General features: G+C 35.1%; 4 protein-coding genes and 1 long non-coding RNA gene across 5 annotated transcripts; all 5 read left to right on the plus strand.

Annotated features, from left to right (window-relative positions):
• The first annotated feature begins 5,914 nt into the window (after window positions 1-5,914).
• On the plus strand, window positions 5,915-10,877 carry LOC137742515 (E3 ubiquitin-protein ligase WAV3-like). Its single transcript, XM_068482402.1, has 2 exons — window positions 5,915-6,353; window positions 8,882-10,877. Exons 1-2 carry the CDS (start codon window positions 6,111-6,113, stop codon window positions 10,823-10,825), a joined length of 2,187 nt encoding a protein of 728 aa, XP_068338503.1. The 5' UTR covers window positions 5,915-6,110; the 3' UTR covers window positions 10,826-10,877.
• Window positions 10,878-13,210: 2,333 nt separating this feature from the next.
• LOC137743398 (receptor-like serine/threonine-protein kinase NCRK) lies at window positions 13,211-20,588 on the plus strand. Its single transcript, XM_068483281.1, has 10 exons — window positions 13,211-13,519; window positions 16,594-16,673; window positions 16,963-17,076; window positions 17,517-17,627; window positions 18,013-18,285; window positions 18,454-18,689; window positions 18,791-19,087; window positions 19,258-19,494; window positions 19,679-19,906; window positions 20,057-20,588. The coding sequence occupies exons 2-10, from the start codon at window positions 16,604-16,606 to the stop codon at window positions 20,318-20,320; spliced, it is 1,830 nt and encodes a 609-aa protein (XP_068339382.1). The 5' UTR covers window positions 13,211-13,519; window positions 16,594-16,603; the 3' UTR covers window positions 20,321-20,588.
• A 5,420-nt stretch (window positions 20,589-26,008) lies between these two features.
• On the plus strand, window positions 26,009-26,783 carry LOC137741456 (uncharacterized). The gene is made up of 2 exons (XR_011069299.1): window positions 26,009-26,370; window positions 26,588-26,783. It is a non-coding gene; the product is annotated as an uncharacterized lncRNA (long non-coding RNA).
• Window positions 26,784-29,322: 2,539 nt separating this feature from the next.
• On the plus strand, window positions 29,323-33,043 carry LOC137743399 (exosome complex component RRP41-like). The gene is made up of 7 exons (XM_068483282.1): window positions 29,323-29,544; window positions 30,102-30,180; window positions 30,366-30,468; window positions 30,559-30,679; window positions 31,341-31,429; window positions 32,214-32,363; window positions 32,767-33,043. Exons 1-7 carry the CDS (start codon window positions 29,403-29,405, stop codon window positions 32,857-32,859), a joined length of 777 nt encoding a protein of 258 aa, XP_068339383.1. The 5' UTR covers window positions 29,323-29,402; the 3' UTR covers window positions 32,860-33,043.
• An 8,422-nt stretch (window positions 33,044-41,465) lies between these two features.
• Window positions 41,466-45,987, plus strand: LOC137742196 (protein CNGC15b-like). The gene is made up of 8 exons (XM_068481988.1): window positions 41,466-41,790; window positions 42,413-42,503; window positions 42,717-43,260; window positions 43,358-43,570; window positions 44,078-44,364; window positions 44,599-44,710; window positions 44,823-45,059; window positions 45,166-45,987. Exons 2-8 carry the CDS (start codon window positions 42,475-42,477, stop codon window positions 45,826-45,828), a joined length of 2,085 nt encoding a protein of 694 aa, XP_068338089.1. The 5' UTR covers window positions 41,466-41,790; window positions 42,413-42,474; the 3' UTR covers window positions 45,829-45,987.
• Window positions 45,988-72,089: the final 26,102 nt, after the last annotated feature.

Here is a 72,089-nt window from a genome sequence, read left to right on the forward strand (position 1 = left end):
TGAATTTTCTTGGACTATAGGGTGCATGCACTTGCGATGGGGTAGTTTACCCTAGGGTAGAGGGAGGCTGCCGTATGTAGCCGTCCAATTTTTCATATGATAGTTATGTCTTTGACCAATGGCCCGGATTCTTTGAAACAATAAGGACAATGCAGTATTCTATGCAGCTAGTAAGAATAAAATTAGTACCAACTCCACGAAAGGAAGTTTGAATGGTGTAAGTTATAGAAAATGACTTGGTGGTTTTGGTCCATATCACTGTATGCCGACGGCACAATGGGCATGATGTTGATGAAGTGCTTTGACTAATGGGACCTACGAAGCTTTTTAATCAAGTGGAAATTAAGTTACTTGTAATTTTCATGAAACCATCAAAGCACATTAGGTGCAGTTTGACAGAACCACTCGTCTCCCACAAGATCACAGCTAATCCACAAGTAAATCCAACGTGCATGCTGCCGGCTTTGTGAGCTTGTGGAATATATGGATTTGGTATTTGACTATACATGCATGAGTCAGACAGCCAAAAAATAGAAGAAAAACATTTTACTTAATTCAACGATTTTCATTCTGGCCGTGCGCGAAATATTTTATGTTCGATAGAATAATACCTCCAATCAAACGACCATAATAAAGTTTGAAAAAAGAAAAATAGCATTGACAAATTTGAATTTTGATGGTTTTTTATTTACAATTTGTTCTAAAAACTTGGCTTTTAGAATTGAAGTCGTGACTTCCTCTAACAAAGCCAGAGACTAGATCATTAGAACAAACAAATTTTTAATACGAAAAGGTTGGAACATCAAAGTTGTATAAATATGACTTTTTCTATGAATTTATTATGAGCCGAATTAATGTGTTTTGCTTATGCCGTGCAAGTTACAAAGAAGTAAACCATGTGTCCTTAACCATTTGAGAATTGATGAAAAAAAAATTGGTCGTATTAGAAATTGTTTAGTTATATGATTATTTGATTATTCATATTTTTCATTTCCTTTTTATCTGACGGCTTGTTTTGCAAAGTTTAGTTGAGCAAAAAATATACAATTTTGATTATTATTATTAGAATTTTGCAGGGTAACAATATAGATGATTATTGTTTGTAGAATTGATACTATGACCACCTATAACAAAGTAGAGACGGCCGGATATCACTAGAATAAATAATTATTGAAAAAAAAATAATTCTGGAAGGTTGAAACTTCAAAGATGTATATGTGAGTTTTTAATGAGCTTATTATGAGTCGAATATAATGTGTCCGCTTATCCAATGCAAGTATCAAAGGATAAAGTATGTTTTCTAAACATTAGACTATCGCTGCAAAAATTGGTCAAATCGAAAATTATTTAGCCATATGATTGCTCATATTTTTGTTTCATTTTTATCTTATGACCTGTATTGTTTTGCTTATTGTAGTTGAGGAAACAATTTTGAATTTTGAATTCTTATTTATAGGATCTTAGTATAACAATCACAGATGAAGCCAATGAAGACTTACTGAGATAGATGTCCTCACTCAAGTAATTCGTTTGTTAAGTTGCAGACTGTAGTTATATAAATATACACGCGTCATTTTTGAAGAAAAGATGCGTATTCAATATCAAGCATACCTTCATACTACTTCTACTCAATATCAAATATTATAGAGTAAAAGTGCTTTTGTTTGGTCATTCACGCTGTAAAAAGGGGGTTTTTGAACATTAGTCCTTGCAAAATTAAAATTAAAAAAAAAAAAAAAAAAAAAAAAAACCTGATGCTAGATTACATATTCAATTTAATTCCTTCAAGTGTACTTTTATCAAAATTTATATTCAATTTTTGTTATTCAATGTGCATTTTTATTTAATCTCTCTACATTAAATTTTAATTTTATTAATATGCACATATTTAGTTCTTTTAATTATCAATGGACATAAATGAGAAAATATTAAAAGAAAATTGTGATACAAAAATATATAAATACATAATTGTACAGAAATGACTGTGCCGATGTAAGATCCCACATTGCCCAGGGGAGTGGATCATGTAAGCCTTATATGTATATTCCCATCTTTACCTAGCACGAGACCTTTTGGGAGCTCATTGGCTTCGGGTTCCATCGGAACTCCGAAGTTAAGCGAGTTTGCGCGAGAGCAATCCCAAGTTGGGTGACCCACTAGGAAGTTCTCATGTGAGTTCCCAGAAACAAAACCGTGAGGGCGTGGTCGGGACCCAAAGTGGACAATATCGTGCTACGATGGAGTCGAGCTAGGGATGTGGTGGGGACCCGGGCGGGGATGTGACAATTTGGTATCAGAGTCAATCCCTGGTAAGAAGTGTGCTGACGAGAACGTCGGGCCCCTAAAGGGGGTGGATTGTAAGATCCCACATTGCCCAGGGGAGTGTAAGTCTTACATGTATATTCCCATCTCTACCTAGCACGAGCCCTTTTGGGAGCTTATTGGCTTTGGGTTCCATCAGAACTCCGAAGTTAAGTGAGTTCGCACGAGAGCAATCCTAGGTTGGGTGACCCACTAGGAAGTTCTCGTGTGAGTTCCTAGAAACAAAACCATGAGGGCGTGGTCGGGGCCCAAAGTGGACAATATCGTGCTACGATGGAGTCGAACCCGGGATGTGGTGTGGACCCGGGCTAGGATGTGACAGCTGAAATATATAAAATTGACTTTTTGTACCGAAATATTTGTACCTACATGATTGTACTGAAATATATTATAATGAACCTAAATGTATGTACCAAAATGTATTATATTGAATTAATGTACCTAAATGTCAATACCAAAATGTATGTACCAAAATGTACGTACCGAAATGTAAGTACCGAAATATAGTATATTGAATTAATGTACCTAAAAGTCAATACTCAAATGTGTGTACCAAAATGTATGTACTGAAATGAATTATATTGAATGTACCTATATGTTTGTATTGATGGATATACCAAAATTTTCAAATATATTAATGTACCTAAATGAAGAACATACAAAATTGTTATCGGAATATATATTATAAAAAAATTAGTTGCCTAAATGTAGACAGTAAAATATATTATGATGGATGAAATAAAAAATAAATTTAAATGTAATTAATACATTAAAATAAAAATAAAACATCAAAATAAAACTAATAAATGAGATGATTAAATGTACTAGAGACTAAAATTGGATTTTAATTTTACACAAGGTTATAGCCTAAAACTCATCTTTTTTAAGGATTAAAATGAAGTTTTCTTTAAAAAAAAAAAAAAAAAAAAAAAAAAAACGATCTCCCGCCTCTCATGTATAAATATTTTTCTTATCACTTTGCCACTTTCTACTACTACAATGATTGTAACATTAGAATCGTGATACATAATCATTTAAAATCATCTCTATTATCACACTGGGTATAAACTATATTATAATAAAGTTTTTCTTAGTTACTTTTTTGGGTTACTCCCACTAAAAAAACTTTTAGCTCTGTCCCTGATGACAATTAGACGGTTCCGTTGTTGAACCATATGCGATGTGGGGTAGCCTTGAGAAAAAATTTTGCATTAAAATCAAATTAGAAACATCTGTTGAAAAGATTTGGGAGAATAAGAATATAACAAGTACGGGATTCATTAACTAAAATATTAGACCGATTATCTCGCCCTCGTAGCATTTGTGACTAAAGTATGAGATGCTTGTGCTCTTTCTTTGAATTCAATAAAAGGAGTACTAAATCATTTTGGTAACTTAGACTGCAGTCAACAAAGACGGATAAGAACTTCCCTACGTATAACACTACATATCGCATATATATGCACCGGATTCGTGACACAATTTTGTTTACATAACTTTTTATATAGGTTTTTGTAAGATTTTTTCTGCGAATTTCAACGATTGGCAGATCCCTGACACTAATTTTTTACATAAATTTTTATATAGGTTTTTGTGAGACTTAGTCCGCGAATTTCAACGATCTGGATCGTCTTATCTTTTTAAACATTATTCATAGATCATCCTTGCAAAAATATAGACAAATCTAAAACTACTAAGACATTCATTTGTAGTGAAAAAAAAATTAACAAATACAGTTCTACAAAAAAACCCTAAACCCTTAATCAACAGTCATATAGTTTCAGATTTAGGTGACTTTTGGTAGACGTGATTTTTGACGGAAGACCTTAAAGATAGACGATTCGGATCATTAAAATACATTACGAAATGAGTCACATATAAACATTTATAAAAAAAAATAATATAAAAAATTGATGTCACCGAACTGTCTGTGTGTGTATAATTCAGAAGAGTCAAAACTCATTCAATTTATACAAAGGAACAATTTGGAATTTTCCAACAAACAAAAAAAAATATAGAAATTCATTACAAAGTAAATGAAAAATGGATATTATTTTTATAAAATGCTTTCGTTCAGTTGCATTGCATGCGCCTCCATTTTTAGGTTGGAAAATTTGGAATATTCATAATTGCTCCTCATAGGTGCATTTGAGATAGATGATCGAAAATTTTCCACGTAAATTATATGCACATGAAACCGCCATATTGAAAGTAAAAGTATCTTATGACTCGAGGAATTTATAACATTTATCCTTCCATCTGAGTTCCATTTTAAATATTGAGGAAGGGTGATGCGGGTGAAATTTTTGTTAAACGTTCTTTTATGAACCTTGTTACCAACAGATTACAATGATACAAACAAAAATACCCACCACAAGAAAGCAACAAAACACCAAGCACAATCAAACAAACACAAGAACACAAGCGTTTCAACAAAACACCAAGCAAAATCAAACAATTAGTACATGTGTAGTTCTTTTATAGCTCGTTCACTTATACGTTCTAATTTTATATGACAAACTTAGCATGATATGGATGGGCGAATTCGAGATTAAATCTTCTATAGTTATTTTGTGTAATCTTTGTGACCTCTATTACTAATTAACAGTGTTAAATTTATAACAACAATTCTGCCGTCTGATTTTGTTAAATGAGGAGACGTTGATTTTCCAAATTTTGAAAAGAACAAAAAAAAACCTTTATTGTCAAATTATTTTGGATCCTCCATCCAAAAAGTAGTTGGATTTATTAGCCGTTGCTTGTGTGAGGCTCCTTCCCTTGTATTGTGTGTGTATTCGTGCAAGTCAACTCCTGTTTCACCATCCCTCAGCTGATTCAAAAAAAAAAAGGCTACTGTGGAGCCTCTCTGACCCCTCGAATATCTTAACCCTCTCTCCGCCCACCTATATACCAAACCCATCCACCCATCATAAAGGTCAATCCAACCCAATAAACACCCCATTTCCCTAAAGAAACATTTATCGAAATCGAAATCCCAAGTTATATAGTGTATAAATGGTATAATACGTGTTATAATAAAGTAAATAATATATTTATATTTAATAATAAAAATAAACGACATGATTGAAATGTTGTATTTTTTTTTTTAATATATACATGTCTTACAATATGAGACTTTGTAAGTTTATTTGATGGTGGCCAAAAGAGATTAAAATGTCTTAGTGAGTCTACCCAAAACTGGTCAGGATAGGCTAAAATGTCTGAGTTTATCGATTTCAAAAGAATAAATTGTTGTGACGAAACCATCAATTAGTCACCTCTTCAAAAAATAAATAATAACATGAGATTTTAAATAAAATAATAACTTTATGTGACTCAATTTTAGATGCATTAAGAATTAGGAAAATTAATTAAAATAATTTAAAAACTTTAAGTTTTAACGATAAAGATAAAATAAAAGATAAAGTAAATAATATTAAAATTAATTTTTTAGTATAAAAATATAATTTTTTATTAAAATGAATCGTACTGAAAATTTTTCGTTAAAGTTTCTTACTAAAAATTACTGGTTTCTCTTCTCTCCCTTTCAATTTCTACATGGTCCTATAAAATCATTTCCTCTCAAACCTTTCAAACACTTATTGCCTCTTTAATATTCCATTTCTTGTTGTTGAGCGCAAAACCACCACAACATGACAAACCTCCACACTTCTTCACCTTATATCATGGGCATGGGTCACAGATTCAAGATCTGAAAAAAAGTTTGGATCTTCACAGAGATTTTGAGCTGAGAAAAAAAAAAACCCAGAAGTTAAAATTTGAAAAGAATGGGAAGCAAATGGAGGAAAGCTAAGCTTGCTCTTGGGTTGAACACATGTCTCTATGTTCCTCAAACCAGAGAGGAGCCGCCATCCGCATCGAACGATGCTGCCGCATCTGTATTATCCGACGCCGTTTCGTCCTCCTCTCTGCTTTCTCCGATGGGTGCTGGCTCCGACTGCCGACCCACCACGCCCACACCGTCGTCTTCCGGTCTTCGGTTGCCCAAAACTGGAACCAAGTCCTCCAAGGTTTGGAATTTTTCTGTTTTCTATGAAAAATTCATTTGCATGTTGAGCTTTTGGCTATTGAATTTGTTGTTGTTTATGCCAATCTTTGCAACTTTGTTCGATTTTTGTGAAATTTTATCATTTGGGTTTGATTTGTTCTTCCATTTGGTGTCTAGATGTCTTTTTGCTATTTGTTGAATATCCATGGTAGATTCTTCGTGAACAGTGAATGAAATTAACTAAATGTTTTCTTTGAACAGTAATTTCATTTATTTACATGCACTCTAAAAGGAGAAGGTATAAGCAACATGATATTTGTTAGGTTGGTTAAGAACAGCATCTCTTGTACTCGAAGCCTCGATTTTGAATTCCAGTCTCCCAATATCACTTTCACAAACAAATATTATGTAAAAAAAAAGATCGTATAAGTAAAACATATTTATGATACTTTTATAATAATTTACTGGTGATGCTAACTCCTGATCATGATTGAATTTTTTTTCTTATTTCTTTTGTGTATCTCATGGTGTGGGGTATATGTTGGTGATGCTGGTGGGGTTGGTGGGGTGGGGGTGGTGGTGATAATGTGAGATTTGTGAACATGGGGTATTGGTTGTCAGGTTGTTTTCAGCTATTTGCGGAGAGAGAGAGATGAGGAAGGGTTGTGGTTGTGGGGATAGAGAAAGTGGACTAGTCCCCTTCTTTTGGCTAACATTTCATCAGAAAAGGAACCCACTTCACTCACTGAGTCCCTCCTGTACCTTTCCCTTCCTCCAAGGGGAAGTGCTTTGTCTGGTCAGCACAAGTGCACTATTCCGCATACAGACACACACACCTCTCTCTCTCTCTCTCAAGATTGTGGACCCCTTGGTTGAGGTGAGCTTTCCTGCAATGAGCATCAGCAAAAGCAACAAAGGAGAATTGAATATTCTCTTCCCTCTTAATCTTTTTTAAATCTTTTTTAAAGTTCATGCTTACTATTAAATCACGTCAATATTTTATATTGATTTTCTATAGAAAAAAAAGACAAAAAATCAAAGTGTGAGGGGAGGGGAGGGAAGAAGATGAGAATAGGAGGGGAGAGAATCTTATTCCGAATTGAAGAGGGAATTGAGAGAAGCAGTTCATCATTCTTCTTTTGATGAGCTTCAATTTTTTTTTTCTTACCAACTTGAATGGTTTATTAGTCTGCAGTTTGCTTTATTAGTCTTTGTTTTGAAGAATCATCCCCTTGATCGATGGAATTTTCCGTTGTGTCCTCCACCACCATTTTTTTTGATCATTTGTCATTGACTTGTTTCTTTTGTAGGCTAGCTGATTAAACTAGGGACCCCTTTGATCATAGTTAATTAATTGTATTATTGACCCAAAAAAAGGGTTTATTAATTGGATAAAAGTATCTCGAAATTGCCGACTGTTACTGTACTGTAGATATGGTGAAATCTAATTCATCTTTTTATGCACAAGTGGAGGTGAATGGTTAAAGGCTTTAATATGAAACTGTGTAGTGTTGACCCTTCCAGATATTCACATGCATCAAAGAATTCTGAATGATATTATAAGCCAAGGTTAAGATTCTCTAAATTAAAGGGTTGGATTTGGATTCAAGTATCCAAATGCCAATAGTGGATTTTGAGTTAAAGCTGTGAGGTACTGTTTTAATAATCCATGGTACCTGAAAACTAAGAATTCATGTCCCCAAAACGAAATCTAGATGTTTAAATGGGTGCTTATTTTGTTATTATTATTTGATTGGAAAAGTGCCTGCTCATTGTTCACTTAGACACGGACATGCATGTATAATTCTTGTAAATCCATATTGCACATTCATTTTTTAGGTACTTAAATTACTGATCTTCATAGCTTGCAGTGATAGCTTAATAATTTTCTTGTAGAGTTATCGGTTTCAAGCCCACATGTAGAAGCTTATGTTCAAGTAAATCTAATAAAAGTTATCCCATCAAGTTTTATGTGTAAAATCAAATCGTTCCTTAATCTTGATTTTGAGACTTGTGGAAATACAGTCTTTTCAGCAAGTGATTAACTTTTAAAAATATAAAGTTCTGCATGGATTGTTTTCTTTATAAACTGCAATAACTACATGATGAATGGAATTCTTGAAGAAGAGATTTCTAATCAGTTGTAATATATTGTGAAGAAAGATATATGAAACATAGTATGATCCAGATGAAAAAAAAAAAATCAAGCACTGCAGCATTTAAGTATTTTTCTAGCCAATTCTGTGAAACCCTAGTTTGCGAAATTATTACGCCTTTCTGATATAAATTTATTTTTATGTGTTCTGAATGAGATGTTAATCAGGAAATAAACTAGAGTTGGTTTTTAGAATTTATCCTACATTTCTCCTTCATTGTTAGGTTATATGAGGTGCCTTCTGTGGTCAATTTAAGGATCACTTTTATTGACGGAAGTGCATGCTTCCGTAACTTTAGTAAATTTTTCCTGTGTGCCTTTTTGACATTTTCCGTTGGTATTTCTGAATGTGGTACCAGCCTAAATTGTTCTAACTAGGTTGTTCTTGACTGTAGAGGACCTGTGCAATATGCTTGACGACCATGAAGACAGGACAGGGCCATGCTATTTTCACTGCAGAGTGCTCCCACTCTTTCCACTTCCACTGTATTACTTCTAATGTAAAACATGGAAACCAAATTTGTCCAGTATGCAGAGCAAAGTGGAAAGAAATCCCCTTTCAGAACCCCGCTCCTGATCTTTCACGCGGTGCTTCTAGAATTAACCCTGTTGGTTGGCCCCAAGATGATGCATGGATGGCTGTTTTACGACAAATTCCTCCCCCACGCCTGGATGCAAGCCGACCGGTTTCTTCACTCTTTCACACTCCCGAACCAGTTATATTTGACGATGATGAAAGCTTAGATCAACAACCTGAGATTTCCAACACAAGTGCATCTGTCGAAGATGCTTATGATAACAATTCTATTGGAACAATAGAGGTCAAAACATATCCTGAAGTTATGGCTGTTCAAAGATCAGCCTCTCATGATAACTTCACTGTTCTAATCCATCTTAAGGCTCCTCTTACAAGTGAAAGACATATTAGCAGCAGAAATCAGACACCAGTATCTCAAAATTCTCGTGCTCCAGTAGATCTTGTGACAGTGCTTGATGTCAGTGGAAGCATGGCAGGTACAAAGCTTGCTTTGATGAAACGGGCAATGGGGTTTGTGGTACAGAACCTTGGTCCATCTGATCGGCTGTCTGTAATTGCCTTCTCCTCTACAGCCCGCCGGCTTTTTCCCCTTCGTCGGATGACTGATGCTGGGAGGCAACATGCATTGCAGGCTGTAAACTCTCTGGTTTCAAATGGTGGAACAAACATTGCTGAGGCTCTTCGGAAAGGTACCAAGGTGTTAGTAGACCGCAAGTGGAAGAACCCAGTTTGCAGTATCATACTACTATCTGATGGGCAGGATACATACACTGTCAATAGTCCTAGTGGGATCCATCCACGAACAGATTACCAATCACTTATCCCAATCTCTATCCGTCGCAATAATGCAGCTGGCTTGCAGATTCCAGTTCATGCATTTGGATTTGGTGCAGATCATGATGCTGCCTCGATGCATTCAATCTCGGAAACTTCTGGTGGGACATTTTCTTTCATAGAAGCTGAGAGTGTGATTCAGGATGCATTTGCACAGTGTATTGGCGGCCTTTTAAGTGTGGTAGTGCAAGAACTAAAGGTCAGAATTGAGTGCATTCACCCGAGTTTGCAACTTGGTTCAATAAAGGCAGGGAGTTACAGAACCAGCATGACTGCTGCTGCAAGAATGGGTTCTATTGATGTTGGCGACCTGTATGCTGAAGAGGAAAGGGATTTTTTAGTGACAATCAATATTCCTGATGATGTGTCCGGTAATGACATGTCGCTGGTAAAGGTTAGATGTGTTTACAGAGATCCCATAACGAAAGATTTGGTGAATTTGGAAGAAGGCAGTGAAGTCACGATCCAAAGGCCTGAAGTAGTAGGACAACTAATAGTGTCAATGGAAGTAGACAGGCAGTTGAATAGGCTTCATGCAGCAGAAGCAATGGCCGAGGCTAGAGTGGCTGCTGAGAACGGTGATTTGGTTGGTGCAGTCTCCCTCCTGGAAAGCTGTCGTAGGGCATTGTCTGAAACTGCCTCTGCACGAGCTGGTGACCGCCTGTGTGTCTCACTTTCCGCCGAGTTGAAGGAGATGCAAGAAAGGATGGGAAACCGTCGTGCATACGAGGAATCAGGAAGAGCGTACGTTTTATCAGGATTGAGCTCGCACTCATGGCAGAGGGCAACTGCTCGAGGTGATTCCACAGATAGCACTAGCCTTGTGCAATCTTACCAAACCCCATCGATGACAGACATGGTGACACGTTCACAAACCATGTTGTTAGGGAACCCATCACCACGACGAGCCCTCAGCAGTGCTCAGTCATTTCCGGCCAAATCTAGCCGCGATAATCCTCAAAAGTAGCATTCGCTTCACCTTACGTATGTTCTTCATCAATAGACCTTTTTGTTTCGTTCTTATTCGTTTGCTTTGTGGTTCGGGGAGTCAGGGATATGACTGGGAGACCGATGAATATTGGGTGATTTAACTTTGGGGGAGTATATTTGGTTGTTATCTCATGTATATGAATAAGAACTGGGTAAATGTGAGTAATTGGGGCTCAGATCAATTGTGAAAAATGAGGAGGTGGGAGTTAGGGGCTATGTGGTGCGACCTTGCGTGATGTACATGTGAAGGGGTTTTTTTTCTTTCTTTTTTAAATGGTTTCATTAGAAGGGGTATAGCCTTGTAATTGTGGGATACTTTGGGGTGAATTATTCACTTGAAGAATTTATGACAATGGTATATCTACTCCTCATTCTTTTCACCAAGTTATCATAGCTTTTAAATTTTGAACCAATAATTAACAAATCTTCTTTCTAACTTGTTCAATTGAGTGAAGTAATTGAAACCTCTGGTTGGGTGGAGGGATTTGAAAGTGGATTTGGATTTTATAATTTGCAACATAAACTATAAAACATGAGGGTACTTGTATTTGGATTGAATAACTAGATGCAATACATTTGATATGTATTTGAAATAACTATACCCTAAAAAGCCGTTTGAACATTTTATATGCTTTTTTTTTTTTTTTTTCTTTTCTTCTCTTCATACTCAAATCTCGGGTATATGATGCAATTAGTATTACAGTGTAATGATTTTTTTTTTTCATATATAAATAAGAAATTTTAGGTTTGAATCTCATAAATAGTGAGTACTACTATCGTCAACTTTTGGTCGGAATATCTAAAAATTTTGTCATCTTTTGTCCAGGGTTTATTTCCTTTGAGAACCTTATTTCTGTTGGAAAATAGGCCAAATTAATCATTATAACATCTTAAATTACGACATCTCAAATGACTTGTTAGAGGGTGATGCTAAGAAGATTATATTTGATAGACTACATCTAAATTAAAATTACTTTTTAAAAATTCATAATATAATACATCGTACCTTTATTAGAAAGATGATTAATATATCGTACTAAAGGTCTGTTTGATAATCATTTTTAATTTTTAGTTTTTAGTTTTTTAGTTTTTACATTTTTGAAAATTGAAATCTTATTTGGTAATTACCTTCATTTTTCAAATTGAAAAACTGAAAAGTGAAAACTTTTAGCCAATTTTTGAAAACCAAATAAAGTAGTTTTCAACTTTCATTTTCTGAAAATTAAAATTAGTTACCAAACAAGATTTCATTTTAAAAAAAAATAAAAATTGAAAATAAAAATGAAATAGTTAATCAAATGGCACCTAAATATGAGAAATTTTTTTTTTCATGCTTCATAGCATTAAATACTATGAGTATTAGGTGAACTGATTTCTTTGAAATATTACTTTTATTGTGGGTTTTAATGTTCCATAGCATGAAAGTAGAACTCCTAAATACGATCTTCCTAATATTTTCCCTAGCTATAACTATGTGGATTATGATCGTCACACTAAAAAGCCTCTAAAAATGCTCCACCAATGTACATGAAATGCCACCCTAAGGGCATACATTTAGAGCATTTTTGCTCACCACACTAATTATGGTGTATGCTTACCATCACTGTTATGGTGGCGCCCTAATTAATTCATAGACATTTGAAAATTAAGAAAGGATGCCTAGACCTGCTTATGCGTGTGCCTAGATCTACTTAGGCGTCCACTTAGCCCTCCTAGACCCACCTACGTCACGACTCTCACTTAGACAAAAAATCAATATTTTTCATTTGACATTCTATTTTTTTTTCAATAAAATGTATGAGACTTGTTGAATATTTGGATGAACACTCATTATATGCTTGTTCCACATGTTTTCAATATGCTCTAATATTTTATAATCTATGTCATTTTGTTTTGTAATATATGTATCTCAATACAATTATGTATTTTTATAAGTATAAATGAAAACATAATTATACGGTATATAATAAATATACTTAAATCTTCCTAAGGCTTCCGCCTAGATGCTAAGTTCTAACCCGCCACCAAATTAGCGTTTAGCGTTTTTTAGAACCTTGATCGTTATATACCTAATCATTTATCATATGTCATTTCACCTAATTCTAGTTAACTTTCAAATTATATGTTACTTTTTTAATTTGAATAAAAAAAGTAACCAAAATTAGTTAAAGAACACGTAATACATAATTAAATGTACAGTGAACATACACAAAAGTTTAGGATTACAAGAAAAAAATGCTCCCACGAAATGTATAATGAAGTGGGACCACCTCGGAAAGCGAGACCGAGCTACCTCAGCGCAGCTCATTATTATGGGCCTCTCTCTGCAAAACCTTCCCACTTTCACTTTCACACTCTCACTGTCTATCTTCAGCTGAAGAAGCAGCGGCATCCAACGGCAGCTTCTTCTCGCACTTAAAAATTGAGCACTTAAAAATGGAGACGCTCTGACTGTCATTCACGCTCTCTCTCTCTCTCTCTCTCTCTCTCTCTCTCTACATTTCTCCTATATCATCGTTGGATTATCAGATCCGATATGCCTGAGGTCAGAAAGCGGATTCGGTTTCTCAAAAGCGCTTCTTCAGACGCCATTTTCCGACTTCTTTAGCACCAAAGGAGGCACCACAAAATCGCAGAAGCCGCCGTATTTCAGAATCACTTCTTTCTCAAGGTAAAAATCACTTCCTGCGTTTGTTAATTGAATGCCATGCCATTTTAGCTTTTCGATTTTTTTTTTTTCCTTTCTGCACGGATCCGGTGGACCCATTTCAGCTTGTGGCGGAAGAGGGAATTAACTCTGGTTATTGGACACAAATGTATTTAAGATCATTCTCTTGGGTGTTTTAGTAATTAAGTATATGTTACTACTGAGAAATCTATTAACTTCATAGATGAAGTGGATGCCACGTCCCTACTTTGCCTCCCATTTTCTAAGGTTTGATTTTTTCTACACTGTCGTTGGGTTAGGTTAGTTGGTCATAGCAGTATAGCAGTATCCGTATCTTTGCAGCCAAGTTCGAATTCCGAAGGATAAATACTTCTTTGTCAGAAAGAAAACAACTTTGATCTTTTTGGAACAAAGTTTTTAATTTTGAAACAACAAAGTAGTAGAAGATTCCCCAACAAATCAAATCCTAAAATTTTGAATTTCATTTGTTGTATACACGAATTTAGAAATTTAGAAACTTGATTTAATTTAACAAATGATGAAAGCTAATATAATAGGCTCGGTTGGTGACTATAATTTTGACAAAAAAGTACAGGTGTTTTGCAGTTTGGGTCCAGTGTTTTCTGAGCAAGCTCCTCCTTCTCGTCATCGGTTACTAATTGCAGATATAATTGAGGTCTCGTAGCCTCGTGATATTCTATTGTAATCTTCCTTTTCTTATGGTCTTATGCCCCCGTTGTCAACCAAAAAAAAAAAAAAAAGTATAGGTCTCTTGGAAAAGTTTGGTTGGTGAGTAGGGTTTGTGTAGTATTTTCTCAACCGTGGTTTTATTATGTCATCCTTTCACCCATTCACGTCGGCTGAATAAGCAGGGCCCACTATGACCCCAATATTGGGCCCACTTTCCACAGCCAACAGATTAGTAAGGCCCAGTGTGAGCTCAATCTTTGCTCGCTTTACGGACCGAGCAGCAGTACGTGTATGTCTGATTGTCTGTCTTTGAAGCTAAGTAAAAGTCTTTGATGAATTATAACCGTTACTTCCCAATGTGAATACAAAAATAGGAAAGCTTTTTTAAATTTTCAACCGTTGGGGTGTCTGAAAATTTCCCATTTGAAAATTTTTAGAAAGGCCAGTTAATATTTAAGTATTGAGCCACGGTTGTGAAAAGTAAACAGATTGTGGGGTTTCGTTCGGTAATATTGGATTAGATTTTAGGTGCAGCTGAGGGGTCACTTTCTGATATGGAAAATGGCAGCTTTCAGAGAGGTGGCTGATGGGTTTGATTTGAGTTTACCATTTTCCAATCCATGTTTTCATGAGCCCCATTTGTCTCTTTCCCCGCTATTTGTGTCACATGTCCTTTCGGCATTGTCCATTTTCTAGATTTACTCCATCATTTGTGACGGGATTGCGTATATTAGACCTTTCTGGTCTTTGTTATATTGGGTTTGCTGTGCTCCAGTTTGTGTACTTGTACTCATGTATGAACTCTGAAGGAGGGAGTCGCGATTGTTTTGAGTAATTTGAGCTCAATGCTTGTTACTTTTCACTTTGTATTTTGTAAGTCAAGGTAAAGTTCCTATTTCTGTTTCTGCTGCGTTTCTTTACTTATTCAGGTGTGCTGATTTTCCTTAATTCTCTAAAAGCTTTATACTTTCGATCTGTTTGGAAGCAATGTCACTTGTTGTAAAGTCTTGTGGAGTTACTGGGAAGAAAATATATTTTTGTTTGTAGGAATCTTTTGCTTTTGAAGTTCTTGTACGCTGTTTGGGGAGGCAGTTTAAATAGTTTAAAGAATGTGGGACTACTAAAAGCAGTAATGCATTGATGATAGACGGGGGCAGGCGCTCATTTGTTGGGCCAATTTCCGCTTGATCCCCAACCGGCAAGCCTTGAATTTTACAGTCTTTTCTTATTTGATGCAACTTGACCACAGTTACAGATTTTAATGACTAAGGCAATGTGGTTGTTTTAATGGTCACTTCTTCATTTGTGTTTTTAGTTGTGTGTAATTATGAGACTGGGTATAACAATCCGTAACCATGGGTCAACAATAATTTTGTAAACTCGTTTTCGCCAAAATTGTGTGTTGACAATACCACTTAGTCGAACTTCATGTTGTACTACATATTTTGCTTGAATGCACAGCAAAGTGGGTTGCATTTACAATCCTAGGTTATATACAATGATGATTAAATGATTGAGTTTACAATCCTAGGTTATATACAATGATGATTAAATGTATTAGGTCTAGTGCTTAATTGTGCTATTATTTATAATTAGGGTAATGATAATTACAAGTGCAGAAAACCATGGTGGAGAAATCAAGGTGATGAATTGGGACTGGTTTCTCTAACAGTTAGCTTCCAATTTGTTGGCCAACCATGAATTTAACAACACCTGCCTGTCATATTTTCTTCTACATGCTTGCCTAACTTTCTATTGTTTGATTCCGGATTTATGAGAGTATTACATCTGCTTTTAATTTTCTTTTCCTTTTCCTTGAGTCTTTTGGAACTTACTATCTGCACTGTAAAGGATTTGAATCAAACGGGTGGGACGGTTAGTTGTTTACACCTTTGTGCTTGTTCCACTCAACTTATTTATCTAAAATAAAACTTCATAGTGTTATCACTAGGGAATTTTTTTTCTTGTAAGAAAAAGAAAGTTTTATTAAATTATTTTGATAAGCTATTTGGCTCTGTAAATTGTGTTTATGCCTGAATTGATATAATCTACATCAATAATCAGTGTAGGCTTAAGGATTGAGACCACAGAAGTCTGAAGTTTCTCACTAACCCAATGAAGGTTTTTTTTAATACGATATATTTCCAGTTTGTTTTATATCGAGATCTCTATGACGTTAGTTTTCTAACAATACGTTGTTATGAATTCAATTATTTCTTTTTGTATTTCACAGCATTTTAGGGAAAACATTTACTTGATTCTTACATAATTGTTGCGCTATGTTTGCCATCAGGAGTAGAAAGTGTATCCAAATCAGTTTTTATTATTTTACTTATGTAATATTTATTTTCGTTATGGATTCAATATGCTGTTGTTATACTGTTCAGGTTAGGATAAATGAAGTTCCAAGTGAAGGTTGCCCTTGCCTGTGTCATAACCTTGATCGTGATTCGGCAAGGTGTTTGCGGTTAGTATTGATTTCTCATTGCCGATATGTTTATGAAAAGATTTATTGATATTGCAATATGGGAAATCCAAGACACGCCTTGCTTGCCTTCAAATCTGGAATTAAGTATGTTGCTTGGTGATATGCAAAACTTATATTTTTCCAACATCCAAATAACCTGCACATATTGTTCCCCTTTTATAGAGTCTTGAGCTTCCATATTAGAAGGGTTACCCATCAAACTTCTTCGTAGTCTCAGTATGATTTAAATAATATATGGAAATCTTCTTTTCATTATTTGTCGTAGCAGATGAGGTTTCCGGTTCATGGAATGCGACTGACTGGACATGTAGATGCTCATATCAAGGAAACGTGAGCTACACTCTAGAACCTTACTGTTCAGCATCCTGTAATTGCAGTCAGGGTATGCTTCTGATCTTAATGCTACAATCACCCAAAAGCTTTACACTTTTGATACACCATTATTTGCCGATAAACTTTTAACAGTTGTTCCTTTCGTCATCTCTTTATATTTGTTTCTGTTTATATCGGACAGAAATAAACGGATTGAAATAACAGTTTCTGGTCAATAGATATTACAATATTAAGTCAAATATATTCTTGAATGCACTTGCTCATTTTTTTTACGCTTATTCTTTAAATGTTGTTCACTCAATGTTTAGGTGGAAGCTCTATAAAATTCATATATAAAAAATGCTTCAGTTAAATCCTTGTATGTTTGTGCGTTCATTGCATTGATTAAGAACTATCCCTTATTTTGTGACTGGAATATTCTTTTGTACCCATTTTTCTTGTATATGCTACATGATGTATGACAATATAAACTGAATGCCTCTGATTCAGATGCTGGAAGTAATACTACATGGACATGCATATGTGCTGCCAATGGGCTTCCTAAAGTCGCAGCTGACGGTCATGATCCTAATTGTTTTACAGCCTGCAACTGCACTTATGGTACTTTCTCTCTCTCTCTCTCTCTCTCTCTCTCTCTCTCTCTTACACACACACACACACACACACACATCAGTCAACCGATCCACTTTACATAGAACAATGATAAATCATGTGGTTTTTTAAAGCTGATTGCTTTATGGAACCATGGATTTTGATTTACTCTGAGAATCCTGTTTACAGACATCCCATCTTTGACGTATATGTATTGACGCACCCATAATTTATCCCACAAAGAATTTCCAGATATTTTTTTTACATACATCTGACATTTTGTTATATCTTTGATTTACAAGTTAGATGGACTTTGTTATATCTTCGACATTAATTCTTTATCTGAATTCTGAAGTCATTTGATTGTGACTTGTTCTGTGTTTCTTCTTAACAGGATCTCTCAATGCAGCACAGCCTTCAAAAAATCATTTTTCGAGCAAAGTTGTTGTGATTATTCTTTTAGCATGTGTCATACTCACAACCCTGGCTTTTATTTCCTCGGTGGCATGCTACTTCTGCCGAAGGGCTAAGTGCTCTATTCAAGTGCCGATATTTTCGCCTGATAAGGAATCAAGTTGCAATAGTGCTTCCAACTTAATTAGCTATAAGAGTTCCTCATTGTTTGAGACCAAAATAAATATGGATTCCCCCATCAGTAAAGGCACAGGTAATTTGCTCTACGGAGTGTTTTAGCAGAGTTTGTTTCTTAGTCTATAAAAACCAGCTCATCTTTTCAGCCTGTTCATTTCATAGTACTCCTTTAAACCTGATAACTTTTTTTTGTATATTTTTCTCCGTACAGGAACTGCTATAACTATTCTGTTTCATTTAACAGGCTGCTTTACCTCTTGCATATTGAGGAGCAAACCCCGAGCTACACCTGGAGCAATTGTTCAATTTTCATATTTTGAACTGGAAAGTGCAACCAATAAGTTTTCAGATTCCAATCTAATAGGACTTGGTGGAAGCAGCTATGTCTATCGTGGCCAGCTCAATGATGGCGAAGTTGTGGCAGTTAAGCGTCTAAAAGCTTTGAAAGGGCCAGACATGGACTCTGTCTTTTTAACAGAGGTAATACCTCATCTTTCTGTGCGTTTGTCGATATACATCAACATCCTTTTTATTTGTTTCTTAACAGAAGAAATAACTTAATCAATCTGTTCTTTTCTCAGATTGAAATGTTAGCCAGACTTAATCATTTTAATGTGGTGCCTTTGCTTGGCTACTGCTTTGAAACCCATGGAAAAAATGTTGAGAGGTTATTGATATTTGAGTACATGGATAACGGTAACCTGAGAGATTGTTTGGATGGGGATGAAGGGAAAAACATGGATTGGGTCACTCGAGTTTCAATTGCCATTGGAGCTGCAAGGGGTTTGGAATATCTCCATGAAGCAGCTGCTCCAAGAATTCTGCATCGAGATGTCAAATCCACAAACATTCTTCTGGATGAAAATTGGCAAGCAAAAGTAAGATGTTATTATTTGAAACAAGGGAAATAATAATAGGCTAGTTTGAAGCGGATATTTGGCTACAAACACGGTTTACATTTCTCTTTTGGAACTGAAAGATAGCCTAGTTTGAAGCTGATATTTCGCACGCATTTCTTATATTTCTTATATTTGTTATATATGTGCAGATAACTGATCTTGGTATGGCGAAACGTTTAAAAGCTGATGGTGTCCCTAGCACATCTAGTTCTCCAGCAAGAATGCAGGGGACTTTTGGTTATTTTGCACCGGAATATGCTATTGCTGGAAGAGCATCTCTTGAGTCAGACGTTTTCAGTTTTGGCGTAGTTCTTCTTGAGCTTATCACTGGTCGGAAGCCCATCCATAAATCAACCACTAAGGGAGAAGAAAGCCTTGTCATATGGGTATAGAAAATTGCCAACTTTATTACTAGGAACACATATCCATCATTTATTTTGCATGAATTTCCGTTTTGTTACCACGGTGCTGCTGATTAACATGAATTTATTGTAGATAACCAGTTCAGAAATACATCTATGGGTTAATAAAAATTGATGTAGCATGTGAACATTTTTGTCTTTGTTGTAGGCTATGCCTCGTTTACTGGATAGTAGGCGAGTAATCACAGAGTTGGCGGATCCAGATTTAAATGGAAACTTCCCAGAAGAGGAGATGCAGATAATGGCTTACTTGGCAAAAGAATGTCTACTGTTGGATCCTGATGCTAGACCAAACATGAGTGAGGTTGTCCAAATCCTTTCAACTATTTCACCAGAGAGATCTAAAAGGAAAAACTTTTCTGTAAATCTTTTTCAGGTAATTATCGTACATTGAAATCTTGCCAATTCTTGCTTTTACGCACCTGTGTGGTTGATGTCATTTTTTAACTTTTCATATGTCTGGAGGTCATATTGTATGATTTGAGCAATGCGTATAAAGACTTGATCTGAGTATTCTTCTGGACAGCACATAGGCATGGATGGCCATAAAGATGCTGAGGAGATAAGGCGAGCGAAATCCAGTAAAGGTTCAGTTCGGTGTTCACTGCCACTGGACATTGACCGTAACCTATGTGCTGAAAGAGACACGCATTCTGTTTCAGATAATATGGAGAGATTGATCCTCTTGACTTCAAATGCCAGGAGTTGTCGTGCCAACGATATTGAGACAGTGGATTTAACTGAGCCCAGGTTGGAGTCTTTTTGCGTAACAAATGGTAAGCCCCCATGACCAGAGCAAACTTGAAGCAAACGGATAGGAAGGAAACCAGATGCTAAGCTTATTTCAGATACTTGTTTGTGGTTGGTTGCTCAAAGAAATCACGAGGAAGCAGCGGGTTTCTGAAGATTTGTTCCTCTATACTTTTTTCTTTGAAGAAAATCATAGTTGTGTATTTGTTTGGTTGTTGTACAGAAATCATAGCTCCAAAATATGTTAGGAGATGAAAAGGATGGTATGCTACTTGTAATTCAGTAAATGCAAAAAGATAGTTTTTAAAGCATTTTTGCTCCTGCATATTTTCATATAACCAGCAATTATTTTTCTTACCAAGGAGCTGGTTCCCTAATATCCCATTTATCCCGGAGCAACGCAAAGAAGAAAAGGAAAATCAATGAAAAGGGTTTGAAAATTTTGAGTTTTGATGATAAGGACAAAATAAAGAGTAAAGTGAATAGTACCAAGATTGACTTTTTAGTGTAAAAATATGGTTTTTCGTTAAAATAAACAGTACCGTAGGCTTTTTGTTAAAACTTTCAAGAAGAAAACATATGTAATGCTTGAGATAACAGTCGTCTGGCCACAAATGCGGGCTGATTAGGCCAGTTAGCCATGATAGTTTGCTTGTATGTCTGCACCTATGTTTGAAGGCTCATTTCTATAAATTAAAGTAGCGTAAAATATTGTCTTGTAAAAGATAAGAAGTCAAACCCATAACTGCTCTCACATGGTCACTAGACATTTTTCTATTCCCGTGGCATACAGTTGCACATAATTGTTGCAGTCTGGCCAAGTAACAGCTCAAAATGCTAACCATAAATTACACATCTTATTTACTTGATGTAGGGTATATAACCATATTTATGTGGTCTTAGTGTGATATCCCGTCCCTAAAATTATTATTTTATTTTATTCTTGACGTATTTCGAAGATTTGATTGGAACTAGTTCTTTTTTTTCTCCAAATTTGAGAAAAACGAAGTGAGGGTTACTTTAGTCATTTCTAATTTTCTCGACCTTTTCGGTCAACTCTTGAATTGGTTAGGTAGAGTTCGATTCCATGAGCGCGTAGGCGTAAACAGATCTTATTTCCGAGTTCGAACGGAGAAGTTAGAGTCGTTTGAAGTTGGTGACATTTTGGTAATATTACCAAAATGCTATAAATTAAAGGGGAGGGAAACCTCCAGAGGCAAGAAGGGAGAGTTTTTCGGAAAAATGGGAGAAAAGAGCTGCCTAACCCGTTTTTAGGGAGAAATTGACCCGTAAACCCACCAAACTTGACCCACTTGTATCTTTTTCATCCGAGCTCCGTTTTGGATGATCTTGGTGTCCATGGAAAGCTCTTGGCGAGCCCTACATTTCTGTGATTTTAGATTTCCCCATTTCCTTTCCATCTTTGCAGCTCGAGGTCGCAAAGTCCACGACTTTTCCGGCGGTTTTATCATTTTTCCGGCGATTCCGGCGATGATTTCCTTCGAGTGAGGTATGAAACTTCATCTACTCTTCATAATCTTCGAGTAGGTATGCTTAGTTTGTGCTTTCGTATTCGTTTTAGAGTTGGGTGTTTTGAACACCTAGAAATCCGGTTTTCTCCGGTGAAATTGGACGGTTTCCGGTTAGAAATTATCGTCGGCCTAGTTGTGAAAAGTGTTTCCCTTGTTGAGCTCTAACTACCACGTAAATTTGAGCTCCTCTAGTTAATGTTGAAATTCGGGGTTTGTAAACCCTCCACCTTGACTCCCACCGCGTGTGGAGGTGCGTGGGATCATTCACGAGTGTTGTCTAGGTTTTAAATACCTTCTAGTGATCATGTGAACCTATGTCTAGCTTGGTTGCCAAAGATTCAATTGTTGGGTGTGGTGATCAATTTGGACCGCCACTTGTTTGTGTGATTGACGACAATTCGACCATTGGATCATAATGAAATTTTAGTATGTTATCCTCGAAGCATAATGTGGACTTTGGAAAGTTATGGATCATAAATCGGATTTGCGGATTGTTGTGGACCCCATCGTTGATCGAGAGTTGATTTTTGGTCAACATGTCTCGGAATGTTCTAAATAATAAAATTAGTACCATGGGAGACTTAAGTGAAGTCTAGTGGGCCTACATTGGTTAGAGAGTGACTTGAACATGTGTGATATGGTTGTTACCTTGATTTCTTATATTGGTATCATCTGTGAATTTGACTTGATCTTATAATGTGATTCTATTGAAATGTGATTATATATTTATATATATTTATCCATAGACCTATGTTTATCAAACATGATTTGGCTTGTGTACTGATGATGATTGTGGTAGGTGAATTGACGTGCATATTCGAAAGGTGTTTGAATTACATAGATGGTATGTTATGATGAAATGTGAGTGACTTTAATATGTGTGAATATGAAATGGCTTTATAATCATTTTTTCCTATAAATTGTTAATTTTCATATTTAGCCAATGATATAGTTATATGAAGTGGGATTTGACGTGCATATTGGAAACATGGTTTGTTTTGTATGAATGGCTTGATTTGATGAGGTGAGGGCTAGTGGTGGACCGTTAACTCATTGTCATGGGGTTTGTTGCTTTGAAACATGTGTCAATGCTCGTTTCATTATTTCATTTCTTGTTTCGTTGAGCCTTTATAACTTGAGTAACTTGATTCATGTGTTGTTTCATCGATTAGTGGTTATGCAATATACTCCGCGATTCCGTTGAGTGATGGTCCGGAATCCTTCCTACTCCACTCCGCGATTCCGTTGAGTGATGGTCAGGAATCGTATCTTGGTTTGGGTTCCGTTGAGTGATGGTCCGGAATTCCTCTTACTCCGTGATCCCGTTGAGTGATGGTCCGGGATTGTATCCACCTTAGTTCATTGAGTTTAGTTTGAGATGGTTGCAAAGGTGTAGGCTTTGGATGAACTATGTCGCCCTACTTCTACTTTCATTGTGTGTATGTGAATATGGATGTGAGATGCTAGGGTTGTTTGGAATGAACTTTTGGATGTTTGGGTGACTCCTCGGTGTTTTCAAAAGTTTGATATTGATTTCTTATGAAAGATTTATATTCAAGGTTTATAAATTATGATTGACGGCTGGTTTTATTATTGTATCACATGCTTATTTTATTGTCCCTCACCCGAGCCTCTCAGCTTATCTGAGTGCCTGAGTTGCCAGTGCACCAATTCCATAATATTGGCATTGACTTTACATATGACGGGTATGGGTAGATTATGATAAACCGCTTGATATTTTGGTTCCGTTGAGTGGTCCGGAACCCAATGTTGTTGGATTCCGTTGAGTGGTCCGGAATCCTTGCTCTAGTTCATTCCGTAAGGTGATTTAGAATCCTAAATTCGAGTAGATGGGAATTACCCACAATAGATATTGTGAAAATAAATTAGAATTACCATGTTATTATTCTTAACCCCAAATTGGGAATTATGTAGAGTTCTTTAATTAAATTCGTGAAATGATATGTTATCTCATTGATTGCTTAACGAAATTAAATGTTAATATTGTACTTCGTGATTCCTTGACATGTTACAAGCTATGTATTGAAATATAATGTTGGAAGTATAGTGATTAGTATGATGAAGTGAATTGTGATTTGAGTTGTGTATTGGAAATGGTTGTGACATGTGATTGAAACGCATATTGAATTGCTTGGGAGTTGTGAGGTCTAGTAAACGACCGATGACCCATTGTGATGTGGATTTTTCTCAATATTGCTTTGTTCGTTGAGTTTCGTGAATTGGGTAACTTGAATCATGTCTTGTTCCTTCGAGCCGTTGTTATGTTTCTTGGACTTCCGTTCAATTCGGTTGGGTGGATTGGAACTGAGTTCTGTTTGGATTCCGTTGAGTGATGGTCCGGAATCCCCTTTGGAGCCTTGGTCCGTTGGGTTGTCCAAAATCCCCTTTTCCAAAGATGTAGTCTTCAACTGAATTGTGTTACTCTAGCCTTGCGTTTCGACTTGTTGTATGTGTTATTGATGATGTGATGGTTGACATTATTGATTGAGGTGATTATGGAATGACGTTGGATATGAGTGGGGTCATCATAAGTATTTTAGTTGATTAATACTTCTAGAGATTAATGTGTGCTTTGTTAATTCTCAACTATGTTACACACTATGAAATGCGATTGTATGTGGAAAACGTGATGAATTATGTGATGGTTGAAGTGGAAAAAGTAAATCGTCATGTGGGTTTGATATGTTGGATACCATGGATATGGTTATGACTAGACTCGTTGATAAATGTGGCTAGAGAATGGTATTGTACATCGTTGGTTCTTGAAAATGATATATGTTGTGAATTGCGGTATCATGTGGTGACATAATTGCCTATATATTGTTGGAGGGGAAATCATGATTTTCATATGGGTTGTTATGTAACCCTGAGTCAAGTAATTTCATGCTTGTCGAGTTCTATTGATTGATTGAGAAACGTTATACCTTTCGACTTAATTGGAGTGTGTTATATGTCAATTATTGTGCATGACGAACTACGAATGGCTTGATCCCTGTTTAGGGTACGTAGGCAGTCTAACGGAGAGGTTAGATGCAGCCATAAAGCATACGAAAATAACTATGTGATTCGATTATTGTGTTGTGCTTGCCCATATCTCGGAGGTGAGATATGATAGATACGGATTTTTGGTGACGTCACGTGTCAATTCTGGACGTATGTCGGGATTGGGGCGTGACACTTAGGGTTCTTTTCTTTCATGTATTCAATCATAAATTGTGAGAATTTTTTTATTACTTTCTAGTGAATTCTAGTTTTCTAATCTTAAAGGTCATCATTTAAATTTCCCTTTAGATTTAAGTTGCCTTAACGGACGTGAGCATGAGCTACTGCCCCAAGCAATTAAATATATATATATATATATAGGTCCTTTATCCAAAGGGATTCTCATTTTTTTTCTTCAAAAGATAGGGATTAGGTATAGGGTCTACTTCACATCAAACTTCAACGATCCGAACTGTCTATTTTGTAAGTCCCGATTCATAGATTATCCTTGGAAAAATTCAATTCAAATCAGAAATCATTTGCCCATTTAATTATCAAGATAAAATTTTATTGTTTTTTATATAACAAAGTATGCGTTAATTTTTTTGAACTCAATTAGATGTCTTAAATATTTTCGATTTGGCTAATATTTTGCAAGGATGATCTATGAGATGCAACTTGAAAAATAGACGGTTCAGATCATTAAAGTTCGATGTGATGTAGACCCCATAACTAATCCTCATTTTTATAAAAAAAAAATAGGGATCCATTTAAAGGCTTCTTCTCTCTCTCTCTCTCTCTCTCTCTCTCTCTCTATATATATATATATATATATATATATATCCATAATGAGAGAAATCTAATGTTATAAACTTCTAATACTTTACATCAATGCTAAGAGTTACTCGCCTATGTGGGTCACTGTCCCAAAAGATGAAATATATTTTTATAACAACTCTTTCTTTTTTTTCTTTTTCTTTTTATTTATTATATATATATATATATATATATATATATATATATATATATATATATTTGAAATGGCAATAGTTTCATTGATAAAGCACAATTAGAACAAATTATTCAATGCGATAACTTGTGTCAATTTCCTTGAAAAAGTTCTAGACTAGACAGTTTAATGATTCCAATTGGTAAGTCTTTCCGGCCCTCATAATGATGGATTGCTGCGACGAAGCCACCCGCTGGTGCTTTTTGTACTATGCAATGTTTTTCGTGGTTCTCAGTTTAGGGAGTAGTAGTTGTTCAGATGCACATCCATTTTTGAATTTAACTGCCAAGTGGTGTTAGTTGAGCAAACATTATGCAAATGACTTGGAAGTTCTTCCTTTGAATGGTAGTTGGAAGAGTGTCTGACTTGGCGATAGGTAGCATGGTTTGTTGGATCATATACATATGTATAACGTTTTTCTTTGGACTTCGTTGTTCCTCATCACCTGCCAATACCCTCTACAGATATGGATCCGCCGCCACCAAGCACGCCGCTGCTAGCCACCGCTCCTCCTCCCTATCACCAACCAGGATGCTTGGAATTCTGGTAAGATCTTTTCACTTCAAAATTGTTGGTCTACATCATGTACAATGGGAGTTATTTTCTCTAATGCGGGATAAATCTAGCGGAATTTGAGCATAAGCCAGCTGCCAACCCAATACAAATGGTCGCATCCCGCAAGATTAATTTATCCGCATTGGAGAATTTCTGCATATACAATGCTACTGCATTTTTGTTTTAAATTTTGGTATTGATTATGCAGTTTGTGGATTCTGTGCTGCTGCGGTATATTTAAATGCTGCTGCCCTCCACTGTTTGAGCCTGGGCCGCCTCCACCATAGTGCTACATTTTCTTATGACCCTACTTTGTATGAAATTATGAACTGTTTTGTGTAATTGGTAGACTGAAATATTTGCTAGATCTAAACTATTCCAATGTGGCTATAGGTGTTCATGAATCTCTATTTTTTTTATTTAGTTTTATTTCTCTACTAATTTGTAACTAATAAACTTTACCATTTTTACTGTGTTCGGTTTCTTTTTAATCACAAAAAATAAGCACTGTACTCGTTTGTGACAATGGCTCAGATACCACAAAAAATGAACTAGACTCGGATACCACAAAAAATAACCATTGCCACAACAATTATCACTTTTGTGACAATGGGTTTTTATTATGTCAAACTATAAATTTTGTTAGATTAGATGTTAGATTAGCCATCAACAGGGTTTGAACCCACGCTGTCATGCAATAACTCAACATCTTTCCACCACTGTGGTAAATTGTCACTTGCCTTTTGTGACAATAGTTTGGATACCACAAAAAAAAAAAAAAATGGTAGTTCATCACAAAACATACCTTGTGAAAATGATTAAATCAATCCTCTACATCCTTGATAAAACATACACTTTGTACATTCAAACATCTTTGGAGATCGAATTAGAGGGTCTAATTTTCTAAGAATATTCGTGTAGTTTGTAATCCTACTTAAAAATGTAAGTTATAATAAATAAAATTAATCGTTTTGATTGACCGAATGATTTTGATATTGAATATCAACTGCCAACACCGCCTACAACCTTGGTTGCCTAAGTTTTCAAAAAAGAATTTGTTTTCAGTAGCCAAACGATTGTTCGACAATTAGATGCTAAGTTGGATTAGTTTAGAATAGACTAAGCTGAATTGACTTAATGAAGCGTTTGGTGCAGTATCGGATAAAGAAACAAAGTAGGTAATAAAAATAGTATTGTCCTCAGTTTTTGATGTTTGCTGGGACAAAAACTAAATTATTGTTCTATTTTAATTTCTTTTTTATAAAAAAATATTTTCAAAATTAGTATTATTGATTTCAACATAATAAATACCCCCATTCAATACTCAATCGACACTGCCATACGAGTAATTGCTCAGTCGCAAGGAGAAATCCTGATCTCCAATTTTTGATTGTCGAATAATGGCGAGCAATTATCCATGGACCCACCACTAAGTACTACAAATTCCTTGTCCTCTTCCAAATCAAATTTAGCAATATAGAAATCATGACACAATGACAACCCAACCATATTCTTCTCCGATTCAGTAGCAAGATCATCACCGTCGGCCTTGCCGCCGCGAATCCACTAGATTACACCGTTGACACCACCGTCGCTTAGTAACTAAAATTCCCCTTTTGGTCTTTCGAAAATACCTATTTCCTTTGCTTCACCGCGGACTAATTTTTTACGACCTAAGACCATCTCTAACCGAAAGGGCCAAACATAGTCCCGTCCAAAATTATAGCCCTGTAAAAAAATTATTTTTAAATGAATAATGTCAGGTCATATTCATATACTGTTTCCAACCAAGGGACTAAACATAGCCCCATCGATAATTTACTATTTTAACTTTATATTTTAAATTTATTGGTTCATTTAATTAAACTCCTATTGGATGCTTTCAAATCTAGCCTTTAAGTTTGAATCAATTATTACAACTAAGGAGCTAGGCACCATAAAAGGGGCTAAGAGGAGGGTTACATTTGGCTAGCTTGATGCCCCTTTGACCAAATAATAGCCTAGTGGGCGTTATAGAATTATTGCCCAGCCATCAGTTGAAGATGAGTTTTTTGACAAATCAGGCCATTTTTTTGGCTTTTGAACCTTTAAACCTCTTCATTGGAGATTGCTTAATGAGTCCCGAAGTTCACACACTCTCACCTAAGAAGGTGAAATAAACGCACTCTTTGGTACCAATTAATGACAGTTAGATTTGAATGTGTGGCTAAGAGTGAACGGGATGACTTGTAATAGGCTATTATATTGCAAAATAATTCAAAATTGAGAAGTTGGCAGTCGTGTGTACAAAATGGGCAATGTGCGAATAGTATTTTTGAATAGAAAAACACATAACCATCCATCAGCCAACCCAAACTGCCTAAAAAAATAGTGGCGATTGGATTGGCTGCAACTTGCAAGTGATTGTAGACTTTGCGTTTAGGCGAATGGGCAGCCGTTTGAGAATATGGGGTTGCTTAGGTTACATCACTGGTTGGGGGGGGGGGGGGGGGGGGGGGGACTGGTGAGAGAAGTGCATTTTTGCTTACTATGCTCAAGTAGTGGTAATGTTTACCGTCCTATTTATTCTTTTTGGTTGAGTTTAAATTTTGAGATTTGTGTCTATTCACTACACTGATCTCAAAATTTAAACTCATCTAACAATTATAGATAAAGTGGTGATATTGAAATTACTATCACTTGAGGGTGGTAAGCAAAAATATTACCGGAAAGAGTTGTGGGGAATGAGAGAGTGTGTGTGGGTGTGGGTGGCATCACTCGTGGGTGGGCCTGGCTGCGAACTTGATGACCTGTTCTACCCTAACCGTACGTCAGGTGGCTTGGGTTGCCCCGAAGAAAAACCGCAGGTTTAGGTGCATATTCAATTCCTCTAAGAGGCCTTCAATAAAAGCCCTAAAGAGTAATAAACATGTGCAAAGTCCGACCCACCCACCGGTAAACCAACCACAGAGATCAAAACGTACCGTTTGAGGAGAAGGACAAACGAAAAGGCTCGAAGTAGCAGCGCGCGCGGTAACACGAGAATGGCCGGGAAAGGAGGAGCAACCCCAAGCACTTACGCGCCGTCTCCGACGACCCAGAAGACCAAATCCCTAATTTTCGGAAACGACGACGTTGATTGGGTCCGCTCCGACGGCCGTGAATTCCACCAATGCCGACCTGCATGTAAGCCTTTTATTACTTCCCCCTTTTTTTTCACATAAACTTAATTCCTTTACTCGTTTATTTTTAATTTTGTGGATGATTTTCATGGATTTTCTGTTGTGGGTTGTTGTTGTTTTATTGCTTTTGCATGTCCAAATATGGAGTTATTGAATTGGTTAATCAGCTTAAGCGGGATTTTACTTTTTAATGAATGTGGTTTAGTTTGGGTTAACTTGAATAATCAATCTGTACAGTGTCTTCCTTCTTTCGGTATACTGCTCGATGCTGTTGAGATTTTGTTGCTCTGTTGTATTGATTGGTTGTGATATTCATTCGTGTTAATCCATTTTCGGGGTTCCAAATACTCTTCGGTTCTTTGACTGAATGGGGAGGTACAAATGTATGTTGGCTACCTTGAAAGACATGAAATTTTTTGACATGTTTGAATTTGATGTAATGTGGGATGGATGCGTGTTTGATGTGCTGAACCTACGACAAGCGCATGTGTAGTCTGCCCAAGTCATGTGGATTAGGAGAGAAACAGAATAGGACTCCTCTAACAAGTTGGTAATCTACAGTTTTCAAGACTGGTGCTGTAAATTGTGCTTCAGGATCAGCTTATGCAGAGTTTGGAAATACCAAGGTCATTGTTTCTGTGTGAGTGTATCTAATTTATAAATTCATAATCTCGCTGGCTTTTAGCTCTACTAATTACATTTCTATCATAAGTTCACTGTTTTTACTTCTTTTTTTCATGAGAGTAAGTGCAACACCATATGATTTAAAATGCAAAGAGAGATGATGAACCGTGTGTGATATTTTATTTGTCTTGGTTGGTTTAGATTTGGGCCAAGAGAGAGTAAGAAGGCAATGATGTACAGTGATATAGGACGCTTAAATTGCGATGTCAGCTATACAACTTTTGCTACCCCAGTTCGTGGACAGGTATATGTTTGTGTTAATGTATCTTCTAATCCTCTTTCAACCACTCTTTTTTAAACCACTTTACTAATATTTGAACTCCTGATTTTCTAGGGGTCGGACCACAAAGAATTTTCTTCAATGCTTCATAAAGCTTTAGAGGGTGCAATAATATTGGAAACTTTCCCCAAGACTACTGTGGATGTTTTTGCATTGGTGTTGGAATCTGGAGGCAGTAAGTTTTCGATTGGTTTTTAACATTTAAACTTCTGTTCTTTCTGCCATTGTATGTTTAGGTTGAGGACAAATTATAATTAATATGTAGAAAAGGAATGAACAGAAATAACAGAGTAGAGAATTTGAAGTCGAACAAATAAGATTATACTCCTTCTAGTCAATGTAGATGTTTGTGTTCAATGTTTATGTGTATGTCAATATATAACATGTAAACTTCTGAATGCGTGTACTTTTTTTTTGTTTATTTCTCCTACATAAAAGAATCTCACCATTTGAATGTAAAGGTGCTGGCCATGACTTGCGGTTTTCAGTGTCCACAGTCACTTTTCTGTTATTCCTTGGACTCAAGTTTGGCACACTAAGGTTTTTGCTTGGGGAAAAATTATAATTGTTTGAAATTACCTCTTACTTAGCTCACGAGCTGACATGTAATTGACTGCTTGTATGAGTTTGATAGTGTCATTATGTTGATAAAGATGTATAATTGATAAGCAATTAGAATTATAGACAGGTCATTTGCGACCAGAATCGAGATATAAGAATGATTTTTACGTTGTTATATCATCGGTGCATCTCTGCCACTGATCATTTGGTTGTGTCTTCATTTGTGCCGTTCAGTTCATTGTGCATGGTTATAAGCTTTTTCATTTTGGTTGCAGGTGATTTTCCTGTAATCATATCATGTGCTAGCCTTGCCCTAGCAGATGCTGGGATAATGATGTATGACCTTGTTGCTTCGGTTTCTGTGGTATGCACCTGGCCTAGACATGGGGCCTTCTATACTTTTTCTTCATAATCAAGTTTAAATCAAAAATATTTTGTTACTGAATCTCTTACCTTGCTCAACATTTGTTTTTATTTTTAATTTCATTTACTATTGCGCAATCATCATATTTATGCACAAATTGCCCGGTACAGAATATGCAAGAATTGAGAATTGTAAAACTTGAGCACGTGGCACAGTACTGATCACAAAATTCGATCCCTGATCATCACTCTGTATTTATTCTATTCTTATGGCTAGTCCACTAAATAGCAAGATTACTGCTAAGTTTTCCCCTTTTGTTTATGTTCATATAGTACAGTACTGTAAGTATTTATTTTGGAGAAGAATTCTTATGATTTATATTTATGGCATTATCTGCTTAAATATCAAGTTGGCATCTGTCACTTTGTTAGATATCTAACATACTAAATTGCTGGCGAGTATATACCTTGGCCTTATTAAACATTAATTTCTTGGTTTCTTGGAAGATGTTTTCTTCTTTCTGGTACTAGATGGTTTGAAGTCTGCTAAACTGACTCTTACACTCATGCGTGTAAGAAAAATAATTTGCCACTAAAATGTTTATGGCACGGAGGCTTTAAATAGTATGTTGTGCTATCAGCTGTCATTTAGCACAAATTTATGGAAGTTCATAGGTTTGTCTTTAGGTTTACAAATGAAGTGTGTTGTAGTGACGTCCATATCAAAGTTGTTTCCGTCCACTTCGATTGTCATCACTTATGGTTTTTCTGTTTTTGGTGTTCAGTCTTGTCTTGGAAAGAACCTTGTCATCGATCCTATTTTGGAGGAGGAAAGCTACCAAGATGGAAGCTTAATGCTGACTTGTATGCCTTCTCGCTACGAGGTCACTCAACTAACTATTACTGGGGAATGGTCAACCCCAAAAGTTAATGAGGTACGACAGATAGCTGATTTATTCTTTGTAGTATCATATGTTGTTTGATCAAAGAACTTCTGATCGTTATTTGTAGCTGGGAGAATGGTAAAAAGTAGCACCAAGCAATCATGCAAGTTCATCTTTAAGATCTTGTTTGGTTGGCTGTTGCATGCTACATGTCAGTTTCAATATTTTTAGTTGACAAAACTCTTAAAGTCAACGGGGTGGTTATACTGTCAAAATATGTTTTCTAGGTCGATTTCACGCAACTCTTTGACACTTGATTCACTAATATCCTCGGAATACACTAAAATCCGTAGGAAGGTCATTTCAATAGGCCAATCTGAGGGGTAACATATTTCTGATACGGTTTGACAAAGATGGATGCAGCTTACGATACTAACATAGTTTTTTCAAGTAGGGAATGCAAATATGCCTGGATGCCTGCGCAAAGCTTGCGGTGATCATGAGGGCATGCTTGAAAGGGACTAATTCGACCTTGGAAGAAACATGAGGGCATGCGCGGAGGGATGTAACCGGTAATTCTACCTTGGAAGAATGGAGGCTTGCAACTTTGCAAGGACTTGATTCTCTATCTTGGAAGAGTTGGATAATTTTTTGTCGATTTTTTATCGTTAGTTTTTCTTGTAAGTTGCAAGCAAAATTGTTCAGTAATCCTAAATTTGACCGTTACTACATGTCTTTTCTCCCTTTTTTTCTCCAAACATGTCTTAAATTCTTGACATCGAAAAAATTGTCATCAAGCACTCCTCTCTTTCAGTAGGGAGAACTCGAAGGCATGTCTAACAACTCCCTCTTTATGTTGGGTTTACTAAAGGCGTTACAAAACCCTATACTTCCAACAGCCCAAAACAAAACCAGTATCTGATTGATCAATTGCTTCCTCATTGGAATTTAAATCAACAAAAACTTTAGTTTGCACTTATTGTTACAAAACCAATGACCCAATCCAACAATTTGGTACAAATTATTATGCAACAATTGAAAAAAAATGAAGATTTTGTGGTTGAAAATTAAGGGCCGGAGAGATTTTTTCAAGCGTTGGGTATTCAAGCGATACTCCATATGTCATAAAATAAGTGGAGAAATGATATGTTTTTTCATGACCCTACACTTATTCTATGACATGTGGAGTAACCATATGAAATATTTGCTTAAATACTGATCACTTTAAACAAAATCTCAAGCAAAAAGATAAACGATTAACCGTGCATGTTTTATGTTATATTGGTTCTTCAGTTCCAGCGGGTCGGGCACACGTCTGCGGTGGAGACTCCAGTCCTTTGTTTGGGGTCCATTGCTGTTCAGTTCCAGTATGTTCATTAACGAATGGGCATTCCAACATGAAGGACATATACACCCAATGAGTAGTTATGATTGATTAATGCAAGCACAAGGCTTGTTCACGGTCACCGTCAAAATGTTCTCTTCGTCATTTGGTGATCAAAAAATATATGATCACTAATTTAGGGGTTTGAATCAAGAGCGCGAAATAAATAGATATGCTTTTAATGTTTTATTTTCAAATTTTTTTATATTAAATTCCATAGTGTATGATCATGTATCATTAATTACTAGATGATCAAGAAAACACGACGACTTCCGATGCTAGTATTTTGATTTGTGCAATGAATAGATTATTGCTTTATCAATCCATAAATAAAGTCAATGTGTCTTTCTTTTATATTATAAGAAAGGGACTCAAGCTTGATATCTCTTTTAACAAAACGGACAAAAGTAGAAATAACTAAAATAATGATTAAGGGAAAATTATGATATTAGTATGTTAGTTCCTCTACAAGGATAACCTTCGGAATTGGATAAGCAACCATTCTAATATGGATGTATCTCTGTACCTTAGTACTACGATTTAGTAGTATTTCTTTTTACTTATACATGAGAAGCTTTATGTTTAATTCTCGTCAAAGACGAATTTGAACCACATTATCATGACTAGCCCAGCTCCTAAGTGTATGGAGCTTAACCCACACCCCACCCCCTAAGTGTAGATAATATCGTTTGTTAAAAAAAAAAAAAAAAAAAAAAAAACATGGATGTAGCTCTTGATTTAAACCTCTTAATCAAAAAGTACATTTTTATTCAAGTGACACATATACATGAAAGATGTTTTAAATGAACCTAACCGCGTTTTTGAACTGAGAAATTCGGTTTTGATTCTTAACCACTAATATTCATTGACTCAAACCTCATTTATTTTTAGTTTTTGATGTACGTCCCTTAACATTTTCTACATCAGACTTTCATAATAAATATTTTACATGTCAGCAATATTACATGTAAGTTATATTTGACACAAAATTCAGATTCATTGGTGTCCAATACTCACCTGGTTTCTGTTTAATTTGGTACAAAATTTGAAACCATTTGAATTACCGAACAAGAGATAGGTTACATGTCTGACAAACCATATAATAATGCAGTAATGCACCCTTATCCCTTTAAGCTAGATTTTTTTTCTTTAATAATTTTTTGTACAAGTGATATCAAGAGGTGTGAAACTTAAACCGTGAACGGGTATAATAATAGGGGTGTGTTATCCACACACCCTATTTTACTTCTCACACACCCTTTGATAATTTATGTTCGTTAATCTTCTTCAATTCATCTGATCTGACGGTCGAAATCAAAATGTGTGTAAGAAATAAAATGAGATGTGTAGATATCACACCCCTAATAATAAGTGTTCATAATCCCTTGAACTATTAGTCCCTTGAGTTCCTTAACGCGACTTAATTAGTGTGATAGTGTCATGCATGTGCTAACATATTTTAATAATGATTTGATGCACCTTATTAGCTTTAAACACATCAATGTGATGGATTAACTAATCTCATCATCTATCCCAAGAAAATAAACAAATAAGAGCAAATATTAACATAACTTGCTTTATTGTAGTCTAATACTTTTTCATATTTGTACTTACTGTACTTTCAATGTTCGCAAGATCCATAGACATATTTATCATTTATCATTGTCGGTTAATACCAAAATCACGATTGGCCACATGAAATTAAATAATAAATACATCTTAATTTATTAAAAATAAAAACAAAAGCATGTTTAATTCCAATGTTGGGTGGTAAGGTGCAGGGCCTTCTACTACATGCCAGCATGTGGGAGGGGTCGAGATCTAGCTGGCTTGTCGGATTAGTCTTGATAATCTTATTATTATTTATTTATTATTTATTAAGGAATTGTTCATCCGTCATTAAACAAATATTTTCACCTTTTTAAATTAACCCAAAGAGTTGTTTGAATTTATGAATATACCCCACCCGCAATGTATAATATACAGTCAGGGACAGGAAGACGTGGTCAAGTTGTGGGCTGGCCTGATATCCGCCTTTCCACTTACCATTGGCTCAATAATAGTAACCTGGTCTCGCGCCTCTACCCATTTATATTTAATATTAAATTTAATTATCGAGTTATGCTGTGGTGATTTAAAAGCTGAAAAACGACTAAAAAAATAAAAATATTTTTAGCATAGTTCTAAGGAAATTTTTATGAAAAGAGTTTGGACTAAATTTATTTTAACTAAAAATCATGTTATAACTTTATTTAATAAAAAAGACTTAAATTTTAATGAAAAACTCTTAAATTTTAATAAAAAGGATAAAAGAATTTATATTTTAATGAAAAAGACATAATTTTAATATTTAAAAAAAATTTAAAAAATAAAACTGGCGCTCAAGACCCGTGCGTCCTCACACATACTATTTATGAAACTTACTACACTGTTTATAAAACTTAACAGTACAACACTATTTATGAAACTTATGACATTGTTTATGAAACTTAACAATACTACACTGTTTATGAACCTTAACGGTACTACATTATTTATGAAACTTAATGGTATTACGGTACTACACTGTTTATGAAACTTAACGGTACTACACTGTGTATAAACGTATATTATTTCTTTTGCCTTAAGTAGGTACGAGTGAAATTTACATATATCACTTATATATATATTATTTATTATACACATGATAATACACCTTACGATATTATAATACTAGACGTGTGTTTGTGTTATCTTGTTTTGTCAAAGGCTAAGTTTGTGAATGGAAGTGACATGTTTTGCAATGCAAGATTAAAGTTAATTCTAAGTATTGTTGAAGGATATTGGTTGGTCAAGCATGCGTGATGTTGGAACAAAAACTTGCTTATCGAGAAAGGTTGTATCTTGTAATATATGAGGCAAGCCAATTTCCTAGAGATTGATGTAGATATTTGACCATCATTTGTGGCGAGGAGTATCATCTTTACTAATCATCTTTGATTTTTATCAAAGACTTGATCACTGCAACGCGAGGAAGAAAGGTTTTTGGTTTGGTCCTTGCGCCGCGCGGGGCCGGGGGGGGGGGGGGGGGAGGGGTGATGGAGCATATTGCTCAAATCAATTTACCTAAATCAGTGTCTGCCTTAAACCCTAGTTATCCACTCAATAAGTAACAGGGGCGGTTTTCCTCAATTCATACCCTTGATTTTTGGGCTTAATTACTAGAACTTGACCACTACTATTGCTATCCAGGAATAGATTTCTTTCTATGTTGCTAACAGGTATGGGCTTTCCTATGGTAGTTTCGTTGCGGCTTCTGACCATCTGTTACTTTCATTCGATACTATAAATGGATGAGGGTTTCATACGTAGTGAGGGTTTAGGATTTAGAGACGAGTTGATTACGTACGTATTTGTACCACCAACCAAACCCAAATGCAGTTCTCTTTCCCTAGAGTCAATCTTATTTTCTTAACTAGTTAAAACAAAACAAAACAAAAAATAATAATAATAAAAATAAAGCAAAAATAATAATAAAAAAAAACAAAAAATAAAGCAATACTGATTAACTACATATAATTGATGCGATTGATATAGCCTGAAAAATTAACAAAAGTGCCAAAGTCAATTGTGGTTGGTGGCTGGACACGTAAAGACAAGAAGGACTTGCATATGGTAAAAATACACTGTTATAGTGGGATTTTGTACAAATAATATAATTTTTTTGTTTGTTATCTTTGTATGATTCCACAAAATGTTAATTTGACGATGTGCTCATCTCATACAAGTTGCTCTCGTAAAGGACACACAAAGCCATCGAAGCCTCAACTTTTTTCCTCACAATGTAGAAATTAAGGGCGGATTCTTTGAATTGATTTAGTCCAAGTTCATAAAATTTTGTTGGTGGCTCTCTCTAGAAAGCCGAATGTCAAAAAGTCAATAAATGGGTCACCGTCAAGTGGGTCAAGGGGGCCATATATTCATCAACCTTAAGAATGAGCATCATCTTCGGATCTTGTTTGTAAAGATATTAAAGATCCTTTAAGTATATTCGTTTATTGTTTATCATGCAGCAGAAATCATTGTAAAATTTTTATTTAAAATAAAATATAATAGTGTCAAACAGTGTATAATAAACAGATGTGATTAAAAGATTCACAAAATCCTCGTAAAAAGAATTGAAAGAAAATCCTCATTCCAACCTCAAATCTTAAATATTTCGGTGCCGTACGTAATGCCGCGTGGGCCATGGGACAAATATATACAAGAAAATATAGATTCATAGAGCACTAAGAAGTGGAGGGTTTTTCTCTTTATTGTCAAACAAGCTGGCAATTGGTACTAATACAACTCTTGGATAAAGTTGTGTGTTTTTGAATGCAAACATAAATGAAATTTGAAGTGCATTTCTATTTTTCTTTTTAGACTATGGTGAGACATCCATGAGGTTTTTCAATACTCACTTGATTTAGTCATAGAGACTTTTATTTCATGTTTTTTTCCATAATATAGAGTGCATTAGAATCGAACTTAAAATCTTTTTCATAATTAAAAAATACAATGACAGTAACAATTAAATAAATTTTTTTTTTCTCCATGAATACTCTTAACAATTATTTTGTTTCTCCATGAATACTCTTAACTCGATTGCTAGGAATTAATTCTCGATATTTCGAATTAAAATTTCTCCACATTCATATGTTGCATCTATGTGATATGTGATCAGCAACAGTTTGATTGTATCTTTTTGAAATTGGCAACATCTATTCTTAAAGCTACAAATTATTAGACTAGTGGACTTTTTGTTGGGTTAACTATCAAGTTAACTGCTATTTTATGATGTGACACTCGTTGAACTTATTTTTTATTTTTACCGACACTAATTTTTGGCACGTGGATTCATGAATGCCATAAATACAAACAATATGAACTTTTTGTCAAAGAAAACTCTAACCTCCTAGATGTATAAATTGTTCACAAATGAATCATGTGACTCACCAATCTTGAGCTCAAGTCATTAAAAACACCCTCATTGATTTTCACGTAACGACGTCTAAAAATACCGTTACCTTGATAATTAGATGAACAAACAAATAAAGGTTGTAACAACTTATAACTTTTAAGGGTTATTAATTTTGTCTTTAAAATATGCGAATCAAACTGTTACTAGTCTTGAACCAAGGAGTTCAAAGTGTAATCAGTTCCTTTTTCTCCGTCCATTGTTATTGTGCAAAGCTCAACTTGTTATGTTAAATTAATGGGAAATACCCAGATATAGGATAATTTTTTAATCTTAGGACATAAATAGGACATTTTTAATATGTACACGTTATGCACAATAATCGGACATAAATATAATTTTTCTTACACCTTGAAATGACCAAATTATCCTCCCATATAAATGGGTTGTGTAGAAATTTCAACCCTCATTTCTCATTTTGTAGAGAGAGAAACAGAGAGGAGAGAGAGAGAGAGAGAGAGAATCTCTCTCGCCCAATTCAGTTCAAAGAACCTTAACTCACCCATCTTCTTCATCCAAGCTCTCTCTCTTTCTTTCTCTCTCTCAACATTTCGAATATGCACAAGAGCTCTTTCTCTAACCCATCCATCTTCTTCGATTTTTTACCTTTTCATTTGTAGGTTTTGTGAACTGGGTTTGCTTAATTTTGCTTTTTGATTGATGGATGTTTGGAGTTGAAGTAATTGGTTTAGTGTTTCTTGGAGGAGACTCAAATCCTTAAATTTTGATGTTTGATTTTTTATTTATTTTATCATTTCTCTTATTTATATGTGGGTTTTCATTTCTTCTGTCTTCTCCCTCCCTCTGCTCCCTCTCTCGATCCAAATTTACAAGCACTAAAATAGGTTTTGGTTTTTCTTGCAATTAAATGAAAAAAAAAAAATGTATTAAAGGTTAGTTGCCTTTCGGAGAAGAGATAAATTTGAGGGAAAAGAGAGAAATTAGAGTGGAAAGAAGGAAGAGAGAAGGATATGGACGAAATTGTTTCGCGTACTCGTTCACTCTTTTCGTATTAAGCTCGTTCATACACTGTATGTACACGACATGCACATGTTATGCTCATAGATCTGAGCTCAATCCAAAAACCTATAGCTCACAACTCTCTCTTCAAAATTAGAAAAATGACCCTAAACTTTATATAAAGAATCTAAGATTCATTAGTTTGAATTTGGTATCAAATTTGATTGGGTTCAAATATTTCAAAGATTTGAAAATTGTAGCTTGCATGGGCATGAAAGAACCCAACTGAATCAAAGGAAATTGTTTCACGAACTCCTTCGCTTTTTTCGTATTTACAGGGCCTACCTTTGAATCAAAGGAAAAAGTAGCAAGCTACGTTAATGCGAAGAGTATCAAAGATGTAAATTGCACCATATACAATATATGCACACCACATGCACATGATATGTACAATACATGCACATGATATGCACAGAATGAGAGAAACTTAAACGGCAACATATTGGTATAGTGGATACAATTAAAACATAATTGTTACGTATATAAGGTTATAGTGGCAGTTTGAAAAGTCTTGTTATGTATATCAACCACCGCTTAACCGTGCACGTGGAAGCCATGATGCTCATTGTCGTTATTTCATGGACACGCATGACCCTTAATGTCCTCTAAATTTTTTCTTCATTTCGTTCACTGAAGCCAACTAGGTTGTGGTCATACTCGCTAAATTTCAGGGCACAACATACGTGCATCATAACTAGTGAATAGTCTCGCTTCTCATATTAAGATGTAGACATGCACACCATATGCACAACACATGCACATTATAGAAAAATTTTCACAAATTTCTGCAATTGAACACTTAACTAGAAATTATTCCATCCTAGTTTTGTAGCACATCCAAACTTGAAATTTATTCCACAACCCATATGCCCTAACATGAAACACAAACCCTAATTTAACTTCTAAATATTAATTCATCTAACAAACAACTCATTTATTCTATAAATCATTGATGAAGGAACTTGAAACTAAACACCCTACTTTGCTATGTCTGCCAAACCTTTAGTCATCGGGAAAAAAATGGAACTTTCCAGCCAAAATAGAAAATATGGTGCAAAACCCAGCTCACTCTTTTCACCTTTCTCTCGCATCCCTTTGCTCGAAATCAAAGGTATGAGGTCAACCTAAAACCCAGCTCACTTTTCTCGCCTCTCTTTGGACTTCCTTCTCTTTGAAATCAGAGCTCAACTCAGAAACCCAGAACTCACAGAGCTCTTCGACATCCTCTCTTCCAAATGAGAACATTGTTGCAATGGGCTGATGATTTGTAGTATTTATGTGGGTATTTTAGTAATTTCAGTTTTGTGCATGGTGTGCATGGCTTATGCATGGTCGGATTGTCCTATTTCTGTCCCAAGATTAAGAAATTATCTCATTTTAAAGTATTTCCCAAATCATGCAATTGTATATTCACAATCTCATCTAAATAATTCAGATTAAGAGTTTAATAACATATTCAACGGTCTAAAGGTAAATACTCCCCTCAATCCCAACTTAAAAACCACGCTACAAGACACAGGAAGAACACGTGTCAAGATTCCAAAAGCATGCATATCTAGCGTAGTCAACTCCTCCCGGGATCTTTACAAAAAAGACGAGTAATAATATAGTAAAAATACAGCAACATCTGACCATTAGATTAAAAACAAAATTGCATAAACAAGGCAACGGAAGCATCTTCCTGTCTTTTCTCAACCTTCTCTTGATCTCTGGCCGTCTTGTATCCATTGGCAATGGAAAATATACTACTAACCCTATTTTTATATTTTGGAATCCAATACGCTAATGAAAATTAAAATAATTATTTCTTTGCTTAAATAGGTTAATACTTCAGTCATTTTCTCAAAATTCCAAAAGTATTGCATACGGGAAGGACAACGCTGGGGCTCTTCAAGTCTAAAAACTCAGCACCCATATTTTAGATTTTCCATTTTTGAGCTCATTTCTTATTATTTTCTTTGCCCAATATTTTTTTTGGAGTAATACCAATTGGGTTTTGAGCTGAAATCGGTAAGAAACCTGAAAGAGTGATTTCATAGTTTATTGAAGCTTGGCCATGGAAGACAGAAAAGCTTGTAAGTCTCTCTCTCTCTCTCTCTCTCTCTCTCTCTCAAGATTCTTGTGAGTTTTAGTTTTGCATAATATTTTAGTAAAAATTATTTGCCAGATTCCCAGAATGCTGAACCTGTTGCATTTATTTATTTATTTAATCTTGATTTGAATACTGATAGGGTGTTTAGTTTTCAACTGTATTTACTTGTTTTAATTTATTTTGGTTTAATATTTCTATTTAGTTTTTGCAAGTTCAGGGCGCTCTACAATTCTGACACATTCAATTGCTTCAGCACAATATTTATAAAGGAATTTTAGGAGGCCTAACTATTTTTATTTTTTATTAATCATAGAATAATCATTTTTTCCCCTCCTCAATGCGTATGCACAAAAATCTGAATGCAGTATAAGTCACATGTTTGACTTGCACTTTGGGGGTTAGAGTCTTTACAGCTTCATCTCCAAGTTGACATCTTTATTTCACATGTTTCACATGATTCCTGGTGAATGAGTTTCCATGGCTGCAACATCTTCCCTGTTCTTGTGGCTTTGAGTTCATGCCGTGTCATTTTCGGTTTTTATTTTGAAGAGCCTTGATATTTGGATACAGTTGATTCATGGCCTAATATATGTTCGATTATCCAGTGTGTTTTACTACAGATTAATTCTGTTAACTGAAGACAAAGTGGTATTCTTAGAAGATTATCATGGGTTATGGTAATTCAAAATCTATAAGGTACATCTTTTTTCCGATTTCTGTTTCGGTTTCAAGCAAATATTATTTTAGGTCATCTTAGTTTACGTTATTGTGTTCTAAACGATATTTTGCAATTGGATTTCTGTTTTTGTTATGAGTTTTGTAGTCTAATCATAGATCTTAGCATGATAAGCTGGCTTCTAATTTCAAAATTTTTTTTTTTCATTCACATATGAATTTTGAAATTTTCAGATTTCAAGATGATGTTGAACTAGCAAAGCTACCTTCAGTCAATGGGGTTGGTGTGGGAAAGCTTAAGTATAAGATTGATGGGGCACAAGTAGCAGAACCCTTCGAAAAGGAGGTGTCCCGGAATGCTGGAAAATCGTTAAAGGCTAAAGTTCTGTCCAGAGTCTTTTCCGAGGACTATGAGAGAGTGCAGAAGAAAATATTAGATCCTCGAGGACAGACTGTTCGCCGTTGGAACAAGATTTTCTTAGTAACTTGTTTAGTTTCTTTGTTCGTGGACCCTCTATTCTTTTACTTGCCATCGGCGAGAGATGAATTCTGCATTAGTATTGGAGAACCACTTGAAGTTGTTCTGACATTTGTTCGATCAGTGGCTGATGTTTTTTACATAATCCAAATTTTTATTAACTTTCGTAAAGCTTATATTGCACCTTCCTCTCGTGTATTTGGGAGAGGAGAGCTTGTAATAGAACCTTCAAAGATCGCATTGAGGTACCTACGCCTGGATTTCTGGATAGACCTCATTGCTGCCCTGCCCCTTCCTCAGGTATGTGACTTGAATACTTCTTGTACTAGCCCTATTGAGACAAATCTAATATGCACTAAATTTAGTCCTAAATTTTTTTTTTTTTTTTTTTTTTAAGGTCCTGATTTGGATTGTAATCCCAACCCTTAGCGGTTCGACAGTGACAAACACAAAAAACGTCCTTCGATTCATCATAATCTTTCAATACATACCAAGGCTCTTTCTTATATATCCGCTCTCATCACAAATAGTTAAGGCCACTGGCGTTGTGACAGAGACAGCTTGGGCAGGGGCTGCATATAATCTGATGCTATACATGTTGGCAAGTCATGTAAGTATAAAAAAGCTTGTTGCTTCTCTTTTCGGAACTTTGAAAAAGATAGATAGTTGTGCATCTACAGCTTGATCACAAGTAACACTTTATGACATATAGTGAATGGGTAGTCCGAGTGGCTAAACCTAATGATTTTCACTAAACCTAATCTTTCTCCAGCATATAGAAACACAAAAGAAGGAATAATTACAAACCTACGTGGTTTTTGCAAAATGTGTTGCAGTTAAACGTATTTCGGAAACAGATTGTTTATTTTTGGTCCAAGACTTAAATGATTTGTCGAAACCTGAAACGATCATCTGTCATTACTCTACTTATAACGACCAAAATCAAAATTCCTCAATTCCTATTCTTGTATTGAATTAAACTGGCACGCTCATCGTCCTGACGGTCGAACAGACATTTGATGGTTTCTCACCTTTCTTGTACATTGAACAATTAAATATGTAAGCAAAATGTAAAACTGATGTGCCTTGCTGATTTTTTATTTTTCTCTGTGAAAAGGTTTTAGGAGCTTGTTGGTACCTTCTTTCAATTGAGCGGCAAGAATCTTGTTGGAGAAGTGTTTGTGGTCTTGCAAATACGTCTTGCAGATATGATTACTTTGACTGTCGTTGGGCTCAAGACCCTAACAGGAAGTCCTGGTATCAGTCGAGTAATATCACAAATCTCTGTACTCCAGATGATTATCAGTTTGGTATATATGGTGATGCGGTGACATATGATGTTACAACCTCTTCGTTCTTCAACAAATACTTTTACTGCCTCTGGTGGGGTCTAAGAAACCTCAGGTAAGCTATTGTTTCTACAAATATCTGTTTATGATGTGCGTTCACTCATTTCTGATTGATAATTTAAGACAAGTAGATTACCAACTTATGTTCTTTGTAGAATTTTGAGCAACCTATATCTGTAACTTTTTTTAAATCTTCTTCATCAGATGTGTTTGTGAAGGGATTAACAATGTTTAGTGCATGAAAAGCTTAGGCTTTCTGGATAAGTAATTTTAGTTGAAATTTGTGCAGTTCTTTGGGACAAAATCTTTCAACAAGTACTTACGTTGGAGAGATAATGTTTGCTATAATTATCGCGACTCTTGGTCTGGTTCTCTTCGCATTGCTGATTGGTAATATGCAAGTAAGTCGTTGATCAGTGACTTCTCAGTACTTTAAATTGGCTTTTACTAAACAACTCATTATATTTTTCGAAGTTCATATTTTAAAGTTTCGATCACCCTTTATAATTGCAGACATACCTCCAATCCACAACTGTGAGACTAGAAGAGTGGAGGATAAAGAGAACTGACACAGAACAATGGATGCGTCATAGGCAACTGCCTCCAGAGCTAAGACAGTCTGTACGGAAGTATGATCAATACAAGTGGTTGGCTACTCGAGGAGTTGATGAGGAAGCTCTTCTCAAAGGCCTACCTATGGATCTTCGAAGGGACATCAAGCGCCACCTTTGCCTTGACCTTGTTCGACGAGTAAGTGATAATCTGTAACTACAAATAAATTTTTTTTATACTACTGCATAATCGTAATTGTAACCATTACGAATTTTTGTGTATTTTTTTTTTATTTGGTGAACAGGTTCCTTTGTTCGATCAAATGGATGAAAGGATGCTGGATGCAATATGTGAGAGGCTTAAACCTGCCTTGTGTACCGAAGGCACATTTCTAGTCCGTGAGGGAGACCCTGTCAATGAAATGCTCTTCATAATTCGAGGCCACCTTGATTCTTACACCACAAATGGTGGTCGAACTGGATTTTTCAACTCATGCGGTATTGGCCCGGGTGACTTCTGTGGCGAGGAACTGCTGACATGGGCTTTGGACCCTCGTCCAAGTGTCATCCTGCCATCTTCAACGCGCACAGTCAAATCCATCTCTGAAGTAGAAGCATTTGCTCTAGTAGCAGAGGACTTGAAATTCGTAGCATCCCAGTTCAGAAGACTTCACAGCAAGCAACTTAGACACAAGTTCCGGTTCTATTCACATCAATGGAGATTATGGTCTGCATGTTTTATACAGGCAGCATGGCGTCGATGTAAGAAAAGAAGGGAAGCAGCCGAACTCAAGGCTAAAGAAAACCACACAGAAAATGAGCCTGCAAAACTTCCACCTGTGTCGGACTTGGTTACTTACGCTGCAAGGCTCGCTGCAAGCACCAGACGTGGTGCCAATAAGCATTCTGGGGTCGTTGGCTCATTGCAGAAGCCAGCGGAGCCTGATTTTTCAGTTGAGGAGGAATGAATGGAGAATCCATACAACTAGGGACTTTAAAATAGTGTGAATGAATGATCTGTGCTGTAAATTACTTTCTTAGGATATATACGATCAGATTCAGGAGTGCATTAATGTAATTGTATGATTATTTGATTATTTACACTAGGTGATAGGAATATTTGACTACTCACGACTCTTTCAAGACCTTTTTAGTGTGAATTTTAAGGTGAGGCCAACTATTAGCACATGGTCCAACTTATATAAAAATAAGGAGCAAGTTTAGCAAAGTGGTTTAGGACAGTTGGCTACGGCATTGTGCCTGCTTTCTTAAACCAGAGTTCAAATCCACTTGATGTAAACTGAAAATAGTTCAGATAATATTATCGAAAAGTTAGACAAATAATAACAGGATAAAAACATTTGAACTCGATGCATTTAAGGTCCAACGCAATGTCATTAGTCTCGGTATAAGTAAGACCTGAACTATACACTATCCTTTTAAGTAGGTCACATCACTGACTCCTAGCTCTTAATTTGTCCAGCCTCATTTCTCTTGTCCAGTGTAAGTGATGTTAAGAAATCCGTCATCATTTCCTTATCGATTACAGGCATTGTTGGAATAGATCAAAATCACAAGTATGGGTTGTAATCATCATTATAACTAAATTATGGGTTAAAGAGATGGCTACAACCTTCCATCTTGTCATCTCACTTCTTGTTCAACCATACTTCTCTTTTTGTCAATGTTTCTCCCTAAAATTTGGGATTTCCTTGCTTGTATATTGTTATTTGTTTAGCCCTTGTTGTGTTCGGTTCTTTATGGCAGAAACCATGTGGTAGGTAGTGGTTGATATCCACTAAATTTGTAATCTGTTCTTCGGCTCTTTATAAGAGCTTTGTTCTCTCTCTTGTAAAGTTTATGATCAATATACAAAGCTTGAACTTCAATATGGTATCAGAGCAGTGATCACAGTGGCTTGTCTCTGCATATCTTCTTCAACCTCTTTGTTTTCCATAGCTGGTTCAAATGGATGAGGAAAATCCTCCCAGTCCTGACACTGCGAGCTCTAGTGTTTCACCCACTTCAAATTCTACCGAAGTAGAAGTTAATCCAAATCAAAGACTCAGTTCAGTTTTGCTGATTGAGTTTAACTATCTTCCATGGTCTCGAGCAGTTTCACTTGCTCTCGGTGGAAGATCAAAGCATGGTTAAATGAATGGAACCATTCAGGCACCTGAAATCTCATCGCATTTATATGAGACATGGCTATGCAAGGATTAACTTGTCATGTCGTGGCTTCTCAACTCCATGGAGAGGAAGCTAGCTGAGATCTTTAGCTACTCAGAGTCTTCTTCCCATCTCTGAAAAAATGTCTGCGAGATGTATGGAAATCAAAACAATGCTGGTCGGATATTTCAACTGAAAAGGGAGCTTGCAGGTTTGCAACAAGAAAGTAAGGCTTTGTTCAACACTTGGGTGATATCAAGAGTATGTGGAATGAGCTTGATGTATACAGGCCTCACACCACAGATGTTTCCGTGCTTTTGAAAAGAGCTGAAGAAGATAAGATTTTTCAACTCTTGGCTAGTCTTAGCTCAGACTATGAAGATCTACTTAGTCACATTCCGATGAACAGTGAGTTGCCTTTCTTCTCAAGTGTATGTGCCATTATTCAACGTGAAGAAACTCGAAGGAAAGTGATGAATCTTGAAACCAAAAATAGCTTACCTGAGTCTAAGGCATATTTTTCAAACCATAAGTTCTCGGATGATAGAAGAGACAAGGGTAGAAGGTTTGACCTGAAGTGCAAACATTGCAACTATGGTGGACACACTATTGATAAATGTTGGATTCTACATCCTAAGCTCAAGCCAAACTTCTAGAAGAACAAGGGGTTCCAGAGAAACTCACAACCACCCTTGTACAAAGCTAATCATGCAGCTTTAGCTGCTCCTTCTTCCTCAAGTGAAAGTTTTGCTTGACTTCACTTCCAATCCAGTGAACTTGATCAACGAGTTTGCTGTCTATTTACAAGGAAGACAAAGAAGTGGAGATCTAGAGAACACAATTGGAACTGACATTGAAAAACCTACTACCTTGCTGAGCAAATTTACTGGGTTTCTTACTGATTCTGATCATGGAGGCTTAAGTAAACAGATTTCAGGTATATTGAAAGCTTTCTCCACTGCTTTAAATGTTATTCTTGTGCATGATTATTGGATAATAGACTCAGGAGCCATATACCATATGACAAATAAATCTTCACATTTACATGACTTCGAAAAAATGAAAAACTATTCACAAGTGTCAGTAGTAAATGGTAAGGGTGTCTCAATTGTTGGAAAAGAGAAAATTAAGTTGATCTCTGATCAAGTAGAGTCAACAACTTTGTATGTTCATTCCTTTCCATTTCACCTTTTATCAGTATGAAAAATCACAAGACAACTAAATTGTCATGCAGTTTTTTCTTCTGATCAGGTCATCTTTCAGGATATAGTCACCAAGAGGAAGATTGGTGAAGGTTTCTTCCTAAATGGCTTGTACTATCTTTCAAAGGATCTTCCAAAACCTAAGAGTCTTCAAGTCATCTCAAGCCCTTCTTAGGAATAACTACTTTGGCATCATCGTCTTGCTCATCCCTTAAACCATGTTTTGTCCATTTTGTTTCCCACAATGTGTAAAAGTAGTTTGGAGTGTGATACTTGTCACTTCTCCAAATCTACTAGGTTACCCTTCAATTCCTCAGTGTCTAAAGCTAGTAAATTGTTTGAACTTGTTCATTCAGATATCTGGGGACCTACAATTGAATGTTTTGATGGTTATAAATATTTTGTAACATTTGCGGATGATTATTCAAGGATTACTTGGTTATACATTTTAAAGTGCAAGAGTGAAGTCATGAATTTGTTTAAAGATTTTCATGAACTTGTAACAACTCATTTTGGTTGTCATACTCACACCTTAAGGTCTGACAATGGCACTAAGTACATGTCAAATAACATGTCTCAATACTTAAGTTCCCATGGGATATTTCATCAAACAAGTTGTGTTGGCACTCCTCAACAAAATGGAGTGGCCGAGAGGAAGCATAGGGATTTACTTGAGAAGACTAAAGCCTTAATGTTACATATGAATGTTCCCAAGAAGGTTTGGTCTCAAGGGGTGCTTTCTACTACCTATTTGATCAATAGACTGCCTAGTAGGGTGTTGGATAAAAAATCACCCTGAAGGAAGAAAGATTGACTTGTCTCATTTGAAAATTTTTGGTTGTACTTGTTATGTTCATGTTGCTTCAATACACCATGACAAGCTTGATCCAAGAGCTAGCAAATATGTTTTCTTGGGATGTTCTTCAACACAAAAAGGTTACAAGTGTTACAATCCATCTTCAAGGAAAATCATTGTCTCAAGGGATGTAAAGTTTGACGAAACTGCACCTTTCTTTAAACAATCAGTGGAGGGTTTAAGTCAGGGGGAGAATGCCTTTGAAATCTTCCCTTTACCAAGTCCAACAACCAGTGAGGAAAATATATTCATGTCCACTGACAGAGAACATGAGAATTCTCTAAGTCATGAAGAAGAAACCTTACTGGAACCATCAATTCAGGCACCTACATCCCACTCATCTCTTGATGAACCAGAACCATCACTTGTCTAGCCTCAAGGAAGAAAAAACCCTTCCTATGATTGTCACCCTCCTTCAAGGCTGCTGGATTATGTGACTTACAATGCAAGGTATCATGTTGCTGAGTACCTCTCATACTAAAGGGTGGCACCAAAGCTTGCTGCATTTCTTAATTCCATATCAAATGCTTCTGAACCAAGAAGTTTTCAGGAGGCAATGTAGCAAGATGAGTGGAAGAAAGTTATGAAGGAAAAGTTGAAAGCCTTGGATGACAATAAAACTTCGAGTGTTATCAAGCTACCACCAGGAAAAAAGGTAGTGGGAAGTAGATGAGTGTACAAAACCAAGTTCCATTCTAATGGCACCTTGGAAAGACGCAAGGCTAGACTGGTAGCTTATGGTTTTACTCAAACTTTTGGGATAGATTACAAGGAGAATTTTGCTCCTGTAGCTAAGATGAACACAATTCGAGTGTTGTTATCTGTTGCAATTAACCATGCATGGCCTCTATATCAAATGGATGTCAAAAATACATTTCTGAATGGTGAACTTGAAGAAGAAATTTACATGAAACTTCCTCCTAGTCATCTTCAATCCAGTGACCCCGAGTTAGTTTGTAAGCTGCACAAATCCATTTACAGATTAAAACAATCCCCTCGTGCTTGGTATTCAAAGTTGAGCTCAGTTCTTGAAGAAGTTGGCTTCAAAAGAAGCAATGCAGATTCATCTCTCTTTGTTCGAATTCATCCTAGTGGTTCTTATTTATATGGATGATCTCATTGTCACTGGTGATAATGCTAGTGAAATTGTGTTACTAAAGAACACCCTCAAGCAGAACTTTGCCATCAAAGATCTTGGGACACTCAAATATTTCCTTGGCATTGAAATGGCAACTTCTAAGAAGGAATGTTTTTGAATCAACGGAAGTATATTCTCGATTTGTTTCAAGAAGCTGATATTGTGGATTGCAAGCCTGCCTCTACACCCCTTGACTGCAAACACAAAATGACCATGGATGGAGAAACACTCACTGACATCAGTTACTACCAAAGGTTAGTTGGGAAACTTATTTATCTTATAATAACAAGGCCAGACATTGCCTTTGATGTTAGCCTTGTGAGTCAATTTATGCATTCTCTAACAATGGATCATTTGCAAGTTAAGAGAATACTGCGATACTTGAAAGGTTTTGTAGGACATGGTCTTCTGATGCAAAACAATGCTTACACTCACATCCTTGGTTACACTGATGCGGATTGGGCAGGTAACTCCTTGGATTGCAAGTCAACTACTGGTTTCTGTATTTTTGTTTAAGGTAATCTGGTAAGTTGGAAAAGCAAGAAACAAAGTGTGATTGCTCGATCTAGTGCTGAGGCCGAGTATAGGGCTATGATAACTACTTCTTGTGAATTATTCTGGCTCAAGGGCCTTCTTTCTGATTTAGGGTTTCCTAGCTCTCAACCAATAACTCTTATGTGTGATAACCAAACAGCCATGCATATAGCTTTTAATCCTGTTTTCCATGAGAGGACCAAGCATATCGAGGTTGACTGCCATTACATCCATGAAAAGGTTCAATCAAAGATCATACCAACTCGTTACACCCCGAGTTCTCGTCAATTTGCTGATCTCTTCACTAAGCCATTGGCGACTGCCGTGTTTCAAGGTCTTTTGTCCAAGCTTGGATCAATCAATCTCCTCGATCCAAGCTTGAGGGGGAGTGTTGGAATAAATCAAAATCACAAGTAAATCACAAGTATGGGTTGTAATTATCACTATAGCTAAGTTATGGGTTAAAGTGATGACGACAACCTTCCATCTTGTCATCTCACTTCTTGTTCAACCATACTTCTCTTTTTGTCAATGTTTCTCCCTAAAATCTGGGATTTCCTTATTTGTATATTGTTATTTGTTTAACCCTTGTTGTGTCAGGTTCTTTAGGGCTGAAACCATGTAGTAGGTAGTGGATGATGTCTACTAAATTTGTAATCTGTTCTCCAGCTCTTTATAAGAGCTTTGTTCTCTCTCTTGTAAAGTTTATGATCAATATACAAAGCTTGAAATTTAATAGGCACCAATGTACTTTTGTGTAATAATATTGGAAGAATTAGAGTTATTAAAACGATTTAGGAACAAGATGGATGGATATCATTATGTCAATTGCAACCTAAAAAAAATTTGTTGAAACAGAAACAGAAAAACAAAGCCTTTTTCCATGGTCTTCTTTCCTTCACCTCAATATGCTCCTGAATAAAATCCATAAGTTCTCTTAGAAGCATATTACCATGGAGAAGGTATCTGCAGTCACAAACACGGGATATGCAATAAATCTTTGTGAGAACCCCTTCATCTATAAGAAGTTGTATATCTTTTTTTGTTTCTCTTTTTTTAATATACCAAAAGCATACGTGAAAGAGGGGACTACCTATTCAATTATGGCAATAAAAATCAAGAAAACTAAAAGCAAAAGATAATCGGGAACTAACTTCTTCATGAAAATGTCAGGCATGTCACTGCTTGGATCCTTCATACTCACCTGCACTACATATAGGCTCAAATTACAATAAAAGTAATGTCTATTGAATAACCAGGAAGAAATGTTTTAAAAGGCGAAGGCATAGACGAGGCATTTCATGGATAGCTTGCTTAGGTGAAAGTCTTAACACATGAGGCGAAACCTTATTGGACCTAAATAACTGGGGACTGCTGTGAGTTATAAAAAAACAAGGACCATTATGGGTTGTTAAAAGAAAAAGATAGTGGTAGGTTATTGAAAAAAGAACAGGCGACTGTTGTGGGTTTAAAAAAAAATAAACTTGGCCAAAACGATGCCGTTTTGGGCCAGAGTCTTTAGAAATACAACATAATAATTTCCTCTTCTTCTTTGTGAAGACGCCACCACACATTGCAACCCTAAGCCCAACCAATAGAGCCTTCGACTTCAATTTCAGGTTGCTAATGGATCTGGGAACACCAGTCAACTGCTTTAGGTGTACCTCGACCACATCTAGGTGAGTTTTAGCCTACTCCCATTGGGCAGAGGTGTTATCACTCCCGCCCTGCCTCCAAAGCCGCCTAGACACACGTCATGGTGCATTTTTAAAACATTGTTAAATAGTAAACGTATCTAATTCACTAACATTCTTAATTGTAACATATCATTGCATCTACTGAGTACTCATCATCAACATCGGACTTCAAGGTCCATGTAACAGGCCAAGAAGAAGAGTTAGTAAAACTACATTTGGAATCAAGATGAGTACTGTTATGACTGAAACAAAAATGAATTGCAGCCCTGCTCGCCAGTGGGAGGTTTAGTGTTGTTGAAATAGATAAACATAGGATCGCCTATATGAATTCTAACTTCCCCAACACGATTTTGAATAAAATTAGCAAATTTTCCACGAGGGATACCAGGAAGGACATAGTACATGCGCGTGATCAGACACACACAATATGCAAGAAAAATAAAGATAACCAAAATGTGCTTGTTATCCTACAATTATGACCTGAACACATAATGCATACATAGTGCGAACATCAACAATATAAATATATATATATGTATGTATGCATATATATATATATATATATATATATAATGATTTAGGTAAATTCTTACCTTGCAACCCTTGTAAGAGTTAGTATTCCAAAGGTCCAAAGTACCAATGGTTATGGAATAAATAGTAATTCTTAGAATCATGCATCTGCGAAGAAAGTTCTCTGAAAGTTTCAAACAACGAAACATTATCATCATAAGAAGAAGTTGTCTTCCAAAATAAACCAACAGAGTACAGAGGCTGTTGTATCACAAAGAAGAAGAAAAATTCTGTACATTTACATTATTGCACAAAAATAAAACAATGAAAAATTCGGCCTCCAAACAAAGTGCACATCATGTTTTAGAACTAGGCATTACACATTCCTTCCAGATAAAGGCATAAAAATCCACAATTTGAACCAGATCCCAGAAGGGCCAAAACTCCTTGAACTCAGGGTTGAAAGAATTAAAACATCCAAAATTTGACGTCGCCACCTCCATGACCACATATTAAAACGGACTATCAAAATAGTCAGGTAGGCACATACATCATTTATGACATTGGGAAACTAGTAGCAACAAACATATTTTGACATTTTGTTGCATAAATGATAAGTCGTTATTATATCATCTTTGTGACATCGATATATGATCAATATGATGTCGTTAATGAAAAATGATTATTTCTACAAACCAAATGGCAAAATATGTTTATTGGTGCTCATGAACTTGTTGTTTAGGGTTGCGATCATGAATTGGTTCTGGAAACAATGTAGTATTCATTGGTTTATCATCTTGGAGAACAATTGGGGGGGGGGGGGGGGAATTAAGTTTCTTGATTCACAAGCAAAGATGCATCATATGTTGCAGGAGGCTGTTCGAGATCACTTCCAATTTCTTCAACAATTGAGCTGCTGTGTTGCACTATTTCTTCTTCTAGATCTTCAATGAATTTTGAATTGTTGGTCTCTTGAATTCTAGTGTGAAAATCAGGACAATAGAATTTAAAACCTTTGGATTTGTCAGCATATCTAATAAACTGGCAACTTACAGTTCTTGGATCCAACTTCCTCTCTTGAGGGTTGTAAAAATATGCCTTAGCCCTACATCCTTAGACATGGAAGTGATTGAAACTTGGCCTCCTACTGTCCAAGCTTCAAAAGGTATAACTTTGACATATTTGCTTGGAACCCTACAGAGTGTATAGTTGGCTATTTTGAGTGCTTCTCCCCACAGAAAAATTGGAAGTTTAGACCTTGAAAACATGGATCGAATCATGTCCTTCAAGGCCCTATTTTTTATTTCTACCACTCCATTATGATGTGGAGTCCCTGGAGTAGTATATTGAGCAACAATTCCTAATGCTTCAAGGTAAGATCCAAAGGCTCCCTTATGTTGTCCAGGCTCCGTAAACTTGCCAAAATACTCACCACCCCTATCCAATCTCACTATTTTAATGTTCTTTTCAAGTTGGTTTTCAACTTTAGTTTTGTATATTTTAAAACAATCAAGAACAACAAACTTTTCAGATGTAGGGAACACAACAATATCTTGAAAAATCGTCAATGAAGGTGACAAAATACGAATTTCCATAGATTATGTTGTTTGGGAAGGGGCCACACACTTCTGTATGTATTATCTCTAAAAGTTGGTTGCTTCTTGTGGATCCTAATTTTCTGGTATTGGTCATTTTCCCTTTGAAAGAATCAATGCAAGTTGGGAGCTTTTAAAAATCCAAATTTGGTATGAGATTTTGTTTTGTTAAAATCACAAATCTTTCGTTGGATTTGTGGCCAAGTCTTTTATGCGAAATTGTAGGAGAGTTTCCAATTTGAAATAGTCTCTTGGAACCAATATGACAAACTGTAAAGCAGTCATGTAAATAATCACATTGTAATTGCCACATATCAACATGAAGGGAATCATAATGAAGCAAAGTATCCAATTTATTTGAATATAAAGTCTTACACTTTCATTGTCTCTAATAAAAGTATAACCATATTTAACTAACTTAGAGTACTGGACTTAAAAAACAAAATGAAACCAGAAGAAAGCTTTAAAGAAACATTGCCAATGGACTCAACTGCTACTTTGCTCCCATTCCCAACAAAAACATTGTACACTTCATTATTTCTCTCCCTCAGTTTTGAGAAGCCCTTCAAGGTATTTGTAATGTGAATTGAGCAACCTATATCAAACCACCAACTAAAAGGAGGAACATAAATTAAATTTGACTCAAAACAAACATAAACTTTGATTTCATTACCTTTCTTAACAAGCCAATTTTTAAAACCAGTGCAATCTTTCCTTAGGTGACCAACTTCTTTGCAGAAATAACGATGGCTTTGGTGCTTCAGGAGTGACTTTAAACTTTTGAGATCGTTTAAGGGGGTTAGTATTTTTAAAAGAAGAAAATTTTGAGTTTTTCTTATGCTTACCAGCAGCTACATATGACTGATCAACTGCAATATGTTTGCCCTTTGCAGTGTGAACAAGGTTCACAGTCTCCATTTTATCAGTTCGCAGCCTCAACTCTTTCTTTGCACACATGGAAATTAAATCATTAATGTCCCAGGTTTTTTTTTTTTTTTTTTCTGAGTGTTACTATGCAGGTAAGGAATTTAACGCCATATGCACTAAAAACTGGTTTGTCAATGGATGTTCCAAATTTTTCAGCTTTTGTGCTATGTTTGACATTTTTAGAATGCGTTCTCTCACACTACCAACACCATCAAACTTCATGGATGTCAGTTTGTGAGAAAATTTCTAGTTTCAGCTTTCTCTGATTCCTTGAATTTGTTTCCCACTACATCAAAAAATTCTTATGCACTGTCACTCTTTGGAATGCCATCAAAAAATTCTTATGCACTGTCACTCTTTGGAATGCCACCTTTCACACTGCTTGTCATGGCCGTCCTCATAATCATAAGAGTCATTCTGTTTACCTTTTCCCATTAAGCAAACTTCAATCTTTCTTCTGCTGTGCTTGTATCAGTTATTGCAGTAGGTTTGTCTTCTCTTAAGGCCAAGTCAAAATCCATCATGGCAAGAGCTATCTCCAGGTATTCTTTCCACTTCTTATTGTTGGAACCAGTTAGGGTTTCAATGTTGGAGAAGTGAAGAGAAGTCATAGCTGCATCAACCATAATGTTCGTTATTTATTCTCATAAGTTCATCATTAAAAGTCCAAAATATGAACAATTAATGGTATCAAAATCATATAATTTCAGTCACATCTTTGGATCGAAGACTGATTATATTAGGATTTGCACAATTGAAATACAAAGTTTCATATATGCGACACAATTTTAACAATTTTGAGCAGATAAAATTGCATCAATATTAATTTTGCATCTCACTTATACACCAATTTAAACATGATTGAATATAAGAATTCTTTAGAATTATCTCAATATATATATTCACCATCAGTTTAATCATTATGTTCAACTTGAACAGATAAATTAAAAACATGATACAAACATTTTTGAGTTGAAATTGATCATGATTCACAAAATAGAGTTGTCTGTCAAGTCATTTAGTGACAGCAAATCATTTGGTTTTGGTTCTCCAAGGTCTGGAGATACTCCTTCGCTTTCCTGAAGAAATTTTTTGCAGAACATGTATATGTATACATATAAATATATGTGTGTTTAAGATGTTAGTTTAATAACATAGTGTATATTTGTAATAGGCAACAATTATATCAGTTTAAAAATGCGGAAGTCTTTTATCAGGATAAAAAAAACTTGTTAATTATATTCTTGTGCTTATAACGATTCTAAACACAACAACGTGTGCTCTGATACCACATGTAAGCCGTTAAAACACTACATGCATAGAACCCCACACACACACACACACACGCACACACACATCTATATATATATATATATATATATTACAACATGCATACGTGAAGGGAGTATACTTACCTAAAGAAGAACTCGCCATTACTGCAGGAAATGAGAAGAAGGTTTTCTACCCTCAACAGCCAAAAAGTTCCAGCTTAGAATAGGGTTTCGCTTGAAAGGGATAGGTGTTGTGAGTGCAGGGACCTCCTAATATATAGTCAATCATCCTTGATATCAGGCCTATCAACTGATACCCAGATATTTCATATTAATTAGGGTTTCGATATAGTCCTACTTGGTATTGAACTCTTATCAAAACATAATAAGGCTCATCGAGTATAATTGCATGTTATTAGGCTCTTAATCTTAGCCAAGTAAGAACGTGATTTTCTCAACATGATAACTCATAACCTGGGTTATAAGTTTGTCGAGAGCAAGAAGTCATTCTCCTTGACACTCACAAACTTACGGGTGACACTTTGCTAACAAGTTTAATGAACCTGGAGTAGGGTTAACTCCTCAGTTCTCTTTAAATAGCCAAAGGTCAACCACTTTATTTTGGTAATCAAGAACTCTTACCACACTCTTATTACTTCCTATAGCCATTTTAACTTAGGCATTGGAGGCCGTTTGGCTAACACCATAGCGGTGTTAATCTAACTCCGTATGTCTCTTCTTTTTGTGTCTGTAGGTTTTCGTCAATTCAATTTGAGGCGAAAATTTTCTCCCTCACAAATCGTAACGAAAAGCGTTTTCATTCCCGAAAGTGCTTTCTACTTCTATGGCTACAATACGACTCTTGTCTGCAAAATTATCAAACACACAAAATATATAAGTATTTACTGTTTCTAGGTTGAAAAATTAGCGCAGATCAAGAACAAAGTCGAGAATTAGGGTTTTGGTAATTGAAGAATTATCAGTCAGTTTATTTACACAATTATACTTAGAAATCGATTAATCGTTCTCGATTGATCAACAAGTTATATAGAATTTTACATGACAAACTTGTATAGTTGTGTTCCTGTTTTGCTTTGCCTTCTCACTTCTCTTCTATCCGACAATGAATTCGAATTCTGTACATCTTTGCTCTGCGTTTTTATTTTATTTTATTTAAAAATTTTAAATCGGGTACTTTCATACACATCCCACATTTGATATTAACTTTTTCTTTTGCCCCTAATTAAACTTAGACTACACTGACATTTTGTCACCTAGTATTACTCAACCATTTTAGCATAACTTTGAAGGTGAACCAAAATATTAGCGTCTGTACAACTTATGGTCAATATGGTGGAAACCTGGCTTACATATCAATTAAATTATGGATTCCATCTCAGCATTTCACCAATTTAATGAAAATTCAAGTAATTCATTAGATAAATCACATAAATTGATACAATTTTAAAACTTTAGAGTGCAATGTGAAAAAATTGATATCTCATAGGCCATTTAGAAAACCACTTCAAACTTGGAGGTTTAAAATGTAGTTAGCCTGAAAAATAAGGAGTAGTTTTACATTTTTCAAAGAGACGTGCATATTTGTGAAGAGTGTAACGCTTATGTTTAAGGAATAGGCTACTTAGTACTACGGTTTAGTGATATTTTTCTTCATTTGTAAGTGATAGATCTTAGATTTGATTCTCGTCAAAGGAGAATTTAAACTATATTATTGCTAGTCCATTGTGAGGTTAAACATCACTCTTCCCTTAGTGTAGATAATAGCGTTTATTAAAAAATATTTAAGCAATGAGCTTGTTTTGGGCTTAACTTCTAATGCTTTTATTGAGGATCCGAGCTTAGCATCTGGGCCTTGACAAATCTCGCTTCCATTTCAAATACCAAAACATTGTCTACAGCTAAATTCACTTTATTTTTCTCAAACGTGAATTAGGTTGGTTGGCCAGAATAATGTACTCACTCCTATGCACTCAAGCTTGAATCTATTTTTCAGAGTTTAGAGCTTGAATCTCTATCTTTGTAGTGAGAAAATAAAAAACTTAATTTTCCAATAAAGTTGATCTGATGGAAGGAAGAATGAACTTGAAATATGAATTAATTTTGAAGATTCTGAAATGCAAGTTCAAAGAATGACATGAAGGCGTTTAACTTGACTGAAACATAGGAAAAGTGATTAAAAGAAACATAAGAATTCTAAAAGAGATTAGAATACGATGAAAAAATTCATGCACTTTCGGAGCCATAATATTTGACTAACCATCTTGAATCAAACTTTAATAGAAAAAGTAATCAGAAAAGGAAAAGAATAAGCAAGAAACCTAATCAAGACAGTTCTTCTTCCAGCTTAATTAACCAGTTAATAACTAGTGCTTTTAGTGCACAAATTGCTAACAATGTATGTATGTTTGATTTATTTTTCACTAATGCAATTAGTCGATGACATAAAGTAGATAGGTTTGAGAGATAGGCTTGAGATTGTCTCATGTAGTTTGCTTTTTTGTCTATTGGTAGTTGCTCATACATACTTGAGAGGGTGGTAAACAAATTCATGAGATGAAACATAAATTAAGCTCCAAAAGGCAGACAGCATCAATGAGAAAGGGAAGCAGATCGGTCCCAAAGACTTAGTCAGAGTCCCATATTCTTCCTCTTGAACATCTTAACCTCCTTTTGAGAGACATTTTATGGGTCCATTTGTCCCAGTCAGACTACAAATCATTCCTTCTGGTGAGAACCTAGTCATGAAACTATGGACCCACTTTGACCATCGGCCTAGCTTGGTTCGTAGGGAGTGTATCTGGATAGGTTTATGAGCAAAATAAGTATTATTTCACGTCGAAGTTTCTACTAAAACATGTTAAAACCTAAGGGTCGTACTTCAACAAAGTTATAAACATGTAACAAACCCTAATGCTTTTAGAGGTTCTAGTTTAAACAACTTTAATCGTCGTCTAACATTGTATTAGAGTTTTAATTTTCTGAGGTACTAGATTTGAAAACTCAAATTCTTCATGTCTTACATATTTTCGGTTTTATAGCTTGATACGCAATGTTGAATATTCCCTTAAAGCTTTAGACTTTTGACACTCAATGATGGTTTTCTACAATCAAGTTACTTTGAACAAATTAGGTTAGAAGCAATCATATATAACAACAACCCTAATGATTTTACTGTCCGGACTAGCTAGTATTGTGTTCCCCAATAAAAGAGGTTGCATGTCCTTGATTAGCATTGGGATATGACAAATTGAGCTAAGTGAATAAGTGCTTAAGGTCAAATTAACTAAAGCATCCTTATGGCTTTTAAATTATGATACATTTACTATATACAATTTCTTATCGGTAAATGTTAGAGAGACCATCTATATAAATTAAATTTTTATAAATTATATAATATGGTTGTTGATGAAATTAAATTTTTATAAATCATATGACGTGATTGTTGATGATTAAATTATTATTTAGCTGTTAATTAACTTGTTTATTTCTCATTAACGACACATCATATAATTTATATATATATATATATATATATATATATATATATAGTTTAAAAGATTGGTCTATCTAACATTTTTCATTTCTTATTAGGAAAAGGAAGATTTATTATTTATTTTATTTTAAAGGAGAAGAAAAAAGGGGGCTGCAGACGTAATTGTGCTGCTTTTGAGAAAACATGTCACTACTAAAACCTCAATAATCACCCAAGCTTAATTAGTGCTTATTTATTTGTCGAAAGAAGTGCAATAATCATTTTGCCCATGATTAAGTGTTTGAAAACTAACAATTCAAGAAATTGCATCCAGATAATTAATACTACAATTCCTCACCTTTTTTTTTTATGCTTGTCGTAAAATTTTCACTCTTCATATGATTTTTCTCAGCCTAAAATAATAATTACCCGAGGCAAAGAAGAATAACAATCCACCAACAACAAATGATAGCAATCCATTTTTGTGTTCAATTTCTCTTGTCCTAATGACCAGCAAACACCACTACAAAATGGATAAGTCCTACATGTGTTACAACTGATTTTGTCTGCATCTCATCAATTGCTTCTGAACAAAATAAGAAGGGATTGTATTTTTCCTTCATGGGATTCTGACTCAACATGGCAGCAGCCAAACAATTAGATTGCTATGCTCAATTGGACTGCACTACGTATCACATTGTGCATCCCAACATGCCACGCGAGTTTCCTAGGGACAAGTCAATAGCACACTCAATTTCAAAGGTCGGTGATAATATCAATAAGTAGTGAGGGGTATGGTGTATCTGTGTAACATATATAGGTTGATAGGATCTTGCAACTAACAATTATGAAAACACGTTTAAATTTTGAGAAGGCATACGAAACTAGAACTCAAAAAAGTTCTTACCCATCATGCTGCCATGTGAGAAGGCAACAAATTTCAACACCTCAAATTATAACATACAGGGAACGATAATGGGTTGGTGTTAAATTGCATATGTAACATATTTGTTCAAATGCCTTTATGAATCTTATTATCAATGGTTTATGGTAAGAAAACAATCAAACTAACCGCAAGGAAAATGCCAAAACCTGTAGAATTATGACTCTTTGGATTGATGTGTGGAAAATATTACAAGGTTATATTAATCCCTATTGAGGTAGGAATTCTACACTAATTGCAATTGGAAATTACATTTCTATAATACATGCTACAATTACTGAGAGGAATCAGAATTAATTAAGGCTAATCTAACACCCTTCCCTCCCCCGAAACTTGACAAGCCTGGTCGGACAAATTTGGAGCAAAATGAGTCCATGACGATGCTGATGAAGGGTTTTTGTGAGGAGGTTAGCCGGTTGATCGACAAATGGAATATAACAAAACACGATGAATACCAATAACAACTTTTTCATAGACAAAGTGATAATCAAGTTCTACATGACATGTGCGAGCATGATGAATGAGATTAGCTGCAAGATAGGTGGCACTCAGAGTATCACAGTGTAGTCAATCGAACCCTAAGTTCACTAAGAAGGAAGCAAACCCAAGTGATTTTAGCATAGGCATGAGAGTAAGGGAGCGATATTCAAACTCAGCACTTGAGCCTAGAATGATACATGGAGCAAATTATGCTAAATTGAAAAGCTTAAAAAAAAAATAAAAAAAATAAAAAAAAAGACCATGGACAAAAAATTGGTTGCTTAAAAATTGCTAACGACTAAGGAAGAAGAAAGAGTCAGTAAGTTCAGAAATATGGAAGGCAAAAAGAGGTTTTATTAGGGATAAAACAGGAAAAATATTTACGAGTTTTTAAAGCATTAAATACTTATTTTGGAGTGTCATTGAAGTCCACATGGCACTTAATGAGGAGGAAAAACAAATTAGAGAAGGTAAATGAAGAACGTAGCTAACATTCCTCACTGAACAATACAATCGAATGATGAGGGCATGTTCCAAATGAGCTGGGAACAAGGCATGTTCGATCACATTCACAAGCATACAATCAAATGATCAACTTGTATGGAATTACGTGCATAGTTTTGCCTTCTCCAATTTGTTTTTCTCTTTATTGAATACATTGGTGTGGCTTTGAAGCTTTCTCTGATGTTGACCAGCCAGGAAATTAAAAGAAAATAATGTGTCCTCTGTGGACAAATGAGAACTCCGTGGTCACTTTCGTCCGGATTGGAACAAATTGCTTGTCAAAAAGTTGACAACCGCTCGACATCCGTAATCACTAACATTTTATGTTATATTCATCTACAATGTGATAACTATTAGAAGGTAATTAAGTTAAAATTAATTAGGTATATAGGTCAACATTCACAAACATAGAATCCCCCGTCAACTACGGAAAAAGGTAAAATCATAAAACAATACTTGGTTACTCAAAGATGAGTAAGAACTCCTACTTAAAACTCTTAATGTTTTAATCATAGAGTTTTGTGTTTATGATCAGAACCGTTCATACTATAAATCACACTATAAAGATCATCTTTGCAAAAAAAAAAAAAACTAAGGTCATTTAGTCAATCTATTGTAGCAAGTACATAGACGGTTTGTAATGCTTTTACCAATTCCGTTCATTTGTTTTGAAACATTTCGATGATTAAACGACCTTAGTTTTAATTGATTTTTTGCAGAGGTGATCTTTATAGGGTGATTTATAATATGAACGGTTCTGATTATAAACATGAAGTTCTATAAATTGACAATGAACAATTTTGAGGAATTTTGAATAGAAGTTCCTACTCATTGAACAATTTTGAGAAATTTTGAATAGAAGTTCCTACTCATCTTTTGAAAACCAAGTATTGTTCAAAACCATATGCCAATTTGATAACTACTTAAGATTTAAATCTACTAGAAAGGTAATTAAAAGAAAGTTAAAGACATAAATAGTTAAAAGGTTAGTAAAGAAAACTCAGCCTTCATATTAGAGAGGAGGTGCAAAATAATGAAGTACCTATATATCAAGGGTTTGCATTGTTAGCACCATTAGGTGTGGTTTTCCATGCCAAAGAGTACATTTCCTTATAAAATACCTTTCTGCATGATTGGGACTTCACATGTAAACTTTAAAATAGATTCCAAAGTCTAATAAACGGGAAAAGAAAGAAACAACTTCTTCCAAATAGATTGTCCATACATTTTTGCTATTGTCATGGATCGGTGAGAGTTACTAGTCGATTCCAAATCAATTATCCGCGGACATTATGCATATATGGCAGCCAAAAACTACTCTTGGAGAGTGATGAAGAATTGGTACACGTAGGGAGCTTCAATCCACTCGTTTCTTCTTCCATGGTAAAATAAAAAGAAAGCTTTTTTTAGTTAAAATGATTTTTGAGATTGACATAACTCCGCACTTTGGTTCATAACATATGAAATCGATAGAAGTGGTCCATGGGTTGTTCATCATCTATCATTTTGGTCATTTCGTAAAAAAACTTTGTTAAATAAGGACTATAATGACAAAAATACCCCTAACTTAATAAACAATGAGCCTAAATGATTTTGACAAAAATTGAGGGTAATTTTGTCATTGTGTTTCTTATTTAACTAAATTTTTCACGGAATAACCAAAATGATTGACGGTGAACAAGCTTAAAAACCAATTCTAGCAATTTTAAATTTCAAGGATTATAGTTAGGAGTTAGACCAATCTCAGAGACCATTTGATATAAAAAGCTTAAAAAAATTGTCCCCTAGATCCCTCTTACTTTAATAGGCACAATTTGTAACACTACTCCTTCTTGACTAAGTGTATGTATAGTACAAACATTATTAACCCAAAGTGATATAACAATCCGAACTGTTCATCTTTCTGCATCCACTAAAAGATCATGTTTTCGAAAGAGAAAATCTAAAAAAAAAATCAAAATCAGGTGAGACGAATGGAGTGTAAACGTAAATGACAATCGACGGTTAAATCTAGGGTTTATGGATTATGGTGTGGAGTTTTGGGGTTGACCCATCTCGAACGTTGTAAAGCTTGTCATTACGAGCGTTTGTATATTTATGTTTTTTTTTATTGATCACACTTGTACTTTAATTACTATGAATTTTTATTAATTTTGCACTCAAACAAAAATACTATTCATGAGGGTTTAGAGGTTTTAAAAATCCAACGACGATTTAACTATCATTCAATTCTAGATGATGCAATCATGAGAGTTTTTATATTTTTTTCACATTTTTCAGACTTGTAAATTAATTATTATGAATTTTTGTTTTCATGAGGGTTCAGAGGGTTTTAAAAATTCAAATGACGATGTGTACCCATAGTCAAGGTGTAGCGGATGTGATCACGAACAATTGCATATTCTTTCACATTTTTCACACTTGTACATTAATTATTATGGATTTTCTAATGTGGTTTGGTATTTTATAGGAAAAATCAAATTACATTAACAAATTGATTTTCAAGTGTGAAAAATTTGAAACAAATATGCAAGTGCTCGTGATCGCATCCTCTATACTTTGACGATGGGTACATCGCCATTTAAATTTTTAAAACCCTCCAAACCATGAACAATATTTTTAAGAAGAGTTAAAAATGTTAATAATTCAAAGTAATGTATTCCCAACTATGAAAATGTGAAAATCATGCCAAAGCTCGTGGCCACATCCTCCATGCTTTGACGATAACTACATCTTCGTTCGGATTTTTAGGGTTTAGGGTATGTAGATACTGATTTAGTGACAATGTGGTATGTAGATACTAATTTAGTATGACATTTTTTATTTGATTATTTGTTGACGTAATTTTTTTTTTTTTTGTTTAACGGGTAACTAGTCGGGTTATATTATCTGTTAATTTTAACGGGGCAAACTTCATTCATTTTAATAGCTTTGACACGATACAAATCATTAAGGTGTCGGATATGTCACCAAAATAATACGAACACCACAAACACGACACGATCACTAAGTCTAACTATAACCACTTGGCACTTTCATTCTCTGATCCAAACAAAACATTTTTACATATAATATTATTTTGATCAAATTCTAAATAAAACATACAAGAAAATTTTTTGGTTAATTTTTAAAGCACGTTTAGCAAATTGTTTGTTTTTATTAATGACTCATTGAAATATGTACGGAAAATTCATTATTAACTACCATATTAGAGCATTTCCACCCTATCTAATTGCTACAGCCTAATAGTATTTTTCTTCACTTGGAAATGAGAGGTCTTAGGTTCAAATATCTTGGATGGCAAATTCAATAGCAAATTAGGTTGCTCATTATATGGCTCAGCTAAATTCTCTGTGCCTGAGTCCACTTGATGTCGGGCTGACATTGACCACGTTATATATTCTTTTGATGCCAGATTCCTCACCCTTTGACAACCCATCAATCGAGTTGTTGTTCCTTCCAACTGAAGACGACCCATTAGACGAACCAAGCTCTTGAAACTCAAATACGACGCCTAATATGTCCCCCTCCGATGGCTCATCAGATGAGTCATTGTTCCTTCCAAATAAAGACAATGAGCTGCTGCAAGAGTCCTCCGGCTCAAGATGACGATCCTGAGAAAACCTTTTATTCTTTGACAAGTCATAGATGGGGATGCAAGGCGTATTGTGGATGAATTGGTATTTATGTGTGGTTGGTGTGGTGTGGGAAAATACGAGTGAGGGAGAAAAGGAGGGGTAGAGAAGACGAGGGGATAGAAAGGGGGAGAGAGTAGGAGGTTTCTAGAGAGAGGATGATTTTTAGAATTTTTTTATAATTTTAATAATTTTTTTTAAAAATAATTTTTTGATTCTAATTGCCTACCCTGTTTAGTTTATGAGTTAAAGAAACGCTTAAACAATTACTATTTACCAAAGTAATAATTGTGTTTGTCCAATTGACGGGGCAATTATTGCCTAAGTGGGTGGAGGTGTACTTACTTTATTTGTAAACAAACTATTGTATTTATTACTGTTTTTACCATTAACAATAGTATAAAAAAATAAATAATGACAAGAATGATGGACTAATCAGGGCTATTGGTGGGGACAAAGATCCTTTCTGAATTTTCTTTTTGGGGATTCAAGAATCAATTAATTGTGTTCATTTATCGTACATAGTGCAATTGGTTTTCGTTAGGTACTATTTATATTTAATTTTAAATTAAAATTTTAAAATGATTTCTAACTACACGATGTATGATGAACAAACACGATTAATTGATCTTCCAGATCCCCACAAAGAGAATTCAGAAAGGATCCTATTCCTATTGGTGGTACACTTGTTGCAAGTATATATTATCCTAGAAAAGCACCTTGACAAAGTAGAGAAAAATAAAAAGGTCAATTGGGCTAAATGCAGTTGAAATCTTGAGTTTTAAACAATGGAAGTAACTTTCATCTTAGTTTGGTGCTTGTGAAAAAATGAGAGTTTGAACCTGTAAAATGATGGCTCGAAATACACAGTCGATAAAGCAACAAGATTCCATATATACTTTTGAATGGCGGTGCAAAGAAAGGGTTGCGAAGATTTTAATGAAACATGACTATCAATAATAAAGTATTGTAGGCGGCTTGTCTTTGATTGGAATATCCTATGCATTGAGCTTAAGCTTTTTGTTAAATAAAAATTTTAGAATCATGTACATTCACAATCAAACATGCATAAAGATGGTTTGAAATTGAAAGCTCTTTCAAAAGGTGCAAACTAGAGAAATTTTCTAGGGCGTGGGTATATATTTTCGATCTCGTTTATGTAAATAATATTATTTTGTTAAGAGATCTCATTTCTAGAGACGCGGTCCTAAATTAACATATGTAAAGCTTGTATTGATATATAAAGTGTTGAAAGAGATATTGGAATTATTTGGAAAGTACTTTTAAAATGACTAGAAACACTTTTGTTAAAATTGATTTGAGTTCCAAAAACACTAAGTTTTTTTTTTTAAAGAACCACCAGATATATGCTTATTATAGGAAGCATTTAAAATGATTTTTTAGAATTTACTTGAATTTTTACTAATGATTGGTTTTGAAAATAATTTCACCAAAAACGTTTTCAATAATTTTAAAAGTACTTCCAAACGAGCTTATATATTCCTTATCCGAAAAGACAAGTCTTCCGACAAGCATTGAATTTTCATTTGACAACAATGCCAATATGCAAAGCTTGAAAACACATCCATCTTTCAACCCTAAATTTGTCATCAACTCAATTGGAATTGGCGCATCACTATATTTTATGTGTTGATGCACTAATCATGTTCACCGTAACCAATAGAATACGATCACCATCGCAATATCATTTTGGAAACTTGAGTTTTATTTGATGATTTCAATGTATTCTACCTCTTTGATCATCCTTAACTCTTACAATATGCTCATAACCAAAAAAAAAAAAAAAAGGTAAGAGGGAAATTTTTTTTTTCTTCCGAAGATTAAATATTATTAGATACGAATTGAAATGTTTACATCAGAAGTCAGAGAATTAAACAAACTCTCTGGTTCAAAGCAACCCTACGTATGATAGCCCCTCACACGCGTGACATAAGACATCACCTAATGCACAACCCTATTACATGCACAGGGAGTGAAAAGAAACTCTTTCAATATGCTATTTGATGATATCCCTAATTTTATTCTGCATTAATCTTACATTTTATTTTACAGGAATATCCTTAAAGAAGTTATTTTCGGTATCCACGATACAAACCCCTTATGTGGACCATGTATATAGTATTGTGGTATGTGATTTTTTTGCATATATAAATATTTAAAGGTTGTTTGGTAATCATTTTGTTTTAATTTTATGTTTTACGTATTTTTTATACTTGAGATGTGAGGAAAGTATATAGAGGTAAGGTAGGAGTAAGAAGGATGATAATATAAACAAATAATGAATACAACAAAAGCTTGAAAGTGAAAACAAGTAGTTTTTGACTTTAAATTTTGACTTTTTATTTTGAATGAGCCCTAAAAAGTTAAATTGTATATTTACCTTTTTCTTGGACAAAAATTGTATATTTACCTGAAATATAAACTTATAACAGTGGCAGAGCCACCTGAGGGGTCATGATAGGCTCAGGCCCCTTTTGCATCTCCCATCATAGCATGCTGGTTTACAAGACTTTCATAACCAACATTTTTAAACTGCATCGAAGTGTTGAAAGAAAACAAAATCTTGCAAGTGAAAACTAAAATTGGGTACTAGATAGAATATCTTACAAATAAAAATTTAACCTTACACAGTAAACTAGTCAAATGAACTAGCCAATTAGTTACAAGTTAGTCGGTGATAAAAAGTGCAGCTGGAAGAACAAAACTTAATTGACCAATATGTTCAATTAATCAGAGTCTGCCCATATTAGTTTCACAACAATAATTCCTAAACTTGAACACATTTACATATTAGTTCATTATGCAAATGACAATGACAAAGCAATTATGAATTAAAGTATACTGGATTGACTAGAAAGTTCACCAGACAACAAAGTACAGATTCGTCAATTAATCAAACGCAAATCTACCACTCAAACTTAATTCACTACAAGTTATTCATTCTAGTCAACAACAATTCGGTTCATTGCTCATAATATGCAATATAAACTTAGTCTCTAACAAATATTGCCTTACACGAGACAGATTCCTTCTGTCTTCGTGAAGTGGTAGCTCCTCCTAAGCTCTTCACCTTGTGGCACCGAAAATGTGTTGCTTCCAGTCTTCACAAGATGACAGGTCCTCATGAACTCTTCACCTTGTGGCACCGAGATCAACACACAACAAATGCATATGATTTAATGACTAGTCAGTTTCTTTAGTCAAACAATTGAAAAAAGAAACTTATGAGAATCCTAATATGGGGCCAGTTTAAAGATTTGAACCTTGAAGAAGTTGACCACCAAATTAAATCAAAACCATGAAGACAATGCTACCCTAATATGCAGTGATTGGGTATTTGATGCATGAATATGGTTTTGTGACTTGAGTTTCAATGAAGAACACAAGAGGTAGCTCAAAGCTAAAATCAACTCCTTTGAAAATGTAAAACTCCTAGCCAAAATGAGCATATAAAATGAATTTAAGCAAGCAATTTCAAAGATAGATTTAGAAATATTAGATGAAGAACATTACCCGTAAAATATGTTTGATACTCCTAGGAGATCTGAGATGAAGATGAAAATAAAGCTCTCAAAACTTTTCCAATCTCAAACCCCAAAAACAAATGAACCCTAGATTGGTCTTCTTAAAGAGGGCTGAGTTTCAGACAAGAAAGATGACAAGAAAAGCCACATGTCATGTGCAAAAGCAATCTGAAAAGATATAGGGCTAAAAAATCATTTTCGGGAAAAATCTGTCAGATGACCTATATGAGTTGTCTTAAAGTGTGTATTAAGCTTGCATGAAAGCAACGAGAAGTTTTGACTAGACAGAATCAATTGGAAATAATGACATGAAATGCATATGTATGAACAAACCTTTGATGTAAGAAGTTAAGCTCTTGAAATGATATTTTCAGTAGCAAGATCCTAAAGTAGCATTTTAACCTTAAATCAAATTAGAGTATGGTGGTACAATTTACAACATTTGACAAAGGAAGTGAAATAATAAATCTAGACTTTACAAAAACAATTTTAAAAAGTTTTTGACTTTTAATTTTGTATGAGCCCTAAAAGGTTAAATTGTATATTTACAAACTTATATGCATACATGTATGCATGGTATTTGTAATTTGTAGAACACAATTAATTTTGAGGTTGTATGAAGCAATCCAGATAATTCGAAATTAATGGCATAACTGATGGAAAGTGGGAAGCCGTGAAATTGAAGAAAATGGATGTTCCTAATAATAGGGATAAAATATGATCACGGGGTTAATGGATGTTTGGCAAGTGGAACTAGAAAATGGCCCTATATAATATAAAACCTTTTCTTTCTTTTTTTATTATTTGAATAAACAATGTTATCTATACTAATGAGTTAGAGCAGTGGGCTAAACCTCATAATGAGCTAGCAATAATGTGGTTCAAATTCACATTTGGCGATAATCGAATATAAGATATTTTATTTAAAAGTGAAAAAGAATAATATTAGACCGTCGTATTAAGTGACATAAGAAATTTCTTATATCGGCTATATTTGGTCATAATTAATTCATTAGGTAGCCAAAGAAGGGGTATTTACTGGTCGGACATGAAAGAAAGTGGATCTGTTTTTTCCTGAGTTGGGATTCCACCATTCCAAAGTGGTAGTCAATCATATTTACCTAGAGTATGTAATAATAATGTACATGCGGTGCAGTCACGACGTATGTTTCAGATCGTGAGTATTATCATTGGGATATATTTGAACTCGAATTATCGTTTAATATTGTAGCATCAGATGTTAATATTTCAATTCTAGTATGAATGAATTATTTATCTTTGACAAAAAAAGTTCATATTTTGGTCTCAAATATTAATGACCAAATATATCACGACAACTCCAACAAACAAGGACTCATCCTCTCTTCCTAAAGCGCAACGGAAAGTGATGATTAAAGGGAAACCTCTTAATCTCTTCTTCCACCAAACAAAGATATATATATATATATATATATATATATATATATATATATATATATATAGAAGATTATAAAATATTAGCAAGCCATATTTGACTAATCCTTTTATTTCCGCTCTCTTTTTCTTGCCGAGAAAATAGCTTTAATTCCTCAAGGTTCTTTTCATAGAAAAGAATTATAACTAGATGGATCAGTTCTATGCTCTGAATATTTGTATTCTATGGGTTTACCCCATTACTGTGCACTCACTTTATTAGTTTAAATAAGTTCTAGTTTCGGTTTTAATTTATTCACATTTTTACACCACTTACACTTTTGGTTACATCACCTTCGGGCGACGGTCAGCATGCCTCGACTCCGATCGGGGAGTGTCATCAGTGATAAGAATTAGATCGAAATTGGATGCAGGGTGGAGAGAAATAAAGTGAGGTAGGGTTATCTTAAGAGATATGTTATCCACACATGCCCTTTTACTTCATATACACCCTCTTAATTCGTGGCCGTTAGATTGATTGAATTAAAGAAAATTAAGGGACAATAATTAACACCCTTTGTGTGAGAAATAAAAAGATGTGTGTCAATAGCTCACCCCTTACCTTAATATCTTTCTTTATTAGAAGAATAAAAAATGAGAAATTAAATTCTGATTCATGATTTTTCTTTCTCGTTAATTGAAACCTTATTTTATTTGTTGTTTAAGGTTCTTTGAATTTTGTCTATTGTTTGAAAATTAAACTACTTACATGTCAACATATTTGTTTTTGGATGAAGAATAAATTTATTAAAGCGAAAAACCTCAAGTACAACTGGTACCAGCAAGATCAAAGTTTAAAGTTGGACCGAGAAAGTTTGAAACAACACCATCCCAAATATAGTTTGGCACAACACCAGTCTTCTAAGAACAACTTCAGCGTGGGAGCTCTCACCCCAGGCTATTCACTATTCAATCGACCTGGTGAATAGTAACTGCCCTTAATGAACAGTAATCGCCTTTTACATCTCCACCGTTGCACTTCAATAGCCCTGGCAATAGGCAATAAAATATTAGTATTTTTTTATTTATAAAATAATACAAAATAATTTTAATTGTAATTTCAGATAACATTTTTGATCGTTCTCGTTGCGCCACGTGTCATTATCCGAAGTATTATTAAATAATACAAAATAATTTTATTAGTAATTTCGGATAAGATTTTTAATCGTTTTTATTGCGCCACTTGTTATAAAGTCCAAAAAAACAATTACTGGGATTGCGCCACATGTCATTATCCAACTATATCAGCTTCAGGTTCCATGGGATAGACCAGTTACC

Source organism: Pyrus communis, chromosome 8, assembly GCF_963583255.1.
Source record: "Pyrus communis chromosome 8, drPyrComm1.1, whole genome shotgun sequence".
Lineage (NCBI taxonomy): Eukaryota > Viridiplantae > Streptophyta > Magnoliopsida > Rosales > Rosaceae > Pyrus > Pyrus communis.

Coding starts and splice junctions, on each gene's coding strand:
- LOC137742196 (XM_068481988.1), top strand. CDS start 42,475: ATGGGTTATGGTAATTCAAAATCTATAAG. Junction 42,504..42,716: donor GGTAATTCAAAATCTATAAG/GTACATCTTTTT, acceptor TGAAATTTTCAG/ATTTCAAGATGATGTTGAAC. Junction 44,365..44,598: donor TGGGGTCTAAGAAACCTCAG/GTAAGCTATTGT, acceptor AAATTTGTGCAG/TTCTTTGGGACAAAATCTTT.
- LOC137743399 (XM_068483282.1), top strand. CDS start 29,403: ATGGCCGGGAAAGGAGGAGCAACCCCAAGCACTTACGCGCCGTCTCCG. Junction 30,181..30,365: donor ACCAAGGTCATTGTTTCTGT/GTGAGTGTATCT, acceptor TGGTTGGTTTAG/ATTTGGGCCAAGAGAGAGTA. Junction 32,364..32,766: donor CAACCCCAAAAGTTAATGAG/GTACGACAGATA, acceptor TTTTTCAAGTAG/GGAATGCAAATATGCCTGGA.
- LOC137742515 (XM_068482402.1), top strand. CDS start 6,111: ATGGGAAGCAAATGGAGGAAAGCTAAGCTTGCTCTTGGGTTGAACACA. Junction 6,354..8,881: donor CTGGAACCAAGTCCTCCAAG/GTTTGGAATTTT, acceptor TCTTGACTGTAG/AGGACCTGTGCAATATGCTT.
- LOC137743398 (XM_068483281.1), top strand. CDS start 16,604: ATGAAGTTCCAAGTGAAGGTTGCCCTTGCCTGTGTCATAACCTTGATC. Junction 17,077..17,516: donor ATCCTGTAATTGCAGTCAGG/GTATGCTTCTGA, acceptor CCTCTGATTCAG/ATGCTGGAAGTAATACTACA. Junction 19,495..19,678: donor AAGAAAGCCTTGTCATATGG/GTATAGAAAATT, acceptor TCTTTGTTGTAG/GCTATGCCTCGTTTACTGGA.